We start from the raw sequence: 72,089 nt of genomic DNA, 5'->3' as shown, positions 1-72,089 counted from the left end.
AGAGGTGACTCGCCAATAACAGTGTGGCGGACTGGGCAGGCAACTTTTCCACGCTCTAAAATTGAGGTTTAGAGCAATGAAAAAGGTGATTTTGTTCCTGAATCGTGCTTAACATTTATTTAGCAATCAAGCACTAGCAGCCCGGTTTGAGATGTGCTTCTTGTTGGTTCATGTAGACATGCCAACAAAGGCCTGATAAAGAAAAATAGAAAAAAATACAGTAGATTGGTTTTGATTGTTCTCTTGTGTAGACCAAAATTAGCGAGCAAAAGAAATTGGATTTTGGTTCCAAATTCTTTATGTGGGTTTATCCCAGGAATAATGTATTGTTCCTATTTGAGTTGCTACATGTAACTTCCGAAGGCAACTCTTCCACCTGATGTTTCTGTTCAACATCTCTCAAAGGCATAGAGTCAACCAATTAGGCTTTGACCATATGTCGAACATCTTCAGAACCTTAATTCTTGATCCTATATACCTAAACTCTATTCTGGCAAGTTGTACATGTAATAATTAGTTCTAGGAGGGTATGCAGATTGAATTTGCTATATTGCAGTCTGGACTACAAGCTGCAATGTTTTGATCTGGATGTAGATAATTATGAGAAAGCATACTTCTTTCCGTGTGCATTTAGGCTTTATGGGATTAATCTCTCTATCATCAGTTCTTCTAGTATTTGATTGAACCCTCTAAGATAATTCCAATTTCAGTAATTTATCAAATCCATCTCATGGGAGAAGATTTGTCCTTGGTTCAGTCAGATCTCTTATATTTTCTTTAAATCTACGTGCCTTGTAGTTGTAAGTACTCTACTATCTTTTCAGTAACATTCTGACCTATATATGAGAATTATGTAGCACCTTTATTACGATAGTAATGATTCACTAAGCTTCTATGTTACCACATGGTCCAATTTGTTTCCAGTTGTTGCCACCTTCCCTGGATACATCACACCCTATATAGTGTCCTCCTAGCATGCTTTGAGTTTTTAGATCAAAACTGTTCGTCTGCAACAAATTGAAGTGTTGGTCTGGAAATAAAATTATTTAGAAAGAGGCGAACTATCTGCTCATTTTCTACCATCTAAACTAGTATAGCAAGTGGTACATGCTAGCGAACAAATAGTTTATACCCTATTTCAGTGTGGGGCACTATTTTGCTATTTTGTGGAAGCACCTGCTATTATTTTCGTTCGAAGCATTCATAATTTGGGTTTCTGCAAGGCTTTGAAAAGAAACATATTTTTGATAAATGTTGTGCGATGCATCCTTCTGCGCACCTAATTGGCTACTTAGAAAAAGAAATAAAAGTAGCTGCATTCGCGTGTACTTTGGAGTGTGTATAGATGGCAGAATAGTTGTACCCTTGCTTTCTACTAATAGTTTTATTTACACTGTAGGTAGTTCACTATATAAGTTTCCTGATAACTGTAGGCTGATGTTAATACATTTTTTTTGAAAGAATGAAATATCAGGATCTTTGACATTGCAGAATTATGCTGACACGGTGTTTGAGGGTATCATTGATAAGTTTCAATCTTGGAGGGGTGAAGACTGCTAGTCTTCTTTCTGAATCATGTTCCTCCTGTTTTCTCCCTGTTGGGAGTGTATAGAGTTCTCCCTGGTGGGCTATGTAATCAGCGTGTTATCTTAGTCCATGTATGGATTCCAGTCCTGTTTCCTTGAGAGCTGACTCTGTAAATTCTAGCTCTGTTTTCCTAGAGCTGATACCTAGAGTTTTCCCTGTTTAAATAAAGTTCATCCTCATGCCCTTCAAGATAACACTACTCCCTAGATTAAAATGTGATGACAATTAGGCTTTCTTAGGAACGTAAGTTTTGGGGACATTCTTATCATCGGAAAGTCACCCTTCAAATAAAAGTATTATCTATAATCAAGGAAGCATTTCAAGAAATGATACTTCCAAAATAATTCCAACTGATTTCCACTACATCAAATCCATGGTCCCTCATGGATTTATCTTGATAAAAATGTAGAGCGAAAAGGAGAGAAAAATTGTATGCATCACTATCTCGTTGTTTCTCTCGGAGCAGAAAAGATTTTTTCAAAGAAACTGAGTGTCATGTGATGCATCTAGTGCACATAGAGGTAGTTTGATGCGTGAGGTAAATTTACTTTGTGAGCCTATTGTTTCTTAGGGTAGTGGTTCTGGTACACGGGCTTAGGAAGCGCCATAACTTTTAGCATGCGCGAGGTAAATTTACTTCACAAGCTTTGTTTCTTACGGCGACACAATAATAGTTTCTCACAGCATGCATGCTGTAAGATCACCTCGCTCTGTTTTATACGGTGGAGGAATGGTTTCCTTCCTCATATAGTAATCTTACCGCAGGTGTTCTGGGCGTGGGGGTGGGCCAGGGTGAGGAATTCCTCACCCTGGGTGACAAATAGCGCGACCCTATCTATCTATCAGTAGGTGAAATAAATATGGATCAGATTTAAGTGGAGGCAACATGTGGTGCACATAGAAAGTACTACTAATCCAAACTTATTCAAGTGGAGGCAACATGTGGTCCAGATTAGTAGTACTTTCGACATGTACCACATGTTGCCTCCACTTGAATCTAATCCACGTTTATTTCACCCACTGTAATATAGCTAATCACGGTCATAAAATCATATGATGAAAATACCGTATATAAAACCTAAACGACAATAAGCTGCATTTTTTAAAATACAGGAAAAATTAGCAGCAACGTTTTTCAAAAGAAACGCTACTGCTACTTACTATTATCAATAGCGCTTTCACCAACAAAGCGCTACTGCTAACTAGGTATAGCAGTAGCACTCGCTTTCCAGCGCTACTGCTACCAGTTAGCTGTAGCGCTTACTGTTAGCGCTTGTACAAACACTACTGCTACCTATAAAACAAGCGCTATTACTAGTGTTTTGTTTTCCTAGTAGTGTTGGGTTAGGAAAATGCCCAATTAACGAGAAGGCTCTGACTTTTTCCATGGAGCAGCTGCCTTTTAGGACATTTGGCCAAAATAACAGGCTCGGAGGACGAAACAGACAGCAAATTCAATGGTTGAGATCGTGCAAGTCACATGAACGTTCAAAACAACTCAAAAAAGAAAAACATGAACGTCCAAAAACGACGAGATCGTGAGAGGGCTAGGATTTGGCTCGGTTATAGTGTCCTGAACTTTATCACCGTCAATCTACAGGTCTCGACCGCCAACGGCGCACCGTCCGTCCGCACTAGGTGGACCCTTTCGCACCCGTCCACCCCTAAGCATCTCCCCTCTCTTTCCCTCGTCCTCTTCCTCCTTCGATCTCCACGGCAAAGGAAAAGAAAATCCCGTATTAATCAATTTACAGGTCGGTCTCTATCTGCTCCCATCTCCTCCTCCTCCTCCGCTTACGATCGCCGCGCACAATTCCTTCCAAATCTATTTGATTACTTTGATTTTTCTCTATGGAATTCTGAAATCTGAGGCGAGTTTGTGTTAGATTGTGCCTGGGGGCTTGATTAGATTGTTTCGAGATGGCGGCGTGCCGGGGATTCTTCGAGTGCCTGCTCAGGCTGCTCAACTTTTTCCTCACCGTCGCCGGCCTTGCCATGGTCGGCTACGGGATCTACCTGCTCGTGGAGTGGATGAGGATCTCCGGCGGTGGCGGAGGGGCACCGCCGTCTCCGCCCCCGCCGGCTGAGTTGCTTACGTTCGGCCGCCCGATGCTCACCGTCGTGGCCCTTGGAGAAGGAGGCAGTTTCTTCGACAAGCTACCCAAAGCATGGTGAGACGATTGCGTATCCTTGTTTCTTTCTTGTCGCGCAATAGTTTGATGTTCCTGTTTGTGTGACTAGATAATGATTGAGATCGAGAGAAATTGGAAGCTTTGCTTAATAATAATAACGGCATGCCTAGGATTTGAAGGCTTCTTCATCTGTCCATCGGCAGATTTAGTGATCACCAAATCTGCGATCTCAAACCCCAGCGTGGAATTGGCGGGGGCTCAGAGGATTGATATATTTAGTTTGACTCTGGCATAGGTTCTGTTGGGACGGTTCGAAGTTGCACTTTCAATTTTCCAGATTAGTTTGTGTTACGGGGCTGATTTTTGGTGGAACTTGAGTGGGGAACGGAGGAGGTGGTGAGTTCTGGCATGGAAACAGACGGGATATTGCCATGACTTGCGCTCGTGTGCCAGTGGCGATGAAGCTCTGGGCTACGCTTATTTGGAGAAGAAGATTTCTGTATCATTCCTCAAACGTACACGATACATGATCTTATATACCCAACTAAACTACCTGCTAACACCTGAACTTTTTTTTGAGGGAGGCTCGCAGTCACACCTGAATTAGTGTCCAACATGGACATGTTTACCCCTCTATAGTTTCCTTATAAGATTAGTGCTTTCCTAATTGCTGTGCTTCCGCATGATACACTACTCCGATTCCAAAACATGTATGTGATTCCCAGAACTTCAGTCTGCATTGGTTTGGGCCTGAACCTGACTTGAGCTGTGGCCCTTGCAGCGACACTGATAGACCTGACCGAGAAAAGAGTCCACAACACTTCCTCTCCAGAAAACAGCTCATCCTCGAGCTGAAACAAAGGATAGCTGTCACGGAATGCTTGTGCTGTCATCCACAAAGTCTCTTGGTGGATTATCCCTTCCATTGCACCAGCACCTCCCAAACACTTCTATTCGAACGAGCTTGCAATATTGCTTGTGGAATTGGAAGAACCCGACCATGCAATAATAAGTCCGGTAATGGCACAACAGTCTCAGGAGGCTCACAATGAAATTGTTTTAGCAGGGAGACATGGAAAATGTCATGAATATGAGCACGACCCATTGCCCAACCGCGAACGCAATATCTCAATGCCCATCATACTGTTGTTTCATTGTGGCTTGAGGCTGCAGCAAGCGCTCCTTGATGCTGGCTAAAAATCCATCTATCTCCAAAAGCTGCTGATCAACTATAGCCATTTCAGCAGTCACAGGCTCATAGTCATAGGATATGAGTGAAGGTGGACCTCTGCCATAAACAAAACGGAAAGGTGTACCACGCAAGGCCGTTTGGAAAGAAGAGTTGTAGCAGAATTCTGTATAAGGTAGCCATTATATGCAATCCTTGGGTCGGTCTCCTGATAAGCAACAAAGACACATGCCAATGATGTGGTTGATGACTTCCATCTAACCGCCAGTTTGAGTGTGAAAGGCTGAGCTGAATTGAAGCTTGACGTCAACAAGATGGAACAATTCTGACCAAAACCCGCTAGTAAAGATTGGATCACGATCACTTAAAATAGACAAGGCTCGTGCCACTGACGCAGCTGAATAGGGGTGACCAAGTGCGTTGAAATAAGCATATTTGGAGAACCGATGAACCAACAAAATGAAGTGAAATGTCAGCCCAGACTTGAGAAAGAACAGGGTGGTGTTCTGGGAAGGTGGAAGCCATGATCATGATGGCAGGGTGGAGGTACACCACGCGGCTCCTTGAAAACTGAGGCAAACTCCTGTAGCACTGCTGACATAAGATCATCAACCTCACACGCCTGGAGCATTGGAGAATCTGTTGCAGCCGCTACTCCATGCCAAATGACCTTGTGACCTTTGTGCCAAAATGAAGTTTAAACCACAAAATTGTGCCCGGTGAACAAAGCCATTGGACACCGAGTACCACCTCAAAGCCTTCGAGTGGAATAGCATAACACTCGATTGGGAAGTGCTCATTGCCAACGCCCACGCCCATGCCTAGTGTACGACAGATGCGAGTGCTAGCAACCCGGTCGCGTTGGCCACAGTAATGTAAAGTCTAGGTCGTGGTTCCAACTGAATGCCAGGTGGTGCATCCTGGGGAATGCAGTTATGTGTCGAGCCAGAATCGACTAATGCCATGGGTGGCTCTGTTATGTGGGGAGCCACATATGGTCGGAGGGGCCCAGCCTGGTGGCACCACCCCCGGTCCAGCCCAAAGTGGCTAGGATTCCTGTACTGCTACAAGTAATTATTAAGGTTCAGATTCGCATTAGGTTTAGAGTCCAGATTAGTTAGTAGGTTGGGTTCAGATTCGAAATAGGTGCAGAGTCCAGACTAGAACTTGTTCGAGAGTCTAGATTGTATTCCCTTTGAGTCGGCTTGTCAGCGAAGCTATTCCTCATATATGGGGCTTCTCCCATGATCAATAAAGCATCAGAATTCAGAGTATTACTATCTTTTAGGCCTTAGAGTAATTAGAGTTTGTTCCATCTGGTATCAGCGTCATCTAGGATGGTGGACATGAACCTCGTGCTCAAGGAGCTAGCGACCCAGCTAAAGGAGATGGTGGTGCAACGGGCCACGGATCAGGTCTTCATGGAGGGCCTCGTCCAGCGTCTAAACACAGCAGCGCCCCAGCGCTCCACCTTCCACCTTGGTCGACCTGCGCCCGGCGTTGCCGGCAGCCAGCGGCTCCTCCGCCGCCTCCTCCACACCGTCCGGTACCTCCGCCGTCCTCGCCACCACCGGCCCCACCATTGTCCCCATCCTCCTGAGTGCATGATTTGATCCACGCTTTCCCCCACCGCCGTCACTGCCCCAATTTCCGGCCTCCCTGTTCTTCCCATAACAACCACATGTTTACCCTCCGTTCAACCAAGCTTTCCACCATGCATCTTCGCCACCACTTCCCTACCAACAGCCACCCGCCAATCCTTACGAGCCACTTCCTCAAACACTACAAACCCAGCCCACCTATGCCGCCTCACTATACCTCACGTCAATTGCCCCCTTTGCATACCAGCACCTTGGTTCTGGCTCCGGCTCTGGTGTCCCACGCTTTCACAAGCTCGATTTTCCTATTTACGATGGTTCCGTCGATCCGCTTGGCTGGCTTCATCGGTGTGAGCAATTCTTTTGGGGACAACGCACAGAGGAGGTTGACAAGGTGTGGACAGCGGCATACCACCTAGTCGACATTGCTCAGTTTTGGTACCTCCAGTTTGAGCGTGATCATGGCATTCCCTCCTGGTAGCACTTCAAGGAGGCGTGTCACCTTCAGTTTGGGCCATCTGTACGCGCCAACCCCCTGGGCGAGTTGCTCGGCTTCCGTTCACCTCTACCGTTGCCGACTACACCAGCTGATTTATGGCGTTGTTGTGCAAGACCAGCAAACCATTAAGCTCAGCCCAACAGCGTTTCCTGTACACAGCCGGACTTCCCGAAGGCCTCAAAGTCGATTTTGAGCTTCAACAACCTGTGGACCTCCCACAACAGTATCCCTCGCTAAGGCATATGAACAACGCCATCCGTTCCCACCACTCATGCCCTCGGCACGTTCCTGAGGTTCGAAGTCTTGGGCAAGGGGACCGACCTTGCCGCCTGCTACATGTCCCATGCCACAAGGCGTTACTGCTGCAACTGCTGCCCCTACGTCGGCGGCTCCTCGCGCTACGCGCCGCCTCATGCCTACCGAGATGGCTGGCCGCCGCCGCCAAGGTCTCTGTTACAACTGCGTTGAGCAGTACGTCCCTGGTCATCGATGTGCATGCTTGTTCTCCATCGAGCTCGATGATTTTGCTCCTGAGGATGCACCTTTGGAGGAGGACCCAGAGTCGCCACACATCTCACTTCACGCCATCACCGGGCTTTGGAGTATGCGCGTGATTGACACCATACAACTGCTTGTCGTCATCGGCACTCATACCTTCACTGCCTTACTGGACACAGGCTCGACACACAGTTTCATCGACTCAGCCGTGGTCAACGTGCTCGGCCTAACTCCAGAGACTCGTCCTGGTCTACGGGTCATGGTGGCCAACGGGGACACGCTTGTTAGTGCTGGCCTATGTCGCGGCATCTCCATCAACATCGACGGCTGCCACTTCCGGGTTGACTGCTTCACTCTTCCACTTGGCGGCTTCGACCTTGTCCTTGGTTGATTGGCTCCGTTCCCTCGGACCGATTTTGTGGGATTTTGATAACCACAGAGTGACTGTTGTCCTTGCTGGTTCCCAAATCACATGGAACGGATTGGTGATGCCCGCCTTGCCTGCTCTTCGCACGATCACGAGCGAGGACTTTGGCCTCATGGGTGACATGCTCGACGAGTTTGCTGACCTCTTTGCCACTCCGACCATGTTGCCTCTAGGACGCTCTCGCGACCACTGCATTCGGCTTCTACTTAACACCACGCCAGTTGCTGTCCGGTCATACCGCTATGCGCAACTTCAGAAGGATGAGCTCGAGCGCCAGTGCACGGAGATGTTGGTCCCAGGCATCATCCGCCCCGGCGACTCGGCCTTCTCTTCACCCGTCCTCCTTGTCAAGAAACAAGATGGCTCATGGCGCTTTTGCGTCGACTATCGGGTGTTGAACGATCATACTGTGAAGGATAAGTTTTCGATTCCTGTTGTTGACGAGTTAGTGGATGAACTCCGGGGCGCCAGGTTCTTCACCAAACTTGACCTGCGCTCGGGGTATCATTAGGTACGGATGCACCCTGATGATGTTGATGATGTTGCTAAGACGGCGTTTCGCACACATGATGGCCACTATGAGTTCTTGGTTATGCCATTTGGCTTAACCAACGCACCGACAACCTTCCAGGCTTTGATGAATGACATCTTGCGCCCTATTTTGCGCAAATTTGTCCTTGTTTTCTTTGATGACATCTTAATCTACAGCTCATCCTGATCGAAGCACCCGCGCCACCTTCGTGTTGTCTTTCAGGACATGCGGTAGCAGTCCCTCTTCCTCAAGCGCAAAAAGTGTTGCTTTGGTGAGTCCTCCGTGGCCTACCTGGTTTATGTCATTGATGCTGATGGGGTGGCCATGGATAAGGATAAGGTGCGCGCGGTTGCACTGGCCTACGCCTTGTTCGGCCTGGGCGTTGCGCGGCTTCTTGGGGCTGGCCGGCTACTATCGCAAGTTCATCAAGGACTTCGGCATGCTCGCTGCTCCTCTCACGCGCCTACTCAGCAAGGAGGGATTTCGGTGGTGCCCAGAGGCAGATGATTCCTTCCAGCGCTCAAGCATGCCCTTGGTCAAGACCCGGTGCTCCAGACACTGGACTTTGACAATTGCTTCATTGTTGAGTGCGACGCCTCTGGGACTGGCTTTGGTGCCGTTCTTCACCAAGGTGCAGGGCCCTTGGCCTTTTTTAGTCGGCCCATTGCTCCACGCCATGCCAAACTTGCTGCCTATGAGCGGGAACTCATTGGACTGGTTCAGGCTTTGCTGTACGCACCGACCATTATAACATGAAGTTTCTCCTTGACCAGCGGCTTTCGACAATCCCTCAACTCCAATGGGTGAGCAATTTGTTTGGATTCGACTTCACTGTCGAGTTTCGCCCGGGCCGCCTCAACATCGTCGCTGACGCCCTCTCCCGTCGTGATGCCGATGCAGCATCTTCACCATCGTCGAGGACCTACGGCGTGAGATCGACGCTTCACCCGAGTTGACCTCCCTTCGTGATGGTATTCGCGCTGGTGATTGCGACCACCACTGGAGTTGTGTTGACAACTTGATTCTTCACGTTGCCCACCTCCTTGTCCATACCAGTGATTTTGCAACATGCTCATGGTGCTCATGAGGGGGTCCAAAAGACGCTTCATCGACTCCGAGCTGATTTCCATGTCCCTGGAGATCGCCAATTGCTTGTGTAGTCTGCCAACGCAACAAGACAGAAACACTCCTGCCTGCTGGGTTACTTCAGCCTCTGCCGGTCCGAACGTCTGTGTGGAGTGATATCTCCATGGATTTCATCGAGGCACTGCCAAGGGTGCTGGCAAGTCTGAGATCCTCTCGGTCATTGGACGTTTCTCCAAACATTGTCCAATCCATACACGGCTGCCTCTGTGGCAAAGGCGTTTTTTGAGGGCATTGTGTGCCTCCATGGACTTCCACAGTCTATCGTCAGTGACTGAGATCCTGTCTTCACCAGCAATTTTTGGCGTGAATTATTCAACTTGTCCGGCGTTCAGCTTCACATGAGCTTAGTAGCCTTTCACCCCCAGTGTGATGGGCAGACTGAAGTTGTCAACAAAATCATCGCAATGTACCTGCGTTGCCTCATTGTTGATCGGCCACGCCGCTGGGTCGAATGGTTGCCCTGGGCGGAATTCTGCTACAACACGTCCTACCACTCCGCTCTTCGTGCCACTCCATTCGAGGTTGTCTATGGTCGGCCACCGCCACGTCTTTGTGACTATGTTCCTGGCGAGGCCAAGGTGGCAGCTGTGGGCACCGCCTTTCAGGATCACGCCAACTTCGTTCATGAGGTTGGTGAGCATCTCCATCAAGCGCAGCAGCGGGCAAAGCATTATTATGATGACAAGCATCGGGAGCTGGCATTTGGCGTCGGTGATTGGGTGTGGCTTCACCTTCACCATTGTGCGCCAGCATCGTTACCAGGTCACAAGCATGGCAAGTTGTCTCCTCGCTTCTATGGGCCTTTCCAAGTCACTGAAGTCATTGGTTCTGTTGCATATAAACTCGCGCTGCCTGCTGGTACTCGGCTCCATGATGTATTCCATGTCAGTCTCCTTAAAACATTTCATGGCGAACCACCAGCTACTCCTGCTGTACTTTCCGCCATTGAGGATGGCCGTGTGCTGCCTGCACCAACCAAGATTCTTCGATCCAGCATTCGACGCGGCGTGAAGCATGTTCTTGTGCAGTGGGTTGGGGCTTCTGAAGATGATGCAACATGGGAGCCGCTGGATGAGTTCATTGCTCGTTTCCCCACGTTTCAGCTCGAGGACGAGCTGTTTGTGGAGGGAGGGAGAGATGTTATGTGGGGAGCCACATATGGTCGGAGGGCCCCAGCCCTGGTCGCACCACCCCCTGGTCCAGCCCAAAGTGGCTAGGATTCCTCTACTGCTACAAGTAATTATTGAGGTTCAGATTTGTATTAGGTTCAGAGTCCAGATTAGTTAGTAGGTCCAGATTCGAAATAGGTGCAGAGTCCAGATTAGAACTTGTTCGAGAGTCCAGATTGTATTCCCTTTGAGTCGGCCTGTCAGCCAAGCTATTCCTGTTATATATGGGGCTTCTCCCACGATCAATAAAGCATCAGAATTCAGAGTATTACTATCTTTTTGGCCTCAGAGTAATTAGAGTTTGTTCCAGGCTCGCTGTTGACAAGCACCCTGGGCTGCATTGTCTTTCTGGTCCGGAACCCAGTCGGGGCATGCAGGGAAATTTGGACATCATCCATGGTCATCCCCTGTCACATCGTCTTCATCAAGCTCGATCCAGTACATCCCCTTTAGTGTGCACTTGTGGTTGTGATGGAACTTCTCCGGGCAATTGAAGCATTGTCCTTGGGCTTTCCGATCAGCCATCTCCTCCGGTGTGAGACAGTGGAACCGTGAGGCTGGATTTTCCACGGCAGCCACGACCGCTGGAGCAGTTGCCGTGTGGCCAGGTATGCTCGTGCTTGCTTTATGCCGGGGCCCTGCGCTCAGTGCAGTACTGACTGGTGAGCAGGTGGTGCTGGTACATAATATGATATGAAGTTTGTGCAGGCTTGTTGCCTGAGGAGTCACAACAGGCTTGGAATGAGGTTCATCCCACAGTGGTTGTCCATATGCCCTTGCAAAGCTCATAGCAGTCTGAAGGTTTGATGGATTTTAAGGCTCTACATCTGTACGCAATGGCTTTAGGAGTCCTTCTGTGAATATGCCAACTTGCTGACGAGACAATCTCTCACAGCAACAGATGAACAACATGAATTGTAGACAATATTCATCCACGTGCCTATATGCTTGGAGCTGGGTGAGTTCTCGGAGTGCGTTCCTCAAAGCACACTTTTTCCACCTTCCTCGAAAGGGGAGGAGAAACGATACATGACCTTATATACCCAACTAGACTACCGACTCACAGTTGAATTAGTGTCCAACATGTACACGTTTACCCCCTCTACTTTCCTTACAAGATTAGTACTTCCCTAATAGCTGTGCTTCCACCTGGCACACTAACTACGATTCGAAAACATGTATGTGACTCCTATTGCTGCTCCTGAGCTTGGACTTCAGTCCGCATTGGCTAGGGCCTGAACCTGACTAGAGCCGCGGCCCTTGAGGCGACGCTGATAGACCTGACACAGAAAATAAACCACAACAGTTTGTCGATCATTTGTTTATTCTACCAAAAGATTAAGTTCTACCTTGAAAGTGAATGATTGCATTCAGTAAAGAATTTCTGATTTCCTGGCAGGTTCATCTATTTGTTCATTGGTGTTGGTGCTGTTATCTTCATCGTTTCTCTATTTGGCTGCATTGGAGCAGGGACAAGGAATACGTGTTGCTTGTGTTGTGTATCCTGATAGTTGGTCTTCCATTTTATCAGTACTCTCGTTTTTTAAAGACGACCACTGAATGTACAAATAAAGGAAGAAAACAGCTATTAAAATCATCGGTAATTCCAAATATGGCATGCTTTAGATACATAACATGCAGTGCAAAAATGACGCGCTTTTGATCCAGCTGTGACGTAAGTGAAAAGGCATACACCATACTATGTCCTATTATATGAACATGAGTCATTCTAGAATCCATGCCGGCCAAGTATTTGCCCCGGAATATAAAAATATACATTTAAATTACTGACATGCAGTTGGTATTTTACGGGATTGATCCCAAAATGTTATTTGCATAACATATAACTATTGTGATATAAAAAATGTAGTTAAAAAAACCGTTGTCGAAGTGCTACCCTGTAAATTGTCAATATGTAAATTACTTAAAGCTGTATTCAGAGGCATAAAATGTAAAAGGTAGATAATGGGCATGATTTAGTTGTTTCTGAGATCTGAATAATGTTTAGTGATTCCATTCAATAAGGCATAAATTTGTTTCCTTCGAATTTAAGTGATTCCATTCAATAATCCACAATTTGTTTCCTTTGATGTTTAGTGATTCCATTCAATAATCCATAAATTTGTTTTCTTTAATGTTTAGTGATTCCATTCAGTAATCCATAATTTTGTTTCCTTTGACGTTATAAGTATTCTTTCTTGGTCATATTATTAATCCTTGCCGAGGCTGGAGGTGCTGCATTCATATTCTTTGACCATAGCTGGAAAGATGTGAGGCTTCTGTTTGGTGCTAATTTGGAAACTATGTTATAGTCTCATCCTTTTATTTAATCACTGTAAGTACTTCTTTGTAACTTCCTTTTCAGGTAATTCCAGTGGATAAGACACAAAACTTTGATGCCATGTATGACTTTCTGAATGAAAACTGGAAGATTGCAAGATGGGTTGCTCTTGGTGTTGTTGTTTTTGAGGTAGGAGCAAACTCAAGTCTATTCTTGTTGTGCCTTTTTTTGAATAGCACTGGGCCTTCCTAAACACTAATAGTTTATTAATCATGTTCCGAATGTGTAGTTGTTACCGGCTTAAGGTGCATTCTTTTCATCTGATACATATTTCATTCTACTGTGTCCTTGTCTTTATCCGTTTGTTGTGAATAAGTTTAGTTTCGACATACCCTGCGGTACTGGTGAGCTGCAAAATAGAAATTGGTGACGATTTTTAGTCGTGGACAGTCAGTTGCAGTGTGTACTCTTTTAGCTATAGTTGGTCTAGTGCAGGTAGACTAATGTTTACCAGTATGCAGGTATTGCTTTTCTTGTTAGCTCTTGCTGTCAGGGCAATGAACAAACCCGCCGAGTATGACAGTGATGATGAAATCATTGGAACTGCTCGAAGCACTAGCATCCGTCAGCCTCTTATCCATTCCCAGAATGCTCCGGCTACCGGTGTTCCCGTCCCAACACTTGATCAACGTGCGAGCAGAAATGATGCATGGAGCCAAAGGATGCGAGAGAAGGTACATACATCATAGACCGGTTTCAACATCATTGATCATTCTCATAAATGTTTTCAACTCATTGATCGTACTTATTATTATTTTTCATTACAAAACAACATGTAATTATTCTACCTGATGCAGTATGGTCTGGACACAAGCCAATTTACTTACAACCCATCAGATGCAACCAGATATCAGCAAAATGGGGCACCTCCAGCTGAAGAAAGGAGCCGTTGCACCGTAATGTGAAGATCCTTCACGACGTTATCCAAATTGATGGTTCTTGAACAGGCCATCTCAGCTTGCACAGTTTGGCTATACCGTGTTGTTCAGAGTGGTGTATGAATAGAGGTCTTTTTACCTTAATGCTCATCTTATCTGCTGTCTTCTGAACAACTCCATGCACCTGTAATTTTTGTGTGAACGAGTATTGGCCATCGATATCTCATTATATTTCATGTTTTCCTCAGATTCCTTTTGTTGGCATTCCATTTTTGCCTTGTTTACCCTTTCAACTTGTATCATGAACTAGAGTAAATGGCGAACTTCGCCTCGCAGATTGGTCAATGTGTGCTTGATGCGGTTGGTGTTTAATTTGTTTATGGGTGAGAGAGTGTGCCTGGTGGAGTATGTATGTCGACAATTGAGATCTGTGATGGCAAATTGTCACTCCATCGTCAATTGTCATTTAATCTGTTAATACAATATACAATACAATTAAAAGACATTTTTTTATTGGCGGGTAAGAGCAACTCTAATGCGCCGATCCATTTCGTCCCCGCGCGTCCGTTTGAGTCACGGCGGACAGAAAAGTTGGCCCAATGCGCTGACCCAAACAGATGCGCGTTCGCTTTTCGTTTGCCTACCAACCAATACCCAGCCCATTTTTGAGCCTCATTTGTGTCGGCGCGGACACGAGACAGGCCCGTGACGCGCGCCAACTACTCCTCCTGGCTCGCCGGTCGGTGGTAGCCTCCACCATTTCCCTCCACTTTTCCCAAAACCCTCCCGCCCGCGCGTGCTCTCGCCGCTCGCCATGGACGACAACATCAATGCCGCCGCCGGCCTCGCCAACCTCGCCTCGTCCGGCATCATGACCTCCCCCTCCGGCAAAGGCAAGCCCTGTGGCCCCGCAAGACCGCCACCGCGGCCAAGCAGAAGAAGAAGCTGACGCCCGAGGAGCGGGCCAGGGAGTCTGCGAAGAGGAAGGGTCGGAGGCACGCGGCGGACGCGAGGGGCAAAGTAGCGGCCGCGGCCGCCATCGCCGCCGCCGCGCCGCAGGAGGCCACCAACGCCCGTATCGCGGCGACAACGAGGGAGGCGCTGATGTACCTAGGGTTAAACCCTGGCCAGCACGGCCTCGTCAACGCCGCCGTGGCCGCGGTCAGCATCGGCTCATCTGCGTTTCCTCGGATGGTGCTGTTGTCGGATTCAGGGCTTCACAGACCCAAGAAAAGGTTCGAACTCTGGAGCGTGTGCGAAGAACTCAACCTCTCTAGCCAATTGGCTCGTCGTCCCCACGGCCTAGCTCGATGAACAAGGAAGAAGATGGACAGGACAGTTTTACCCAGGTTCGGGCCAAAGACCCTACTCCTGCTTTGTGGTGGATTTGCCTCACGAGGGGCTGAGGATGAACTAGTAGAAGGGAAGAACAACCTCGTGAGGTCTGCTCTGGTAGGGGAATGGGTCGACCAGCTTCGGATCCCCTTCTATGGTGGTGGCTAACCTATACTTATAGTGGCCTCGGTCCTCTTCCCCCAAAACGAAGGCGGGAAGGGATCCCACAGTGGCCAATGTGAAAGGGGACAAGTAATACATCTTATCCTGACGAAAGCTGGTCTTCGCGTGCAAAGCTTCTGGTCGTGATGCTGCGGTGGGCTTGATGATGACATCCGTCCTGCCGTCCTGGCAATCTTGGTCTTGTTACACGGGAATGGAAACCTTTGCCTGATTCCTCGGGACCCCGCGCCTGCTCTTGCCTCCTTAGCACCAAAGAGGAAACTGGCTCCTCTGTGCCCGCTGGCGCCCGCCTAGCCTTGGTCGTCATGGCTTGCGTCACCCCAACCTCATGAGGTTGGGCACCTGCATAGAAATCTCCGCTCCTCAGGAGGCCGCCTGGGATGGCTGCTCCCTCCGTAGGTCTTGGTGTCGTCCGCCTCGCGAGGCTTGGCCCCTCGCGAGGGTCTTGTCTTGATGGTCGCGTAGATGGGCTGTACCAAGCTGTTAACGGAGCCATGCCGTGGGCCGCAGGCAGGCAAGTCTAGGTACCTTGGTTCCCAGAACGCCGACAGCTGCCCGAGTCACCCCACGCGTCGGCGACGCAGCCGATACCCGGCTTCCACGTTTACCCGCAAGCCTCCCGACTCTCTGGGGATTACTCGCCCAAGGTGAGCGTGGTGACGCTTTCCACGCCCGCGCCCATCGACCTCAACGCCACACCGGTGGCCGGTGGCTCGTCATTTGGAGGGGCGAGGAAACACGCGCGACAGATGCCAGCTGACGTGCTGCCGGGCGCATGCAACCTGTTCAACGGAATGCCGGCCTCCGGCGACGACGACTTCATGCAGAACATCATCTTCGAGGGTGGTGCGGCGGCCACTGGCGATGCCGCCGGGGCTGGCTACGATCCCGACGATACACAAAGCCAGGACGACCAAGGGCCACGCCGTCGACCTTTGATCAAGATCAGGTCGTCTTCATGCATGATCAGGCCGGCCTAGACCTGGACGGCTTCCCGCTCGACCATGAGTTTCCGGAGGACTACGGCCTCGAGGAAGAGGACGAGTTGGACATCGACGGGGAGCCTTTGTTCGAGGATGAGCTCGCCAACCAAGCCGCCGGGGCGAAGCTGAAGCGCAAGAGCAGGCGCCCCTCTTTGTGTCATTCCGTTTATGTTTGCATGCCTATTTCCATATCCATTTGCCAATATGCTTGCATGCAATTCATTTGTAGGCAGTCCAAGCTTTGGAGGCATTCAAGGTCCAACACAATGGCAAGTCCTTCAACCTCTCCCATTGTTGGAGGGTCATCAAAGACGAGGAGGAGTTCAAGGCGCAATTGAAGGAAATATGCCCTAGAGGCAATAATAAAGTTATTATTTATTTCCTTATATCATGATAAATGTTTATTATTCATGCTAGAATTGTATTAACCGGAAACATGATACATGTGTGAATACATAGACAAACAGAGTGTCACTAGTATGCCTCTACTTGACTAGCTCGTTGATCAAAGATGGTTATGTTTCCTAACCATGGACAAAGAGTTGTTATTTGATTAACGGGATCACATCATTAGGAGAATGATGTGATTGACTTGACCCATTCCGTTAGCTTAGCACTCGATCATTTAGTATGTTGCTATTGCTTTCTTCATGACTTATACATGTTCCTATGACTATGAGATTATGCAACTCCCGTTTATCGGAGGAACACTTTGTGTGCTACCAAACGTCACAACGTAACTGGGTGATTATAAAGGTGCTCTACAGGTGTCTCCGAAGGTACTTGTTGGGTTGGCGTATTTCGAGATTAGGATTTGTCACTCTGATTGTCGGAGAGGTATCTCTGGGCCCTCTCGGTAATGCACATCACTTAAACCTTGCAAGCATTACAACTAATGAGTTTGTTGCGGGATGATGTAGTACGGAACGAGTAAAGAGACTTCCCGGTAACGAGATTGAACTAGGTATTGAGATACCGACGATCGAATCTCGGGCAAGTAACATACCGATGACAAAGGGAACAACGTATGTTGTTATGCGGTCTGACCGATAAAGATCTTCGTAGAATATGTGGGAGCCAATATGAGCATCCAGGTTCCGCTATTGGTTATTGACCGGAGACGTGTCTCGGTCATGTCTACATAGTTCTCGAACCCGTAGGGTCCGCACGCTTAAAGTTTCGATGACAGTTATATTATGAGTTTATATGTTTTGATGTACCGAAGGTTGTTCGGAGTCCCGGATGTGATCACGGACATGACGAGGAGTCTCGAAATGGTCGAGACATGAAGATTGATATATTGGAAGCCTTGTTTGGATATCGGAAGTGTTTCGGGTGAAATCGGAATTTTACCGGAGTACCAGGAGGTTACCGGAACCCCCCGGGGCTTAATGGGCCATAGTGGGCCTTAGTGGAAGAGAGGAGAGGCGGCCAAGGCAGGGCCGCGCGCCCCTCCCTCCTAGTCCAAATAGGACAAGGAGAGGGGGGCGGCGCCCCCCCTTTCCTTCCTCTCTCCCTCCTCTTGCCCCCTCCACTCCTAGTCCAAAGGGAGGGAGTCCTACTCCCGGAGGGAGTAGGACTCCTCCTGGCGCGCCCCTCCTGGCCGGGCGCACCTCTCCCCCTTGCTCCTTTATATACGGGGGCAGGGGGGCACCCTAGAGACACAACAATTGATCTCTTGATCTATTAGCCGTGTGCGGTGCCCCCTCCACCATAATCCACCTCGATAATATCGTAGCGGTGCTTAGGCGAAGCCCTGCATCTGTAGAACATCATCATCGTCACCATGCCGTCGTGCTGACGAAACTCTCCCTCAACACTCGGCTGGATCGGAGTTCGAGGGACGTCATCGGGCTGAACGTGTGCTGAACTCGGAGGTGCCGTGCGTTCGGTACTTGATCGGTCAGATCGTGAAGACGTACGACTACATCAACCGCGTTGTGCTAACGCTTCCGCTTTCGGTCTACGAGGGTACGTGGACAACACTCTCCCCTCTCGTTGCTATGCATCACCATGATCTTGCGTGTGCGTAGGAATTTTTTTGAAATTACTACGTTCCCCAACAGTGGTATCAGAGCGTGGTCTTATGCGTTGATGTTATATGCACGAGTAGAATACAAGTGAGTTGTGGGCGATATAAGTCATACCGCTTACCAGCATGTCATACTTTGGTTCGATGGTATTGTTGGATGAAGCGGCCCGGACCGACATTACGCGTACGCTTACGCGAGACTGGTTCTACCGACGTGCTTTGCAGACAGGTGGCTGGCGGGTGTCGGTTTCTCCAACTTTAGTTGAACCGAGTGTGGCTACGCCCGGTCCTTGAGAAGGTTAAAACATCACTAACTTGACGAACTATCGTTGTGGTTTTGATGCGTAGGTAAGAACGGTTCTTGCTCAGCCCGTAGCAGCCACGTAAAACTTGCAACAACAAAGTAGAGGACGTCTATCTTGTTTTTGCAGGGCATGTTGTGATGTGATATGGTCAAGACGTGATGAGATATAAGTTGTTGTATGAGATGATCATGTTTTGTTGAAGTTATCGGCAACTGGCAGAAGCCTTATGGTTGTCTCATTATTGCATAAGATGCAAGCGCCAAATAATTGCTTTACTTTATCGCTATGCGATAGCAATAGTTGCAAGAGCAATAGTTGGCGAGACGACCATGTAACGACACATTGATATAGATCAAGATGATGGAGATCATGGTGTCATGCCGGTGACGATGGAGATCATGACGATGCTTTGGAGATGGAGATCAAAGGCACAAGATGATGATGGCCATATCATGTCACATATTATGATTGCATGTGATGTTTATCTTTTATACATCTTATCTTGCTTTGATTGGCGGTAGCATTATAAGATGATCTCTCACTAAATTATCAAGGTATAAGTGTTCTCCCTGAGTATGCACCGTTGCGAAAGTTCTTCGTGCTGAGACACCACGTGATGATCGGGTGTGATAGGCTCTACGTTCAAATACAACGGGTGCAAAACAGTTGCACACGCGGAATACTCAGGTTAAACTTGACGAGCCTACCATATAACAGGTATGGCCTCGGAACACTGAGACCGAAAGGTCGAGCGTGAATCATATATTAGATATGATCAACATAGTGATGTTCACCATTGAAACTACTCCATCTCACGTGATGATCGGACATGGTTTAGTTGATTTGGATCACGTGATCACTTAGAGGATTAGAGGGATGTCTATCTAAGTGGGAGTTCTTAAGTGATATGATTAATTGAACTTTAATTTATCATGAACTTAGTCTTGGTAGTATTAGCATATCTATGTTTTAGATCAATAGCTCGCGTTGTTGCTTCCCTATGTTTTATATATGTTCCTAGAGAAAACTAAGTTGAAAGATGATAGTAGCAATGATGCGGACTGGGTCCGTGATCTGAGGTTTATCCTCATTGCTGCACAGAAGAATTATGTCCTTGGTGCACCGCTAGGTGACAGACCTATTGCAGGAGCAGATGCAGACGTTATGAACGCTTGGCTAGCTCAATATGATGACTACTTGACAGTTTAGTGCACCATGCTTAACGGCTTAGAATCGGGACTTCAAAGATGTTTTGAACGTCATGGACCATATGAGATGTTCCAGGAGTTGAATTTAATATTTCAAGCAAATACCCGAGTTGAGAGATATGAAGTCTCCAACAAGTTCTATAGCTAAAAGATGGAGGAGAATAACTCAAGCAGTGAGCATGTGCTCAGATTGTCTGGGTACTACAATCGCTTGAATCAAGTGGGAGTTAATCTTCCAGATAAAATAGTGATTGACAAAATTCTCTAGTCACCATCACCAAGTTAGTAGAACTTCGTGATGAACTATAATATGCAAGGGATAACGGAAACAATTCCCAAGCTCTTCGTGATGCTGAAATCGACGAAGGTAGAAATCAAGAAAAGCATCAAGTGTTGATGGTTGACGAGACCACTAGTTTCAAGAAAACGGCAAAGGGAAGAAGGGGAACTTCAAGAAGAACGGCAAGCAAGTTGCTGATCAAGTGAAGAAGCCCAAGTCTGGTCCTAAGCCTGAGACTAAGTGCTTCTACTGCAAAGGGACTGGTCATTGGAAGCGGAACTGCCCAAGTATTTGGCGGATAAGAAGGATGGCAAAGTGAACAAAGGTATATGTAGAAACCCCTCGGTATTTGATACTGGTTCAGTTACTAAGAGTGGTAACTCGAAACAGGAGTTGCAGAATGAACAGAGACTAGTTAAGGGTGAAGTGACGATGTGTGTTGGAAGTGGTTCCAAGATTGATATGATCATCATCGCACGCTCCCTACACTTTCGGGATTAGTGTTGAACCTAAATAAGTGTATTTGGTGTTTGCGTTGAGCATGAATATGATTTGATCATGTTTATTGCAATACGGTTATTCATTTAAGTTAGAGAATAATTGTTGTTCTATTTAAATGAATAAAACATTCTATGGTCATACACCCAATGAAAATGGTTTGTTGGATCTCGATCGTAGTGATACACATATTCATAATATTGAAGCCAAAAGATGCAAAGTTAATAATGATAGTGCAACTTATTTGTGGCACTGCCATTTAGGTCATATTGGTGTAAAGCGCATGAAGAAACTCCATGCTGATGGGATTTTGAAATCACTTGATTATGAATCACTTGATGCTTGCGAACCATGCCTCTTGGGCACGATGACTAAAACGCCGTTCTCCGGAACAATGGAGCAAGCAACAGATTTGTTGGAAATCATACATATTGATGTATGTGGTCCGATGAATATTGAGGCTTGTAGCGGGTATCATTATTTTCTGACCTTCACAGATGATTTGAGCAGATATGGGTATATCTACTTGATGAAACATAAGTCTGAAACATTTGAAAAGTTCATATAATTTCAGAGTGAAGTAGAAAATCATCGTAACAAGAAAATAAAGTTTCTACGATCTGATCGTGGAGGAAAATATTTGAGTTACGAGTTTGGCCTTCAATTAAAACAATGTGGAATAGTTTCACAAACTCATGCCACCTGGAACACCACAGCATAATGGTGTGTCCGAACGTCATAACGGTACTTTATTGAATATAGTACAATCTATGATGTCTCTTACCGATTTACCACTATCGTTTTGGGGTTATGCATTAGAGACAGCTGCATTCACGTTAAAAGGGCACCATCTAAATCCGTTGAGACGACACCATATGAACTGTGGTTTGGCAAGAAACCAAAGTTGTCGTTTCTTAAAGTTTGGGGTTGCGATGCTTATGTGAAAAAGTGTCATCCTGATAAGCTCAAACCCAAATCGGAGAAATGTGTCTTCATAGGATACCCAAAGGAGACAGTTGGGTACACCTTCTATCACGGATCCGAAGGCAAGACATTCGTTGCTAAGAATGGATCCTTTCTGGAGAAGGAGTTTCTCTCGAAAGAAGTGAGTGGGAGGAAAGTAGAACTTGATGAGGTAACTGTACCTGCTCCCTTATTGGAAAGTTGTTCATCGCAGAAATCTGTTCCTGTGACTACTACACCAATTAGTGAGGAAGCTAATGATGATGATCATGTAACTTCAGATCAAGTTACTACCGAACCTCGTAGGTAAACTAGAGTGAGATCGGCACCAGAGTGGTACGGTAATCCTGTTCTGGAGGTCATGTTACTTGACCATGACGAACCTACGAACTATGAGGAAGCGATGATGAGCCCAGATTCCGCGAAATGGTTTGAGGCCATGAAATCTGAGATGGGATCCATGTATGAGAACAAAGTGTGGACTTTGGTTGACTTGCCCGATGCTCGGCAAGCCATAGAAAATAAATGGATCTTCAAGAGGAAGACGGACGCTGATAGTAGTGTTACTATCTACAAAGCTAGAATTGTCGCAAAAGGTTTTCGACAAGTTCAAGGTGTTGACTACGATGAGAGTTTCTCACTCGTATCTATGCTTAAGTCTGTCCGAATCATGTTAGCAATTGCCGCATTTTATGAAATCTGGCAAATGGATAAACAAAACTGCATTCCTTAATGGATTTATTAAAGAAGAGTTGTATATGATGCAACCAGAAGGTTTTGTCAATCCTAAAGGTGCTAACAAAATATGCAAGCTCCAGCGATCCATCTATGGACTGGTGCAAGCATCTCGGAGTTGGAATATACGCTTTGATAAGTTGATCAAAGCATATAGTTTTATACAGACTTGCGGTGAAGCCTGTATTTACAAGAAAGTGAGTGGGAGCACTACAACATTTCTGATAAGTATATGTGAATGACATATTGTTGATCGGAAATAATGTAGAATTATTCTGCAAAGCATAAAGGATGGTTTGAAAGGATTTTTTCAAAGAAAGACCTTGGTGAAGCTGCTTACATATTGAGCATCAAGATCTATAGAGATAGATCAAGACGCTTGATAGGTTTTTTCAATGAGTACATACCTTGACAAGATTTTGAAGTAGTTCAAAATGGAACAGTCAAAGAAAGAGTTCTTGCCTGTGTTACAAGGTGTGAAATTGAGTCAGACTCAAAGCCCGACCACGGCAGAAGATAGAAAGAGAATGAAAGTCATTCCCTATGCCTTGGCCATAGGTTCTATAAAGTATGCCATGCTGTGTACCAGATCTATTGTATACCCTACCAATGAGTCTGGCAAGGGAGTACAATAGTGATCTAGGAGTAGATCATTGGACAGCGGTCAAAATTATCCTTAGTGGAATAAGGATATGTTTCTCGATTATGGAGGTGAAAAAAGGTTCGTCGTAAAGGGTTACGTCGATGCAAGTTTTTGACACTGATCTAGATGACTCTAAGTCTCAATCTGGATATATATTGAAAGTGGGAGCTATTAGCTAGAGTAGCTCCGTGCAGAGCATTGTAGACATAGAATTTGCAAAATACTTACGGATCTGAATGTGACAGACCCGTTGACTAAAATTATCTCACAAGCAAAACATGATCACACCTTAGTACTCTTTGGGTGTTAATCACATAGCGATGTGAACTAGATTACTGACTCTAGTAACCCTTTGGGTGTTGGTCATATATCGATGTGAACTATGGGTGTTAACCACATAAAGATGTGAACTATTGATGTTAAATCACATGGCAATGTGAACTAGATTATGGACTCTAGTGCAAGTGGGAGACTGAAGGAAATATGCCCTAGAGGCAATAATAAAGTTATTATTTATTTCCTTATATCATGATAAATGTTTATTATTCATGCTAGAATTGTATTAACCGGAAACATGATACATGTGTGAATACATAGACAAACAGAGTGTCACTAGTATGCCTCTACTTGACTAGCTCGTTGATCAAAGATGGTTATGTTTCCTAACCATGGACAAAGAGTTGTTATTTGATTAACGGGATCACATCATTAGGAGAATGATGTGATTGACTTGACCCATTCCGTTAGCTTAGCACTTGATCGTTTAGTATGTTGCTATTGCTTTCTTCATGACTTATACATGTTCCTATGACTACGAGATTATGCAACTCCCGTTTACCGGAGGAACACTTTGTGTGCTACCAAACGTCACAACGTAACTGGGTGATTATAAAGGTGCTCTACAGGCGTCTCCGAAGGTACTTGTTGGGTTGGCGTATTTCGAGATTAGGATTTGTCACTCCGATTGTCGGAGAGGTATCTCTGGGCCCTCTCGGTAATGCACATCACTTAAGCCTTGCAAGCATTGCAACTAATGAGTTTGTTGCGAGATGATGTATTACGGAACGAGTAAAGAGACTTGCCGGTAACGAGATTGAACTAGGTATTGAGATACCGACGATCGAATCTCGGGCAAGTAACATACCAATGACAAAGGGAACAACGTTTGTTGTTATGCGGTCTGACCGATAAAGATCTTTGTAGAATATGTGGGAGCCAATATGAGCATCCAGGTTCCGCTATTGGTTATTGACCGGAGACGTGTCTCGGTCATGTCTACATAGTTCTCGAACCCGTAGGGTCCGCACGCTTAAAGTTTCGATGACACTTATATTATGAGTTTATATGTTTTGATGTACCGAAGGTTGTTTGGAGTCCCGGATGTGATCACGGACATGACGAGGAGTCTCGAAATGGTCGAGACATGAAGATTGATATATTGGAAGCCTATGTTTGGATATCGGAAGTGTTCCGGGTGAAATCGGAATTTTACCGGAGTACCGGGAGGTTACCGGAACCCGCCGGGGGCTTAATGGGCCATAGTGGGCCTTAGTGGAAGAGAGGAGAGGCGGCCAGGGCAGGGCCGCGCGCCCCTCCCCCCTAGTCCGAATAGGACAAGGAGAGGGGGGCGGCGCCCCCCCTTTCCTTCCTCTCCCCCTCCTCTTTCCCCCTCCACTCCTAGTCCAACAAGGAAAGGGAGGGAGTCCTACTCCCGGTGGGAGTAGGACTCCTCCTGGCGCGCCCCTCCTGGCCGGGCGCACCTCTCCCCCTTGCTCCTTTATATACGGGGGTAGGGGCACCCTAGAGACACAACAATTGATCTCTTGATCTCTTAGCCGTGTGCGGTGCCCCCTCCACCATAATCCACCTCGATAATATCGTAGCGGTGCTTAAGCGAAGCCCTGCGTCGGTAGAACATCATCATCATCACCCCGCCGTCGTGCTGACAAAACTCTCCCTCAACACTCGGCTGGATCGGAGTTCGAGGGACATCATCGGGCTGAACGTGTGCTGAACTCGGAGGTGCCGTGTGTTCGGTACTTGATCGGTCGGATCGTGAAGACGTACGACTACATCAACCGCGTTGTGCTAACGCTTCCGCTTTTGGTCTACGAGGGTACATGGACAACACTCTCCCCTCTCGTTGCTATGCATCACCATGATCTTGCGTGTGCGTAGGATTTTTTTTTGAAATTACTACGTTCCCCAACAGCAATATGCCGCCCTCATGTCGTGTGGGGGGAAGAATGCCATGGAGGAGGTTGGGGATGGCGAGAAGCCACGCCCATGGGGGAAGACCAACTCCAAGAAGGACGACAAGCGGGATGTGGCGTCGAACGCCTTGATCGCAACCATGGAGGACATGATGACCAAGAAGGACTCAAGGGAGGAGAAGCACCGGCAAGACAAGAAAGACCAAATGAACGCCTACATGGAGATCCAAAGGAGGAGGCTTGAGATGGAGGCGGAGAAGCAAACGAGGATGCTTTAGATGGAAGTAGAGAAGCAAGCCAAGATGCCAGAGATCGAGGCTGCCAATGCCAAGACCAAGGCAAAAGAAGTGGCTCTCGCTAGCATGATGACGGGGGTGGAGATCATGAAGGTGGATCTCAACACCGTGTCGCCAAGGAAGAGGTCGTGGTTCGAGAAGATGCAGGACGACATGCTCAAGTTTGACGATGAGTGACCTATGGCGGCGAGCGCCATCCTTTTTTGTATGCTGACAAGTGTGATGGCATGACCACGGCCGCGATGGCGTGGTCGAACTCCCGCCCTTTTTTGTGTGCTGGCATGTGTGCCGGCCGCTGACAAGTGCGCCACCTGAACTGTGTGGTGTTTTTCTAAAGCTGGCATTGTATGCCGGCGCTGGCATGGTGTCGGCATGAACTCCGGGCGACGACATGGCCGCGGGCCTTTTTTTGAAATTTGCGTGCGAACATGAAATAGGTCGCGGCTATTGGGCGCACTGCTAACCCAAATCTTAAAATGGGCGGCCGCCGAGCGGCCGGCTGACCCAAACGGCCAAAAAACCGACAAAAGCACTGTCCGTTTGGGTCGGCGCGTTGGAGTTGCTCTAAGACCACAATGTCGGCATGTTACGTTAGAGGGTCAGTACGTGGTTACTGATGATGCCGAAAGCATGATCAGCCTGACCGCAAAGGTCTATTCCTGCATGCAATCGAAGAATAAGCAAGAATATGATAATGCAATATAAATATTGTGAATATATATATGAAGTATTGATAAAAGTGGGGATCCGAAAGCGATCTTGGTCTGGTCGTTGGACACAAACGAAGTACACGAAGTTGCAATTGCTAACTTTTAACTAAACAAATCCCAAGCAAAAAGCTACTACATTGGTCTACTTATATAGGAGCAAGGGGTGGCGGCCAAGGAGGTGGGAGGACGTCCCAAGGCAGTGTAAAACTAACCCTAGGTCATACAAGGCTCATGGGCCCAAGTGGAGGTGATGCAACACCTTTGGACTTGTAGTTTGACTCGGATTCTGCTACAACGTCAGATTGTTTCGTCAATATCGCAATGCTCCAAACGAATTTGAAGGTGAGTCCAATTGGGTTGGAAAGACCATGAAATCTACTTTCCAACGAAAAAAGAATCACCCAATTTGGAGTCCATATGAAAGAGTTCTTGGCGTTTAGAGTCAGGTATGTTTGTGTAGTCCGAATCTGAATCCAGAACGTGAGAGACTTGGACTCTATCTTCTCTTGGCCCAAAAGTGACGTCAGAGGACTTTTTGAACAAAACCTAAACTTCTCTTTTTCCCTTATCTTCATATGTGGATTGTACAAATGTCCCATACACCTGCAATTAGAGATGGCACAAAAGTTTGTGAAGTATTTTTGTCCTTGATAACACAAATAAATTATTGCATAGTTTGCATTAGAAATCGCCTCATAAATATACATGTATGCAATGTTTTTGGTCGTATCCAAGGTAGTCATGTCCTCATCATCCTCCCCTTCTTGAAAACAAAGCCGTCCTCGTCATTGCTTAATCTGAAATGTGGCTAACAAAAGAGACAAGGAGTACATGTTGTATATGTATATGTCATCCATTTTTTACTTCCCTTGGTTTTTGCACATATGACACATGTATACATGAGTAACTTTCATAGTTCATAAAATCTAAAGCCAAAATATTATCACAAAAAGTAGTAGGCATGAAAATATTGCAACTCAGTTTGCACATATAAGTGAAGCTCTTATTCATTTCAAAAGATTGACAATGTTCATCATTAAACCATCCCAACATTGGTGAATAAACCTTACTTGCATCAAATTTACATGCTACAACATGCTTAAATAAGCAACCATGCAATAAGTCATTGGACACAGAATCATTACCAAGATTAGAGGTCATATCAAAATGATTAAACGTTGGTTATTTTGCATTCAACGGGTGCACTCAAAATTGTTGGTATTTCAGTTGTTTGATCACATGATGCATTCACGACAGTAACATGATTCTCTAAAATAGGTGGTGTGCTCAAACAAATAGGTAACTCAACACATGATGTATTCAAGTTAACTAGGCATGCATCATTCTCATGTGAAAGTGGAAAATATGTACATTTGTCCTTACCTCTTATGATCAACTCAGATGATGTAGGCACTCTCGGTGGTGATGTGTCACATGGTGGAGATGATGTAGTCCTCGCAACAACGGATGTCGTTGTCATAGTACGCCTAGTAGCTGAAGAAACATCTGTATCAACGCTCGGAATGTGCACCTTGCGCTTGTTCTCATGGGCAACACGTCGTTTTATTTTCTGTTCGGCTTTGCAAGCAAGACTAAACAAACGTACCATACGATAACACTCTTCAGGAATTAGTATCTCCTGAATATCACAGTTTAATCCTCCCCAAAATCTATCCATAAAATATTCTTCACTTTCTTCTAAAAATGAGTGCAACAAGGTAGTTTGTAAATTATCACAATATTTTGTTACGGTGTCACTACCATGTTTTAAATGTTGTAGTTTTTTAATCATGCCACGAGTATAATAAACATCTACGAATCTATCTCTAATGACATGTTTTAAACCATCCCAAGTAGTAGGTATATAGTCAGGGTTTAACCGACAATATTCACTCCACCAAACTGAAGCATAACCAGTGAATGAACCAACTGCAACCTTAACTTTTTTACAATCAGCAAAATTATGGGTATGATGCATGTAGAGACGCATGGTATGCTATGTACACAAAGTTTTGTCTGACGAACGAAACCGCGCTGCCATCATGATCCTTGCCGTCGGTTATCTCCTGGTTAATCGGATAATTCAGTCCAAGAAACAGAGAGTGTGTACCAAGGCTACTTACCAGCCTCCAGTCAAAAATTCCTGAAGGCCCAGAGAAGTTGGGATCCTGCTCAAAGACCTTGCAATGACTGTGATTGTATTCCATGAAACAACACGTCCGGTACGTGCGAACGATCATCAATCGTTCGTTGTCGTCTGATCGAGCCAGGAACCACCTGCAACTGCCATGCCGCTTTTCTTTGAAAGGTTCTGGGATTAGGAAGGGTAGGGACACCAGGCGGCCTACAACATCATATCAAGTTGGAGTCAAATAAAAAAGGGCTCTTAATGTAGTCAATCTTAAGAACAACATGTTATGAGCATGAATATTTTTTCAGTAAATGTTGACAGTAATATAAGCAAGCCATTATGATATCATAGGAAAGTAACATATGCTGTAACAGCCATTTGCAGCGATGACTGGAGTAGGCCAGCAATACGTCCAGCCATAGAAGGAGTCGACAGCATGAATGAAGCCCTTGTGTTCAATGGCATCAGAGAACCATGGAGGATGTATGATCCTGCGATGGACGTGCAGGTTTATCCACTTACCGCAGTGACCTGTCAGATAGGCGAGACCGCGATTGAAGAACGCAATTAGCCTCAAGTCTTTATAATTCGCAGATTTTGTAGGCACTTGGCAGATTACAACCTTGAGCAAATCAAACTTGGTATCATGTTGGCTACTGTAAGATTCCGAGTATTCTCGGCCGCGGTGCCAAAGCAGTGCAATGTTAATCAAAGGAAGGGGGATCAATCGCCGGGTGTAGACCTCCACGAGCATCCAGCTGCCGTCACCATCGACGAGCTCCATCCAAGACGTGTTCATGCTGACCCAGTACATACCGTTAATGTAGTTGAGGGTGACGGGGATCGGATCGCAGTCGAGAGGGTTGATGCTCACCACCCTACAATCGTTATGCTGCGTGACACGCCGTTTCTGAAGATCAGGCGGCATCAGCAAGCAAGGAGCTGGCTTAAAAAGCTCCGGCCTGAGGGCTTTGAGTAAACGGTACAGCCCCGACGAGCACGCGGCGAGCGACATCGTACTGAGATTGTCCACACACGAAACAATGAGCTTGATTAGCTCTGTGGGGAGCGAATTCCAGCCACTCTTTCGGCGGACGCTGCTCGGTTCTGCCATTGTTAGTGCTTGGGTTTTGGAAGAGGGGGGAGGCGCCTTAGCGGGGATGGAAGATTGGACGATTATGTGCGGACAAGGATGGAGAAGCGAATATGTGCTGCGGGAAGTGAACAGGTGATGATGACTACAGCACGCCGCTTGACTTACGAGACACGTACCAGCAGTGTAGGGTCATATCGATGCCAGACAACTTGCTTGAGTGATCACAGTACTGGTACTCCCTACAGTACCTACTACTATGCCCTAACTTGCTTGACTAGAGTAGTAGTGGAGCAGGACTCTGCTCTAGTACTAGCACCGGAGGATTAGTATATTCTAATCTAAAATAGTTACAAACTTCAATGCAAGTAATGTACACTGTACTGACATTGGAACCCATAGAGTACTTCGAATACAAGATTAAGGATGCAATTAACTTTTTATAGAGGGAGAACCATACATGCAATTAACTCAAAATGGATTGGACGTGACTCTATTGTTCTCCAACGGCAACCGGCAAATTTCCTCCCGTGGGCCGGAGTAGGTTTGTCGGTTTGCATGCGGGTTTAACGGAGGGGTTTGATGGAGGCGAGGAGGCCTGTTCAGCCGGGCGTGCAGCGGGCGGCGCAGTACTATTCGATTTGACAACTACTAGTCTTTACCTAATATTAAAGGATGGGAGCTTTCATAGTTCCGCACAAATCATCCCTTTATATCCATTGATCGTGTATAAACCATAAAGAATTGACGGCTGAGATTTCTACTCGTTTTAAGTAAGTTTAGAGAAAACGTTTAGATGGATGGGCTTGGGCACGCCGGAAAAAAGGTTTGCACGAGTTCGACTCGGTGTACGTCGTCACGACACTTTTTCATATAACCTCCTGAAGTTTATCAGAATTAACCCCTACTCCTTCATAGCCCAACATAAGTGAAAAAAACGTTTCCTACAGCCTTACAAGAACGCGAGGTTTCCTCCGCCGCCTCGCCCCCAACCCTCTGCACACCGCCGCACCCTCATCCCTCAGCCGCCGCGCCCCAGTCCCTCTGCTCGCCGCCGTGCCCCCGTCCCTCCACCGCCACGCCCCGGTCCCTCCGCTCCGCGGTGCCCGTCCTTGCTCTGCCGTCGCCGAATCTGGACGAGATCGACAGGATCTGTCGCATCTCCCATGACATCCAACCGCAGCTGCTCGTCGGCCATGCGGGGAGGACGAACAAGCTGCTCGTCGGCCATGCAGGGAGCACGGACGAGCTGCTCGTCGGCATCCGTCCCACGGCCCCGCTGAAGACGGCGCCCAGCCCCCTCGACAGCGCATGCGTCCTACTTGCCGCCTGGTATACCTCCCCTACTTGCCGACCCCCTGGATCCCACTCCCCCTATCATAATATTCTGAATTCGAGGCAACCATAGTGTTTGATGAAAATTGACTACTGAATTGTTTTCTGTACTGCTATCGTTCTACGTCATCAATTTAGGGTGTGTAGAAGACGTTGTCCTCGGTCTATAGAGGATGTGGTGCGTGGCTGCTTGTGTGTATGCATATGTGTTAATTGGTGGCTGGTGTGTGTGTGTGCAGGGTGCAAACAGCGACAACGAGTAGGCGGCAAGCATACTGTGCCAAGAAGCGATACAGAGGCATGAAGCAAGCGAGAAGGTGTGCGCGGCGACCTGCTACTGCACTAATAGTAGCCTTGACGGAGCACCGAGGCCGGCTCGACAGGGTGTGCCGCCTGTCGGTAGACAGCTGGTTGTGTGCGAGGGAGATGAACCCCTCGTCGTCGCCTCTATCGCTGCTAGGGATGAACCCTGCGTCTGTGCTGGTGATGGCGCTCTCCATCTACTTTCTCCACTGGCTATAAGAGAGTAGAGACCACATCGTGGATGTGTTTTTCTTCGGAGATGTGCCCCCGTTGTTCTTGACTGTCGAATTTGCAATGCAATCTGTCCCTATGTTGGTGTCTTAACAACTTCGTCCTCCCACACAATGAGAAGAATAAAGCAGCGGCTGCAATTTACCCATTGATTTCTTGGAGTGATTCAAACCTAGGAAGTCTGCTACTTGCGCAAGCAACATGGTAAGAAGTTTTAGTTTTCTTACTGATGCACCTCAATTTGGAAGGTTAGAACAATGTCAGCTTGCTTTATGTTGGTTTTCTAATTTCTACATATTCCCTCAAGAAAATATATTTATCTAGGTAGTATGGAAAGCAGGCAAATTATGTAACTATTTTGGTGTATTCATGCTTTGCTATGTCAGATTGAGGAGAAAGAATTATTTTATTGACCCATCCTATTTTTATCTATAATGATGATCACTTTTTCCATCTTGTGATCTTTTTGCTCCAGTTGTGTGAATACTTTGTTTGCACGTCAGTGGGAGTGAAATTTTCCTGCTACCATGAGTCATGGTAGTAGGTTGCTACAGCAAAAAACTCCCTAAGAGAAGAAAAGTGAAAAAAATTTCTTGCTTACCATGTTTTATCTTAAAATTTTGGCTTCAATTTTGTTTCTATATAACCTATATCTCTGCATGGTTACTTTCTCCACACATGCTTTAGCTGCAACATTGGTCAACTGGCTTGAACACAGCACACATGAGTCATCGCCAAATGGCCCTTTTCTGAAATTCATTCTCTTATGCACAGAGAGGAGTTACTCCATGTGACAGCCTGGATTCTGCCTCCTCTCTTTTTTCCGGACTTGCCTTCTCTCTCTTTTCCGGACTTGGTTTTTATCGTGGTTTTTGCCCTGACTTGATTTGGATTCTGAATCATTTCAAATGGACTTGTCACTTGGGCATATCCTTGACTTTCACCCAAGTGACCTATCTACTTTATTCCTCTGATAAATCTCCAAAATAATCAAATGAATATTTTTCATAAAAGAAAATATTCATTTTTCTCTCTGAAATTCAATTCAGAAACTTGTGCTCCAAAGCAACCCCAATTTTTCTTGCTCAGAAAAATCTGAGATAATTCCTGAATATTCTTAGAACCCTGGCACACCCACCCATGCAAAAATATTACATCACTTTTTGGAATAATTTTGCTGTAGAAAATCATTTCTATTGTGGCCCAAACTTCCAGTTTGTACAGCAAGTACATTTTTCCTTGAGCTTTTAGCCTTGATCTTTCTTGAGCTTAAACACCCTCCTATGAAACCCTAAACCCCGGGAGATCAACCCTAATGGCCTTCTAGAAGGTGGCCAAACTTGGCGACCAAGTTTCTGGACAAAAACTTGTCAGCTTAGTAGAGTCAAGTCTGGTCGGCCTGGGCATGAGCTATCACCTCTCCTAGACTAAACATTGCACGGACGAACACGTAGACAAGGTTTGGCTGCTCCTGGGCGTCGTTTTGACCATGTCAGCTTGGTGACCGCGCGAGGACACGGCGCCTAGCAGTGTCTCGACGCGCTCTGGCCAGCGCTTTCCTCTCTGTTCCTCGCGTGCTCATTCCAGCGCTCGCCGACGGCTGCCGCGCCGCGCCACAAGCCCCGACCCATCACCTTTGACCGCCCCCTGGCACTCGCCGACGCCGGAGCCGCCGCAGCAAGCACGAGCACGTCGCGGCCAAAACGCCACAGTACGCGCGTGCGCTTGTCCACTTCTGCAACCACCTCCTGTGCTCGTCCGCGAGTGTGGGCAAGCTCCTGCGTTGACGCTGAGCGTTTGCCCCCTCGCGTTGGAGCTTCTCATCGCCATTCGCCGCGTGTCCAGAGAGCTCCGGCAGCGACACGTTCCCCCCCGTTCGCTCCGGCTATATATAGCGCTCCCCTCCTCGATTTCTAGCCAAGCACCACTCCACACCACCTCCACGAACACGTAGACGAGCAGCAGCTTGGTCGGGCAGGCCTCTGGCCGTCGCCCCGACCAGAGGACTCCGGCGATCCCCGCAGGCCAGCCGCCGCTCTTCGGTGCCTCTCGAGCTCAAGCAACTGCTTGGGCGGGGCATTGGTGACCTGTTGGTGTTGCCTGGACGCTGCCGAGCCCTCGGAGCCGCCCCTAGCCGTCGTCTTCAACCTCTCCGGCGAAACCGAGCCGCCACTGTAGCTTGCGAGCTCAACCGCGAGCAGCTCCGTCCACCCCACGCCAAGCTACGGGTACGGGCAGGTGCGCCTCGAGCCCCGCTTCAATCCTATCCCTCTAGCCTAGCCCCAAACCCCCTTGTCGCCGGCGTGAGCTCCGACAAAGCCCTGACTCTCTCTGATCTCACTCGCCCCTCTCTCTCCTGACGCGCGGGACCCACCTGTCGGTCTCACCACTCGCGCCCGAAGCGGTAAGTGGAGGCGTATTTCTATTTTACGCCTTCGACGTCACCCCCAGGATTTCTGTTTAATTCAAATAAAATTCAGAAATTTGATTGAACTTTGACCAGCCACCATTTCTAAACCATAAGTCCAAATGATTTGATTCTTTTTGCATTGTCTTTGTTTCAGAAAACTCTAGCAACACACCAAAAGGTGGATTTTTCCTTGCTGCCTAGAATTTCTGGTGATTTTCAAAATGTGTTTTGACAAATATTTTTGTGGTTTTAAATTCTTTTCAGAAGGAGAAGCTTGTCTTGAAGCAAACCAAGAGGGGTGTGATCCTCCTCTACACTAAGGCAAGCCACACCAGCATTTGGATGGTGTTATTTCAATATCTATGATTTTCTACTTGAATATGAATTCTTATTTGCATTTAAAATTTGGAAAAATAAATATGGTTAATTGCTAGTTACTTTATTATGCTTGATATGCTTGTTTTAGTTACTAGTTGAATGCATGCACTTGTGTGGTTAAGTAGAGTAAGATTTTGCACTATACATATTGCTATGAAATTCATGGTAGTTATTTTACTAAGTGATATCTTCATTTAAATAATGAACTAACAAAAATATTGCTTGATTATAAAAATGAGTTATAACCATAAAGTTTTGATTTTTAGTATTGCAAGGTAATTATGTGTTTAAGCTTGATCCATGACTATGAGTTGTTTGCTTTGCATGACGAGTAGTTGCATGATTATGGCATTATATCATGTTATTGATAACAAGTTTTTATCAAAGTTAAACTTGATTAAGTTCAACTTGAATATGATGTTGATCACATCATGGTGCCACTGAATTGGGTTTTTAATTCAGTGCGACCACATTTACCTTATGGGAAGGTCTTGATTCGGTCCTTTGTTGTGGCTCTCACCGGTGCCTCCCGCGAGGGAAGGTTATGGGCGTGCATACCCTGGCCCGGTAGGCAAACACAACCTTGTGTGCTCATTTTTGTTTTTATGGTACCTTGTCCCCGTTTGGGACCGTTTTGCCACGACGGTGGCCGTTGGTGTCTTTGGTAGACACGGGGCCACCCAAGACCTAGCCCAGAGAGGGAGTTGGTCGGAGTGGCCAGGGAGAGTGCATGTCAAAGGGAGGGTTTTGTCGGAATGCTTTGGTCCACCCGAATGGGAATGCGAGGCCAGGTGTTACGTAGTGTGGGTAAAGTGCGCTACCTCTGCAGAGTGTATTTAATCTATCGATAGCCGCGTCCTCGGTTATGGGCATAACTCATGAGTAAGTCACACCATGGATCAACTTTTATAATAAATCTTGCAAACTAAGTGATTGTTTTGATGCATTGGTTCGTGATGAATCATGAACGCTTGAGGTGTTCATGAGTGATTGGTTTCAGGTGTGACCTCGGTGCGGTCACCGTTTGGTTACGAGGTAACCATTTGGTAAGCGAGTCCGTGAGACTCGGATCACGTATTTGTTTGCATTGCATCTGTAGTATTTTTTGTATCGAAGTAAACAGATTAATTATCGTGATATTGTCTGTCATCGTGCTTATGTTTGTTGTGAGCTTGCAACTACATTCAATGTACTGACCTGGCGTGTTATGCCAGCTTTCAGGCAAGTCGATTCGCATCGGAGTACATCTCGTGTCTAGGCCGTGTCCACGTTGGTGTCCCTGTGCTATGGAGTTCCACTTCGTCGTTCTTCCGCTGCCGCGTAGTTCGTGTGATCGAGGCCCCAACCATGTTCATTAAATAATGTACATACTGTCCAGTAGCACCGTGTGTGCCGCTTGGCCTCGTATCTCGATGTAATATCAGACTTATGTAATCCGCTAGCATCAATAAAGCGGTTGTTTCTATACCATGTTGTTGTGTATTGCCAGAAGACTCGATCTCTGGGCTGGCAATGCAGGGTAAACCGGTTACTCTGAGCCGGGGTGCCACAACGCTTGGTATCAGAGCCGCGCTGATTGTAGGACACGCTAGACCGCTAGTGCGTTAGTGAAATGGTATATAGCTTTGTTTGAGTGCCGGTAGTCATAGAAATTGGTCGTTGCATTGCATGCATGTTTATTTGTTGTTAGTACTAACCGTATGGTTTGTGAGTGTAGATGGCGCCAGTACCGATCTTGTACCATCCTGAGCCAGCTCCGTACACATCGCCGCACCTGCTTCAGAACGTGTGGCGACTACTCTATCCAGAGGGTGCTGATCCAGAGTATCGGGTGTATCGCGAGCATCTGGCCGGTGCACTGTATGAGTATTATGCTGAGGTCACTCTACACCACAGTTCCCCTTCCGGCGCTTACACTCGTTCGACTAAGGGTGGTCTTGCTTCTACGCCATCTCAGGCGGTTCAGTTTGCTGCTATCGAGGCTCTTGTAGACTTGCGCTACAACGAGGTTCGCATGCACACCCACCCTGGTCTTTTCTACTACCCATCTCTGCACGAGAATGGGCGTATCCGCTTTCCGTTGATTAATCCGGCGTGCGATCGTCCCACTAGCCACCTTTCTCGCTACATCACCGCTAGTTATCTCCTGAACTACGAGTTAGCTCGGGAGCTTTCACGCGCTCGCGCAGCTGCTCGTATGAGGAACCCTTCCCGCTGTCATCTATACTTCTGCTCCAGTTCCTCCCGCCTCTGTTCCTCCGGCAACCTCGCAGGGTACCGTTAACCCTCTGACGGTGAACCCTCGCAGCGCTCTTGCTGCATGGTCTTCCCTTGTCGCTACTCCTGCCGCTCCTATGCTTAAATCCCATCCCCCGCCTGCCCCTGAGGGAGAGCCCTCGAGGCAGCGCCAGCGCGTCTCTCTTCCCCCGGAGGTCTCTACTATCAGTTCAGGATCTGGGTCCGGCTCAGGAGACGAGCCTGCAGCAGCACCATCCGAGCAGTAGACTGTTAGAGTATCGTTGTAGTCATGAGCATGATGTATGGCTGTAATCGCACATGTCATGATGCGTAGTTTCATGTACAAGGGTAGTAGTCTCGTTGTGATGTTTATTTTCATGTTGGGACTATGTATAATTATGTTGGAACCTTTTATTCGCCTTGGTTTTCATTCGGTGTTTTCTTCAAGGATTTGTCATTGGCTTTTCCCCCCATTTTGGATTTTCTCGTCATGGTTGCTATGTACTGGGAAAACGAAAAATAGGATGACGCGTGGAGGCAGCAGCAGCCAAGCTTATGAGGATGTCCCTGTCCGTCGCTCCGCAAGACAGGCAGGACATTCCCCTGAGCCATACCCGCCACCTCTGTCTCCACCGCCACATCCGCCTTCCACTATGAATGTTTGAAGAAAGAAGGAGCAACGATCTGCTGGAAATACTGAAAAGTGTACAAGTTATGGTTGGGCAGAATGGAAACCAGAATGGCCATCACTCCAAGCTATCGGATTTTCAGCGAACCAAGCCTCCCAGTTTCAGCCACGCTAATGATCCTTTGGACGCCGACGACTGGCTAAGGACTATTGAGAGGAAATTGGAGATTGCTCACATGGAAGAAGGAGACAAGGTTCCCTTCGCAACGCATTATCTCGAAGGAGCTGCCGCTATATGGTGGGATAATGCCAAGACAATATGGCCTGCAGACGAGGAAATTACTTGGACAAAATTCAAGGATCATTTCCGCAAGTATCATATTACCGGAGTCATGAAAATCAAGCAACGCGAATTCCTCGCTCTCACTCAAGGCAGCATGACCGTCAACGAGTATCTGAATTAATTCAACCATCTGGCCCGCTATTCTCTCCACGATGTTGCTACGGAAGAGCGGAAGGTTGATCGGTTTCTTGGAGGCCTGAGTCAGCATCTCAGGTGCACTCTCAGCATGTTTGATTTCCCAGACTTCCTGACTCTGGTGAACAAAGCCCTCATTGCAGAAAGGGAACACAAGCTCCTGCACGACCACAAGCGAGCTGTTAACGACCACAAGCGCAAATTCGAGCCAAAGAAGGATACGCAACCAGTGCAAAAGGCTCGTACTTGGCAACAGACTCAGGTGGAGTACAAACCCAACTGGCAGCAGAATGTCAACAAGACTACCACGCAAGTCAAGAATGTCGTGACCAGCCTGGTGCGCAACGATTGTCAGCGCAACAATTCATGCTTCAGCTGTGGCCAAACCGGACACTATGCCTGACAGTGTCCCAAGAACACCAAGCACGTAGCTCCATTTCAGGCGCAAGTCAACTACATGGAGCCGTATTCCGCCCCAGATATGATCCAAGGGAAAATTCATCACATCTCCGCAGATGAAGCTCAAGAGGACCCGGAAGTCATCATTGGTATGTTTCTTGTTAATGACATACCCGCCGTAATTTTAATTGACTCTGGGGCTTCCCACTCTTTTATTTCGCGGAGTTTTGCTTCCCAAAACAATTTTCCTTGCTCGATTTTGGGAAAGCACATGCTGGTACAATCCCTGGGATCCCTACTCAGGAGCAATCTCGTCTGCCGAAATTTGGTGATTGACATCAAGGGCGTCAAGTTTCCAACATCATTGATAATCATCGATTCCAACAAATTGGATGTCATTCTGGGCATGAATTGGTTAACTCAATATCAAGTCTGCATCAGCTGTGCGACCCGAGAGGTTACCCTGAAAAATATGGAAGGTCGCACCACAAGTTTTTATGCCCGCAAGCGCATACCCACAAAAGATATGGTTTTCGCAGCCGTGGCAGAAGAGGTGGAATTAATTCCTGTGGTCAGTGAGTATCCAGACGTATTTCCTGAAGAATTACCAGGCATGCCACCAGACCGAGAATTGGAGTTTGCAATTGACTTGGTGCCTGGAACCACCCCGATACATAAGAAATATTATCGGATGCCTTCCTCAGAATTGGTGGAATTGAAGAAACAACTGGATGAGATGCTGCAGAAAGGGTACATCCGTCCAAGCTCTTCACCATGGGGATCACCAGCAATCTTCGTGGACAAAAAGGATGGCAGTCTACGAATGTGCGTAGACTACCGACAGCTGAATGACGTCACCATTAAAAACAAGTATCCACTGCCGAGGATTGACGATCTGTTTGATCAACTCAGTGGGGCCAAAGTCTTCTCAAAAATTGATTTGAGAACTGGATATCATCAACTCAAGATAAAGAAGGAAGATATTCCTAAGACCGCATTCACCACTCGGTACTGTCTTTATGAATACACCGTTATGTCCTTCGTCCTCACTAACGCCCCTGCCTTCTTTATGCATATGATGAACAAGGTGTTTATGGACTTCTTGGATAAATTTGTGGTGGTGTTCATTGATGACATCCTCATTTACTCCAAGAGCAAGGACGAACACAAGGAACATCTTCGAGCAGTTCTGCAAAGGCTTCGCGACCATCAACTTTATGCCAAATTCAGCAAATGTGAGTTCTGGCTCCAACAAGTGGGATTCCTCGGGCATGTCCTCTCGGCAGAAGGAATCTCAGTGGACCCAAGCAAGGTAAAGGATGTACTCGATTGGTCCGCACCCACAACAGTCTCAGAAATCCGGAGTTTCCTTGGACTAGCCGGATATTATCGCCGCTTTATCGAAGGATTCTCCAAGATTGCCAAGCCAATGACTGAGCTTCTTAAGAAGGATAAGAAGTTCGTATGGACTGAGGACTGCGAACGGAGTTTCAATGAGTTAAAAATCAGGCTGACCTCGGCACCAGTATTAACTCTTCCAGACATCTACCACCGTTTTGATGTCTACCGCGACGCATCCAGAAAAGGACTTGGGTGTGTACTCATGCAAGATGGCAAAGTGGTCGCTTATGCATCTCGACAACTGCGGCAACATGAAGGAAACTATCCTACTCATGATTTGGAATTGGCCGCGGTGGTGCACGCTTTGAAGATCTGGAGACACTATCTGATTGGAAAGAAGTGCCAGATATTCACCGACCATAAGAGTCTCAAGTATATATTCACTCAGCCCAATTTGTACCTTCGACAGCGAAGATGGCTCGAGTTGGTTAAGGACTACGACCTCGGAATAAATTATCACCCGGGCAAAGCTAATGTGGTGGCTGACGCCCTCAGCCACAAACCAGCCAACCTTAATGCCCTAATGGATTCCTTGCCTCCTAAGCTTTATGAAGAAATCATGCAGCTCAATTTGGTAATCACCGACGCCCGTCTTGCCAATATATTGGAAGTTGCCCCTACTCTCGAAGAAGAAATCCGCAGCGTGCAAGCGAATGATGAGAGGTTAAAAATATATGTTCAGAAGATGCACCAAGGGCGTGCACCGGACTTCTCTATGGATCAGCAAGGTTCACTAAGGTTTCGAGGAAGACTTTGTGTACCCAACCAAGAAAGTCTGAAGAAGAAATTATTGACAGAAGCGCATGAAGCACCATACTCAATTCACCCCGATGGTACCAAAATGTATGAGGACCTTCGTCAGGTATTTTGGTGGGATGGAATGAAGAAAGACATCGCATACTTTGTGGCATGTTGTGACATAGGCAATAAGGTAAAGGCGGAACACCAAAAACCCACCGGACTCCTCCAGCCTCTGCCGGTATCCCAATGGAAATGGGATGATATCTGCATGGATTTCATCACCAGACTACCAAAGTCTCATCGAGGAAACGACGCAATATGGGTCATAGTGGACACCCTAACAAAGGTGGCACATTTCCTTCCTATCCGGACCACATACCGTGCAAATCAACTCGCACAGCTGTATGTGTCAAGAATCATTAGTCTGCATGGAGTACCCAAGACTATCACCTCCGACAGGGGATCTCTCTTCACCTCCGCATTTTGGTCCCGACTACATCAAGCCTTGGGGACCGCTTTGAAATACAGCATGACTTATCATCCTCAGACAGATGGACAGACTGAGCGAGTAAATCAAATACTCGAAGATATGCTCAGGGCATGTACATTGGCCCAAGGGACCAAGTGGGAGGACCGTCTGCCCTACGCCGAGTTTTCCTACAACAACAGTTTCCAGGCCAGCTTAAAGATGTCACCCTATGAAGCCCTGTATGGCCGGAAATGCCGCACTCCATTGAACTGGTCTCAAACCGAAGACAGCCGCATTTTCGGGACTGATTTAACGCTCGAAGCGGAGAAGCAAGTCAAGGAAATCCGAGACAGACTGCAATTGGCCAAATCCCGACAAAAGAGCTACTATGGTGCCAAACATCATCAGATCAGCTTCGGACCCGGAGAACACGTATATCTCCGAGTCACCCCCATGAAAGGAGTCAAGAGGTTTCAGACCCGCGGAAAATTGGCACCCAGATATATCGGCCCATTCCCCGTCATGGCCAGAGTCGGTACGGTTGCATCTCAGTTGGAATTGCCACCGGAACTATTAGAAGTACACAAGGTGTTTCACATATCACAGCTAAGAAGATGTATCTCGCCACCGAAGAAAAGGACTGATATGGCAGAGATAGAATTGGCTAAGGATTTGACTTATGAGGAAAAGCCAACCAGAATATTGTATCAGACAGAAAGGGTCACTCGCAACAAAGAAATAAGGTTTTACAAGGTTCAGTGGGAGCACCACACCGAAGAGGAAGAGACCTGGGAAAGAGAGGAATTTTTAAGGACTGCATACCCAGAATGGTTTTCCCAAGCAACCGAATCTCGAGGACGAGATTCATCTTAAGTGGGGGAGGTTTGTGACAACCTGGATTCTGCCTCCTCTCTTTTTTCGGACTTGCCTTCTCTCTCTTTTCCGGACTTGGTTTTTATCATGGTTTTTGCCCTGACTTGATTTGGATTCTGAATCATTTCAAATGGACTTGTCACTTGGGCATATCCTTGACTTTCACCCAAGTGACCTATCTACTTTATTCCTCTGATAAATCTCCAAAATAATCAAATGAATATTTTTCATAAAAGAAAAATATTCATTTTTCTCTCTGAAATTCAATTCAGAAACTTGTGCTCCAAAGCAACCCCAACTTTTCTTGCTCAGAAAAATCTGAGATAATTCCTGAATATTCTTAGAACCTTGGCACACCCTCCCATGGAAAAATATTACATCACTTTTTGGAATATTTTTGCTGTAGCAAATCATTTCTATTCTGGCCCAAACTTCCAGTTTGTACAACAAGTACATATTTCCTTGAGCTTTTAGCCTTGATCTTTCTTGAGCTTAAACACCCTCCTAAGAAACCCTAAACCCCAGGAGATCAGCCCTAATGGCCTTCTGGAAGGTGGCCAAACTTGGCGACCAAGTTTCTGGATAGAAACTTGTCAGCTTAGTAGAGTCAAGTCTGGTCGGCCTGGGCATGAGCTATCACCTCTCCTAGACTAAACACTGCACGGACGAACGCGTAGACAAGGTTTGGCTGCTCCTGGGCGTCGTTTTGACCATGCCAGCTTGGTGACCGCGCGAGGACACGGCGCCTGGCAGTGTCTCGACGCGCTCTGGCTCGCGCTTTCCTCTCTGTTTCGCGCGTGCTCGTTCCAGCGCTCGCCGACGGCTGCCGCGCCACGCCACAAGCCCCTACCCATCACCCTTGACCGCTCCCTGGCGCTCGCCGATGCCGGAGCCGCCGCAGCAAGCACGGGCACGTCGCGGCCAAAACGCCACAGTGCGCGTGTGCGCTTGTCCACTTCCCCAACCGCCTCCTTTGCTCGTCCGCGAGCGTGGGCAAGCTCCTGCGTTGACGCTGAGCGTTTGCCCCCTCGCGTTGGAGCTTCTCGTCACAGTTCGCCGCGTGTCTAGAGAGCTCCGGCAGTGACACATTCCCCCCCCCCCCCCCCCCGTTCGCTCCGGCTATATATAGCGCTCCCCTCCTTGATTTCTAGCCAAGCACCACTCCACACCACCTCCACGAACACGTAGACGAGCAGTAGCTCGGTCGGGCAGGCCTCTGGCCGTCGCCCCGACCAAAGGACTCCGGCGTTCCCCGCAGGCCAGCCTCCGCTCTCCGGTGCCTCTCGAGCTCAAGCAACTGCTTGGGCGGGGCATTGGTGACCTGTTGGTGTTGCCTGGACGCCGCCGAGCCCTCGGAGCCGCCCCTAGCCATCGTCTTCAACCTCTCCGGCGAAACCCGTCCGCCACCGTAGCTTGCGAGCTCAATTGCGAGCAGCTCCGTCCACCCCACGCCAAGCTACGGGTACGGGCAGGTGCGCCTCGAGCCCCGCTTCAATCCTATCCCTCTAGCCTAGCCCCAAACCCGCTCGTCGCCGGCGTGAGCTCCGGCGAAGCCCCGCCTCTCTCTGATCTCGCTCGCCCCTCTCTCTCCTAACACGCGGGACCCACCTGTCGGTCTCACCACTCGCGCCCGAAGCGGTACGAGTGGAGGCGTATTTCTGTTTTACTCCTTCGACGTCACCCCCCAGGATTTCTGTTTAATTCAAATAAAATTCAGAAATTTGACTGAACTTTGACCAGCCACCATTTCTAAACCATAAGTCCAAATGATTTGATTCTTTTTGCATTGTCTTTGTTTTAGAGAACTCTAGCAGCACACCAAAAGGTGGATTTTTCCTTGCTGCCTAGAATTTTTGGTGATTTTCAGAATGTGTTTTGAAAAATATTTTTGTGGTTTTTAAATTCTTTTTAGAAGGAGAAGCTTGTCTTGAAGCAAACCAAGAGGGGTGTTATCCTCCTCTACACTAAGGCAAGCCACACCAGCATTTGGATGGTGTTATTTCAATATCTATGATTTTCTACTTGAATATGAATTCTTATTTGCATTTAAAATTTGGAAAAATAAATATGGTTAATTGCTAGTTACTTTATTATGCTTGATATGCTTGTTTTAGTTACTAGTTGAATGCATGAACTTGTGTGGTTAAGTAGAGTAAGATTTTGCACTATACATATTGCTATGAAAATTCATGGTAGTTATTTTACTAAGTGATATCTTCATTTAAATAATGAACTAATAAAAATATTGCTTGTATATAAAAATGAGTTATAACCAGAAAGTTTTGATTTTTAGTATTGCAAGGTAATTATGTGTTTAAGCTTGATCCATGACTATGAGTTGTTTGCTTTGCATGACGAGTAGTTGCATGATTATGGCATTATATCATGTTATTGATAAAAAGTTTTATCAAAGTTAAACTTGATTAAGTTCAACTTGAATATGATGTTGATCACATCATGGTGCCACTGAATCGGGTTTTTAATTCAGTGCGACCACATTTACCTTATGGGAAGGTCTTGATTCGGTCCTTTGTTGTGGCTCTCACCGGTGCCTCTCGCGACGGAAGGTTATGGGCGTGCATACCCTGGCCCGGTAGGCAAACATAACCTTGTGTGCTCGTTTTTGTTTTTATGGTACCTTGTCCCGTTTGGGACCGTTTTGCCATGACGGTGGCCGTTGGTGTCTTCGGTAGACACGGGGCCACCCAAGACCTAGCCCAGAGAGGGAGTTGGTCGGAGTGGCCGGGGAGAGTGCATGACAAAGGGAGGGTTTCGTCGGAATGCTTTGGTCCACCCGAATGGGAATGCGAGGCCAGGTGTTCTGTAGTGTGGGTAAAGTGCGCTACCTCTGCAGAGTGTATTTAATCTATCGATAGCCGCGTGCTCGGTTATGGGCATAACACGTGAGTAAGTCACACCATGGATCAACTTTTATAATAAATCTTGCAAACTAAGTGATTGTTGTGATGCATTGGTTCGTGATGAATCATGAACGCTTGAGGTGTTCATGAGTGATTGGTTTCAGGTGTGACCCCGGTGCGGTCACCGTTTGGTTACGAGGTAACCGTCTGGTAAGCGAGTCCGTGAGACTCGGATCACGTATTTGTTTGCATTGCATCTGTAGTATTTCTTGTATCGAATTAAACGGATTAATTATCTTGATATTGTCTGTCATCGTGCTTATGTTTGTTGTGAGCTTGCAAGGACATTCAATGTACTGACATGGCGTGTTATGCCAGCTTTCAGGCAAGTCGATTCGCATCGGAGCGCATCTCGTGTCTAGGCCATGTCCACGTCGTTGTCCCTGTGCTATGGAGTTCCACTTCGTCGTTCTTCCGCTGCCGCGTAGTTCGTGTGATCGAGGCCCCAGCCATGTTCATTAAATAATGTACATACTGTCCAGCAGCACCATGTGTGCCGCTTGGTCTCGCATCTCGATGTAATATCAAGCCTATGTAATCCGCTAGCATCAATAAAGCGGTTGTTTCTATACCATGTTGTTGTGTATTTCCAGAAGACTCGATCTCTGGGCTGGCAATGCAGGGTAAACCGGTTGCTCTGAGCCGGGGTGCCACACTCCAGGTCAGTATGTATACATACAGATGCAAGCAATGGAGAAACTCATGCAGATGATGAAGAAGAATTTTTCACGAATTTTCCAACCTGAATTGGCTACAGAGGTTGGGAAAAGAGGAGTCTAGGCTCTAATTAACACATCTTCTTTCGCAGGTGACTATCTGTTGGCACCTCTATCTTTACATTACATCAGGATAGTGCTACAAAGCCCATGTATGCCTCTGCCTGCCTGCTCAATGGACGATCCGATCACAAAAAAGTGGACAAAAATATTCATCAGTTTGTCAAAATACATATTTGTTATCTTAGGAACGAGTATAGCTATCGCCAGAGTACAAGCAAATATGTTTCAATTTTTCCATGAAGCAAACTTATATTATGATTATCACACTTTGATCTTGGAGTATTGGTCGACGAAAGTAGATGGTTACTGCAGTCTGCACCAGTCCAGTATTTCTAATTACAAGTTTGAGCTCCATAGGGATAATCTGATTTGTGTATGACAAGCTTGCTGTTCTAATTGTGCAAATTCTGTAGTTATTTAGTGTTTTGCAGAATGCATAGATTTTACAGAACAGAAAGAAGTGGATGTATAACCTGGTTTTGCTTTATTATTTGGTACCAGTTGGCTTTGGAAACCCTAGTTTCTCCAGTATTGTAACTCTCTGTCAAATTGTCAAATTAAACTGATCTTTCTATTTGGACAGCCTGTAATTTGCAATATTATAATTTTCCTTTTCAGCTACCAATTAAACTACACCAGGACTACTTTTTTATTAGTCCTCGAGTGTTTGTTGGAATGAGATGACACATGGTATGCCAGGCAACAAGCAACTGAAGCAAGAAGATTTTTGTAATTTCTTGGAATGAGCCCCTGCACCCAGGATGGCAAAGGATCCAATATGTCAAGACCAATGAGGAAATTGCAGAGCTTCATATCCAGTTTATTTTAGGTGCTTGCCTACTTCAAGTGTCTATATTATAGGAAACATGTTTCTTCAAGTGTCTACACACTATAGGACGTAAGTTTCTTATAGAAGTTGTCAGTTTGATTCCTTCAAAATAGTTGTTGCCTGATAATTTGTATGACTAAATAGCAGTACCTCAAATTTTCCTTCAGCTTCTTAAAATAGAGTAATTCTGTAAATCCTAACAGAAATCTGTCAGTCTGAACCAACTTCTCATAAATCTACAATACAACATCACCTCATCTAATCGAATCATTGGTTTCAGATCAATACGTCCTTGTGCATTCCCATAAGATCAATAAAACTCAGTTTGATTGTGCAAAAACTTGCTGCTTGACAATCTGTATGACTAGATGGCAATACCTTAAGATTGCTTTTGGTTTTAAACTGAAGTGAACTCGGTTTGCGCTTAACTGAACTTAATTTGGTTCTACAAAATATAGGGTTGCATTCCATAAAAAATGAACTGAATTGAACAGCCGGTGGGCAAAATAATTCGATGGACTATAGTTTCTTGGATTTTTTCTTGTTCATTCTAAACTGGACTCAACTCAGTTTGATTCTGTAAAAAAGATTGTGACAGACTTGTATATATGCAACAGTCTTTTGCCAACACTCAAATAGATGGGCATGATGTGCAAAAGAAATCGATGGACTGTAGTTTCTGTAAGAGAATATGGCAAGAAACTCGAAATAGATGGACTTAGACTGCAATTTCTATCAAATTAGATGGCCAGACTTACGAAATAATAAAATCAATGGACGACTACAATTTATATCAAACACAGAATTGATGGACTTCCACAATGCAGGCCTGCCCTTACCATTTACCAGGTGGTGACTTGCCGGAGGAGCCGGTGGTGCCGCTGCGACCTTCTCCGGGCGATGGTCCATGATGCAAGCTAAAACTGGGTGCGCATGGGGGAGTTGGGGCGACGACTCGGTTCAGTGCACGGGATCGGATTAACTTTGTTTTCTCATAGGTACGTGCGTCTGGTATCGTTTCTCTGTGGGGTTACCAAACGACTCTCTCTTCTTAATTTAGATGCCACATCCGTTTTCAACTTACATGGCAGGCTTAGAACCATCCAGGGTGAGCACTGGGAGCATCCTTATAGAAGTAATGCAATATATTCTCTCTCTTATTTCTACTTGAAATACTATTGTGGGTCTGTACTTTGCCTATCATATTGCAAGGATAACACATTGTATGCCTATTCTCTTAACTGTAGTAAGGATGAAGCAGGAAAGTGTGTTGGACCTTCTAACATGGATATTGTACATGTACGAGCTACGGGCCACTATTGTTTATCATATGGATTGTAAATGTAGTGACACTGAAGTTTATAACATATCCTTCAATTTCTTCAGTATAAGCCTATTCTGAAATGTTTAGAAATATTGAAGCTTCAGCACCGCGCTCCAGCTTCCGTGGAGGAGCTGCACCGTTTTGCACGTGTTGGTCAACTTATGTTGGTTGAGGGGTTGACCACGAACATAGCATAGGCCGACGGCGGGTAGGTGGTCTATGTTGGGGAAGAGGGCGGCGCTGGGGAGGAGGCCAATGATGTGGAAGAAGGTGATGGAGGGAGGACAACGATGGTAGGAGAGGGAGGCAATGGCGTGGTGGCGAGCTTTATAGAGTGAGGTGGAGGGTTGGCGGTTTGGCGATGGCAGGCTTTTGAGAAAGGAATAATGGCAATGTCATGGATAGCGCTTCAACTAGGTTCGTCAGAAGGGGAATTCAGAACTAAGTAATGCCACTTGGTGATGGCATTGTTGTTGTAAATATATTAAGCTGTGTCATTCGACTTCACGAAGCTAAGCTTTAGCAACTTCAACAAATTATACTATGAGAGGCCTTCGATCCGCGTAGTGGGTGAAGCACGAAGTTTAAGGAGATCCAAGCAATCCCATGATACTATCCATTGATGCACCTATCCTACCAGTGATTGAATAAAATTTTGTAGGTCTTAGTGTCACCCCATGATACTATCCATGCTTTCCATCGTCAAGAAGTCATCCATGTAACTTCATCATTTGTTTGATTCGTTTAACTGCATTGTCACCCGTAGCAATGCACGGGCATATTTACTAGTATTATAAAAAAGAAAGAAGAGTAGTAGAGATAGAGATAAGAGTAGAGATAGAGACTACTCCCTCCTTTTCGGTTTATAAGGCTTATCTCAAAATCTTAGTTTTTCCATTTTATAAGGCTCAATTTGGTTGTTCCCCATCACAAGTTCAGATTCCAAGGTGCATTAAATAATTGCATGCAAGTATTAAGAGAAAATTGACCAATGCATGTAATTTATGCATGCATGCATTGCAATGAATACATTGGTAAAGACTCTTCCGGCTGTTGAAATATGGGGAGCGCACTCTCGCGACTGCTGGCAGCGATGACTTCATTGACGATGACTTCTTCCCTGACCTCGACAACCTCTTCCTCAACGCCATGGGCGACAACCTCAACGCCAACGGTGCTGCTCCCGTTGCACCGTATGTGTTTCTGTCCTTCCTGTTCGAAATCATGGTAGAATTCAAGTTTCTAGTCTGTGTCCTAGATTTGATCTGTTCATCTACTATGCTAGTCCACATGATTAGTTTAATCTCTATTATAGCCACCATGATTTATTTTGTGCTTATTCAGACTAAATCTCGTAGTAACTTGCTCATATATTCAACTAGCGCACCGTCCCCTACAGCCACTCCCGTTTCATGGTCGGCCTGGTCAATGCCTCCAAGGAGCACTTCGTCTACTGCTATGAGTGCCCGATGCCGTTTTGGGGCTCGCCGGCGGACCTCGTGCATCACCTCACACAGCCGTCCGTCTATCACTACTGGCCCTTGGCAGAGAACATCAAGTATGAGACGTGCTACCCGTTCACCGTGCCGGAGTCGCTGGAGGATCACCGCCGCCTGCTAGTCTCGGAGGAGGACGGCAGCGTCTTCCTCTTGATCGTGGGCACCGGCGAGGCCCACGCAGGCCGCCGCCCCGTCTTTGTAGTGTGCGTCAGGGGCGACGCCGGTGACGCTGACACTGACACGAGGCCGATGTACGGGTGCGTGCTCACTGTTACTACCCTCCGAGTTATGTGGGCGGTGATACTGGCTACAGGAAGCTGACTAGGACTGTGCCGAGCTGGGACCTTCCCGCCGATGTGGACATGGAAGACGCATGGTATGATCCCCCCCAACATGGTGCACGGGGACTCCAAGGAGGTTCACCTGGACATATGCATTACCAAGTTAAATGTTGATCATTAATCTTCGCTCAATGTAATCCGCTGTCTAAGCATGTGGAGACTTCCATGCATGATCTTGCTCTATTGGAGTATCGCGCATGAATAAAAGTGTATCCATTTATGGTTTACTCTAGAATCTTCCATGTATGAAATTTTTACTACAGTACTGGTGAAAGACTTATGATGAACCATTTCTTACATCTCCTCGGCCCGCTTCCAAGTCATCCTGATTTAATCCCTCCGTCTAGGTGTATAAGGGCATGGTTAATACTTAATAGTATAGCCAACTGTTGACTATAAGAAAGTGCCATGTCATCTGTAGCCAACATGTATAACAATCGATACTCAAAAACTAATTCTTAAAGATCATTTCTTGCAAAGCACAATAAGTGTTATTTCTTCACAAGTTTTGGATGCAGGTTGAACAGTTGAACGCTTTTGTTTGCAAAAGATACTTTTTTATCTATTTCACCCAGATGTTTGTGAGCTCTAGAGATGAAATAATATCCGAAGAAACCTATCGATACTCGTTACACATGAGATGACCCCCACATCCTTTGTCAAAATAAACAACTCCCCGATCAATGCATTTCACTATTCTGTGCAACGCACGGGCACCTTACTATAGATTAGTACGACCAAAAATTGAACTAACATTATATATAGTACGATAAATGCTGATGCATGTTACCTAAAATTATATCATTGAAAACTATGTTCAAATACGAATCCAACGATATAGTTTTTGTTGACATGCACTAACATTTTTTCAGTTAAATATTCAGTCAAATTCAATGGGGGACTAATAAACCACGACCGATGTAGTACTAGTGTAGAGGGCGGCGCTGCATGCGAGTCTCACCCCGCTCGTGGCGCGGCAGTAAAGCCATCATATCACAAAACCCAACCACTCCCAGTAATAAGTGGCCTGGTAAAATAAACAGACAAGCAACCATCACATCCCTCCGTCTTTTTTGCATTTCATCTCTCTGCATTTACTTTCTCCGGTTCATCTCGCACACTCGATCCCTAGCTACTACTCCTAGTATCCCTAGCTACCACTCCTAGGGCCAGTTCTTTTGGCGGCTTAAAAAATAAGCCGTCTCTTCCCCAGCTTTTCCCATAAGACTAGTCACAGTGGAGAGTAACATTAAGGCGCCTCACTCATTTATTTGGGCTTCTAAGCTACTACTAGTACCTCCGTCCTGGTTTATTCGTCACCATTGTAATTTGTGCTAAATTTTGACCAAAGATTTAACTGATAAAATGTTAGTGCATGTGACATATGCACGTACTTACAAAATGCGTACGGATACACAAGGTTTCCAAAATTTTCCTTTTACATACTTAATTAAGGACGCTAATAATCCCCGAACGTTCGGGATTTATCATTTGTGTCCCAAAACTAATGAGATTGCCTTACAAAACTAAATTATATTCCTAATAAAAGCCACGACGCTCGCACGAGCGCTTGTGGCATGCAATGAGTGCCTTGGTGCGCGGCCCTTTCCCAGCACACTGACACAACGCCTCTTCCTCAGCCTCGCAACTCGCGAGGTGCTAATTGGCGGCTTGCCAGCAGGTGAGCGTGATCTCACTGGTGTGGTGCTCCGGCGCCAACAGGTACTCCTCCTCGCTGGAAGCGTGCACCCGGTCCACGTACCGCCAAGCGTAGATGATGCGCTTGGGCCCGACTGCACTCAGGGCTTTGGCACGGGCGTCCTCCGCCACCCTCATGGCCCTCGTACAAGCCTTCTTCCAAAGAGCCAATTGCCCGACTCTCTCGGACGTGACATAGGCCTGCCAGGCAGCTTGCCCCGCGGCGCGCTTCTCTTCCTCGGCCTTCTTCTCCGCCTCTATTTTGGCGCGCTCTGACGGAGGCAAAGCCTCCCACAAGGCGACATCCATTTCTTTCCAAAGCTCCTCAAGGTCGGGGGGCTCGGCGGGCGGCGCGGCGTTCTCCTCGTAGCAGGGAGCCGACGCGTCCTCCGACGCGCGTGCTGGCAACATTGGGAACACTGACGCATCCACCTCGATGCATCGCGGCGAGGAGCGGAACACCGACGCGTCCTCCTCGACTAGTGGTGGCGACGAACGGAACAGCGACGCGTCCTCCTCGACTAGTGGCGGCAAGGAACGGAATGGTGACGCGTGACCGTCCGCGCGGTGCAGCGAGGGGCGCCTAGGGCTTGGGAGGGGGGATTCCATGGTGGTCGACATGAGAGGGAGGGGGAGGAGATAGCGATGAACGTGAGTGTTCTTCCGAATGCCGTGGGAGGCGCAGTATTTATAGCGACCAATGACACACCTACATAATATATGGACTGAGCTTCACTGACTGGACTGCAGGTCCAGTTGAGTCACTGACATGTGGGCCAGATGCCTGTTGGGCCCACATGTCAGTGACCCAATGCACCTACAGTTAAGTAACTGAAGCAGCTACGTGGGAATATTTGTTGGAGTAAATTACGGGTGAGGGAAGGGGTGGAAATATTGCTGGTCACAACGGATTGGACGAGCGCGGGGGAGGAGAGTCATGCGTGCAGATTTATTCCACATGGGGTGGAGTGGTGGGACTGCTGGAGGGAGAAGGAGAGTCAAGCAGGCGTTCAGATTTCAAGGTGCACTAAATTATTGCATGCGATGATTAAGGCTGGCCATAGTGGTGGTAATGTGGTACTCCCTCCTTTCCGGTTTATAGGGCTTAATTTGAAAATATCTTCAACCAAGGTAGATGATGAATGGTGGAATTAATTCCGTAGTTTGCAAAAGTACTTAATTAGTACTCCCATTTTTCTGAAAAATTTGTGTAAACCAATGCATTAATTACACCACATGCATGCATGACCACTCCTATAAAAATCTCAGTTGGTGGTCATGGTATGTCTGCCTCTGGACAACGTGAGCCGTTCAATCTACTTGGAACCAATGGCTGAGATGTGTGTGCATAGAGACATGGCCTTGCCACCGGAGGTACTATATAGCAGATATTTACCCACCTCTGCCACTGTATAAAATACGAAACTACTCATTCCAACCTCATTTCCTTTCCGGTTCATCTCGCATTCTTGCCGGCGACGGCGAAGGTTCCTGAAGATGGAGTCCAGACTCTAGAAACCACTACAAAACTATTCCACCGCCTCTATCTTGGTAAGAGTAGATGAAAATTTTGAATTGAGCCCTTTAAACTAGAAGGGAGGTAGTGGTACTCTAATAGTTAACCTTGTTGTGATGACTAGATAGGACATGGCACACACCTGGACGGAGGAACTAGTCTGCATTGTGCATTTAAGTTTTGTCTGAAGTCAATGTACCTCTACATTGACCAAACTTATAGAAAAATGTACATCAACATTCACAATGTCAAATCAATATTTTTATACTCATTATAAAACGTAGTTTTTATACTCATTATAATCAGTATTGTAGATATTGATATTTTTAGTATAAATTTGGTCAAAAACTTTGCAAACGGTTGACAGAAGTAAAAAGGACCAGAGGGAGTATCATGCATGCGGAGTAGGCCAAAAAATTGCTCATTTATAGCCGGTCGAAGTCTCAAAGGGCGCGACCACGCGAGGGAGGCGAAGGTCGTGGGAGGCGCGACGGTTGAGGGAATTAAGTGAAGTTACATCCACGCGCCGGCATGGCGTGCAACAGGCAGAAGCTATACCATCAGGCCTATGATATGAGTCTAGTAGACATGACATCTAGTGGGTCCCGCATAGTACTCGAGAACACTTTGGGGGCTTGCAGCCGTTTATCCACCGGGCAAGCCAACAACCCCACTCCGTTCGCACGCCCTACTCCTCCCCGTCTTCTACCTTACAATAGTTTGCTCCCAGTCGTCCCGTCCTTTCACATAACACCAGTTCAACTTCTCCTAACCCTCCTCCAAAATCCATGGCCTCCCAAATCTCCATGGTCGCCGCTGAGTACCAGGTTAGAGCCATCACCGGCGATGAGTTCATCGTCATCTACACCTGTGGATCCGCGACGGTGAAAGGATGCCTTGCTCGCTTTAGAAGCATGTTCGAAAACTCAAAGGATGAGTGGGTCGCTGGGCTAGATGTTGAGTACACCACAGTCCTGGAAAGCGAGAAGATTCTAAAGGAGGCAAAGAAGAAGAAGCCCGCCGTGATCCAGGTTTGCGTACATAACGTGTGCTTGGTCTACCACATATGCCATGCCGAAGTTGAGTGCCAGGATGTTAAGAACTTCCTCAAGGACGAAAGAGTGAAATTCGTTACTATAGACTTTAGGAACGACAGGGATATCCTGGGTGGATAGGCCTCGTTGTAGGCCAGCCCTTCGATCTCTAGAAGGCAAGCCTGGTGTCCTCCTCCCAGCCTTCAATGCTGACCCTGGCAGCAGCCATGATTGATCCTTCGTACCTAAATTGAAGAAACCTCACCACGAGTTTCATCATGCATGGGAGTTGAAGACAATAGATGAAGATCACATCCTATACGCAACATTGGATGCCTACCATTGTTTAAATATCTTCAAGGGTTGGATGAAGAAGCAGAGCCCAGTGCCCAGTTCAAGCAAAGAAGCGGCGGCGAAGAGGAAGAGGGACGAGGACAAAGTCGAGGACGTGGACTCGGACTCCGAGTAAGGTGGCAGTGCCGTCGCTCATGCTGGTTCTACTACAATGTCAAACGGACTAGTCGCTTAGTTTTATTTCAGGGGCGTGTTGTGCTGAGCCCCCAGCAGAACTATGTTTATGTTCTTTCTCGTTATTTGAACTCTTTAGTACGTACAGTAGTATTAGTACTATGTCTTATTACTGTTCTTCTTGCAGTTGGTACTACTGCTCGTATCTTCTTGTTCCTACTGTACTTAATACGTTCATACTAGTAGTATAATTTGGGTCTGTCGATTTGTGAAAGAAGTTCGACGGAGCGAAGGAAGAAGACGGCAGAGAAGCTACCCCAGTATCTATATTAGGGTGGCAGGGTGCCCATGATCTATCTTATGAGTGTTGGGTTTGGAATGGAGTTCCCCGGAAAAAATGGATCGTGCCCGGGGTTAAACGGATGGTGGGGGTGGGGGGAGGAACGTGGCGGTGGCAGACGGTTCAGGGGAGGGCGGGACGGCGGCGGCAGGCGGTTAGGCGTGTGGCGGGCTAAGAAGATGAACAATGCATCAATTTCGGAGGTTGAAGAAGCCCTTCTAGCCATCCATGTTGCATCCAACGGCTCACAAGAGTCGACTGACCCAAATTGCTCCTTCAGATTGCAGGATCCACATGTCATTCAAGGTCTCAAAGGTAGATTCCGCGTTCGCACCCGGTTTGCGGGCTCGGCGCGGCACGACCGGCTTCCGCAAAATTTATTGATGGTTCTGGGCTCGAAGCCTGTTTCTGTTGTTTTGGCTCATCGCAAACAGTTCTTATGCATCAACCGTATGCCACGCATCGGAAGCCCGAAACGGTCCCCGGATGGCGTACGTGGGACCGTGTTCTCGGATGTACATGTACGTGTCTTCCCACCATCACACACGATCAAGATATCACCATCGTGTCTGATGGATGCACCGTCGTGCCTCCCACAGGGTGCCAGAAGGTTGACCGGAATTGCAATATGCAGGTGTGGTTCTTGCCGTTGAGGCGGCCGCTGCATGCTCTGCTCGTCGTTGAGGCGGCCCCCTTCATATTTTGTAGTACCAAACTTTGACCTTAGATTTAACTAAGAATATATAATGCATGTCATCGAAAATAATATTGTTGGACGACTATTCCCGGCTATGTTCATATGCTATATGCAATAATTATGCATGTGCGTGCTCGCCATTTAGGCGGCCGCGACATGCTCTGCTTGCATGCCTCCGCGTGCTCTACTCGTCATTTAGGCACCCTCGATTCGCGTCCCTCTACGCTCTACTCGCCGTTTAGGCGCCAAGGCTTGCTCGGGTCGCGTCCCTCCGCGCGTGCTCTGCTAGAGGTTGGGGCCGGCGCATGATCACGTTGGGGAAGCTTTGGTTATTTGATCTTAGATTATGTTAATTAATTATACCTCTAGAGCTAGAATCACCCGGCTCTAGAGGTATAACTAATTAACCTGAACTATGATCTTAGGCACCCGTTCCCATCGCGCAACTCCATCCCTTCGTGAGTCGTTGGGGGTAGCCGGTATGTGTGGGTTACTAGCTAGCAACTGGATCAGTAATGAGTCGCCGATGACGGCCATTGCTGTGGTTATTTATAGCTAGCAGCTGGCTAGGGTATTGGGGATCTTACAATTCACCCGTGTGGAGTGCGGGAAGCCTTCACTGGAGCGCGGGAAGACTAAGTGGAGCACACAACCCGACAATCATATGCGGTGTCACGTGTTACCACACACGTGTTAACATAATGAAACTTATGTGTAACTTACTAATCATCACACACGAGTATGCGCACATGCATCGTGTGTGATACTCCTAGACATCGCAGGCAACTAGTATGCATTTTTCAAAGTTTTTACTAAATACAGAATCGCACACGAATTAACTCTGGTAACCGTCTGTGTTATATTTTCTCATCGCAAACAGTTCATCCGAGTGGGCTGTTTGACGCGTATCACACACATCTTGTTTACACTAATCGTTTGTGTTTTTTTGGCTAGCAAAGAGTTCATCTATGTGAACTATATGCCGCATATCACACACATCTTGTTAAACTGAACCATTTCTGTTGTGTTCCTAATCGAAAACAGTTCGCCCGAGTGAACCGCGATGCCGTATATCGCACACACCCTGATTTGGCTGACCGTTTCTGTTGCATCCCCTAATAGCAAACAGTTCATCCGAGCAAACTGTATGCCGTGTATCGCACACACAATGATATAGCTACCCGTTTATGTTGTTCTATCACATTGCAAACAGTTCTTATGTATTAACCGTATGTCACGCATCGCACACAGAATTAGAATATGAACCGTGTTTGATGTATCCGCCATCGCAAATGTTTTGGATCTTTTCAACAGTTTTTACATCACCGTTTGCGATTAATGCATCACACACAATTTTGTCGAAGGGTCTCTGATTGTGGTGTCGCATTAACAGCATCCTGCAGTAGTGCTCTACAATATTTCCAAAGTTGATTTGCATATAGTGGATACTATCAGATTCGTATGAAATCGGGAGATGAATGGAAAACATCATTTAAAACTAAGTTTGGATTATATGAGTGGTTAGTCACGCCTTTTGGGTTAACTAATGCACCTAGTACTTTCATGAGACTAATGAACGAAGTTTTATGTGCTTTCATTGGACGATTTGTGGTAGTTTACTTTGATGATATACTTATTTATAGCAGATCTTTGGAGGAACATTTGGAACATTTGCCTGCTGTTTTATTGCTCTATGTGATGCACATTTGTTTGGTAACCATGGGAAGTGCACCTTTTGCACCGATTGAGTATCTTTTCTTGGCTATGTTGTTACTCCATAGGGAACTGAAGTTGATAAAGCCAAGATTGAAGCTATTGAGAGTTGGCCGCAGCCCAAAACGGCCACACAAGTGAGGAGTTTCTTGGCCTCGCTGGGTTCTATTGGCATTTTGTGAGAGGTTTCAGCACCATTGCTGCACCTCTCAATGAGCTTACAAAGAAGGATGTGCCTTTTGTTTGGGGTACCACACAGGAAGAAGCCTTCACGGTATTGAAAGATAAGTTGACGCATGCTCCATTAGTCCAACTTCCTGATTTTAATAAGACTTTTGAGTTTGAATGTGATGCTAGTGGAATTGGATTAGGAGGTGTGTTATTACAAGATGGCAAACCTGCTGCATATTTTTTTTGAAAAATTGGGTGGGCCTAGTCTGAATTATTCTACTTATGATAAGGAATTATATGCTCTTGTTCGGACTTTGGAAACATGGCAACATCATATATGGCCCAAAGCATTTGTTATTCATTCTGATCATGAATCTTTGAAACATATTAAAAGTCAAGCAAAACTGAACCGTAGACATGCTAAATTGGTTGAATTCATTGAGACTTTCCCTTATGTCATTAAACACAAGAAGGATAAAGAAAATGTTATTGCTGATGCATTGTCTCGTCGTTATACTATGATTTCACAACTCGAGTTTAAAATATTTGGTTTGGAGACCATCAAAGATCAATATGTGCATGATGCTAAATTTAAAGATGTATTGCAGAATTGTAAAGAAGGGAGAACATGGAACAAATTCATTATGAACGATGGATTTGTGTTTCGTGCAAACAAGCTATGCATTCCAGCTAGCTCCATTCGTCTTTTGTTGTTGCAGGAGGCGCATGCAGGAGGATTAATGGGACACTTTGGCGTGAAGAAGATGGAGGACGTACTTGCTACACATTTCGTTTGGCGAAAGATGAGATGGGATGTTGAGCGTTTTGTTGCTCGCTGCACAACATGTCAAAAAGCTAAGGCATGACTCAATCCTCATGGTTTATATATGTCTTTGCCTACCTAGTGTTCGATGGGAGGATATATCTATGGACTGTTTTGGGTTTACCTCGAACAAAGAAGGTGAGGGATAGTACTTTTATCATGGATAGATTCTCGAAAATAGCACACTTTATACATGTCATAAAAGTGATGATGCTGCTAATGTTGTTGATTTGTTCTCTCGTGAAATTATTCGCTTGCATGGTGTGCCAAATACAATTTTTTCAGATCTTGATACTGAATTTCTTAGCCACTTTTGGATATGTTTATGGGCTAAGTTGGGGACTACACTGATGTTTAGTACTACATGTCACCCCTAAACTGATGGACAAACTGAAGTAGTCGATAGAACATTGTCTACTATGCTTAGGGATGTTTTGAAGACTAACCTTAAAATGTGGGAAGTATGCTTGCCTCATATTGAATTTTCTTATAATCGTTCGTTACATTCTACTCTAAGATGTGCCCTTTTGAGATTGTGTATGGTTTCCTACCTCGTGCACCCATTTATTTGTTGCCTCTTCCATCTTCGGAGAAGGTTAATTTTGATGCTAAACAACATGCTGAACTGATGTTAAAAATGCATGAGTTAACTAAGGAAAATCTTGAGCGCATGAATGCTAAATATATACTTGCTCGAGATAAGGGTAGAAAACGTGTTGTCTTTGCACTTGGAGATCTTGTTTGGTTACATTTGCTTAAGGATAGGTTTCTTGATTTGCGCAAGTCAAAGCTAATGCCACATGATGATGGTCCTTTTAAGGTGTTAGAGAAAATAAATGATAACGCATACAAACTTGATCTGCCTGCAGATTTTGGGGTTAGTCCCACTTTTAACATTGCAGATTTGAAGCCTTGTTTGGGTTAGGACAATGACCTTCCGTCGAGTACGACTTCATTTCAAGAAGGGGAGGATGATGAGGACATAAATACCATTGTTACACCCACATCCCCTACTGCTACATATACTGGACCAGTTAGAGCTCGCGCACGCGAATTAAATTATCAGGTACTTTCATTTCTTGGTAATGATTGTAATGTTCATGAGAATATGATGCTGACTAAATTGGATACATTTGTTTTGCTTACAAATGAAGGCCCTAGCTTGGAGAAGGATGAACATTGGAGCAAGAACAAGCATGGAGATGATGGCATGCGCAAGGAAAACAACAACGGAGTTTCAAGTGATGATTTCAGGACTTTGAAGCCACCATAATGAGTGTATGAAGGCTTCGAAGAAATATACAAGTTGCCACTTCCTAAATTTCGTCCAGAGGTTATTATAGGTGCTGCGTCACCTAAGTTTTGGGCCAGGCCCATGTAATTTCAAAATACTTGAGTATATGCTGTTTTTAGAGACCGTATGTGTGGGGAAACAAGAGTTAGGGTTGGTTTCAAACCCCTCCTCCAAGGGGTCACAAAATTCCCCCCTCTTCCTCCATATATACAGCCCTTAGGGCGCTGTTTAGACTTTGGGTTTTGTTTAGATTAAAGGTTCGCCATAGCTGCAACTTCGCGTAGTTTTTTTGTGTTCAACGACCAAACCAAGACGTCACAGAACCCCACTTTCATCAATAAAGCTTTCCTTTTATATTCGCAATATCTAGATTGCAATCTTAGTTTCTTGCTTGTTCTTCGTTTGCTCGTAGGAAATAGACCCCGTGGTCAGGTTGATCGTGCTTCGCCGTGGTCAATAACCCCTCGGAAGTTGGTTTAGCGATTGCTAAGGCGCGACATCTTCGCACATTCGTAGTCGGATCGTCAAAGTAGACTTCCACAGAAAATGATAGCTATCTCATCGAAACATCGGGACACCTTCGCCTCTATCAGAGCGGCGGGCAAGTTGCGCCGCCTCTAGCGGCGCGGGGGGTGGGGCGGCGAGTAGGTGAGCGCGGGTGGGCGGCCATGATGCGTCCGCTGGTCCTGGTCTGCCATGGCGTAGCCTCCGCGCCGGGACTTGTCATAATTGTGAAGACGTAATATCTTGTCGACCTTCAATTCCCATGAGAGATATTCTTCGGGATCGGTGCGTTCGGAGAACTTGGGCATGGTGAACTTGAGCTGGTTGTAGCTTTGTTCTTCATCATAGTATCGATGGTGATGGTGCTCTTGGCGTGGGGTAGGGTCCTCGATCTCTCACACCACTTGATGTGTTTGAAGTTGAGGGCGAGGTATGCTTGCCAGGTTCCTCCTTTCTTGGTGCTCCTCAAGGTGAGTGGCTTCATCTTGTCGCACTTCTGTAGTGCTTCTTCTTGTTCATGCACCCGGCAGTTGCGCTCTTCGACGATGTGAGTGGCTTCTTGGAGTGTACGTTGTGGTTCAAGTGCTTGTTCCTTGCGGCGTTGTTTCTCTTGCCGTAGTGCATCACCGTATTGGGTTTCTTGGCGTTGGGGGTTTTGAGCTTGCTCTTGGTCCATGGCATCTTATTCTTGGCGACGATGTCGTTCACGCTCTCGAAATCGGCCTTGCAACTCATTGCCATGGAATGGATTTTGATGGTCATCATGACGATGCGAACGAGCTCGTGGAAGACTTACGTCGGAAGAGGAGTCCAAAGAGTGTTGACTCGACTGGCGTCGTCTTGATGAAGATGATGTGGATGACGCGCAGGTGACCATCATTTGACAAAATTCTTCCAGTTATGTGGATAGCTTGGCGCTAAGATAGTCCCGGTTTCTTGCTTTCGATTGACGTAGGTCGGTGGTGAGTTGCTCAATGCGATTGCCCAAAGCTTCACTTTAGAGCTCGTTGAATGCCAAAGTGATGACTTTTGGTGACATAATTGTGCATTTCATCTTGATCCTCGAAGAGTGGGTTTGCCGATGTGCTTGGCTTATCCATCATAGTGAAGTGTTGGTGACTAGGAAAAATGAGAGAACAATACCAAAGTTACCTTTTCCGTAGATTGAGGATGTATCGCATAGATCTAGGTATTGTCATCTTTGGTATTTAATCCATAAGTAGCCCTCATAATAGATTTATATGGTAACCTAATTTTCTTTCTTGTAAAGTGTTCCATGCCCTTCCTTGACGGAAATTGAAATCTAATGTTTCCTTCTTTCATATCAATAATTGCACCAATCGTTCTAAGGAAAGGTTTACCAAGAATAAAGGGGCATGTAGGATTACAATCTATATCAAGCACAATAAAATCTATGGGCACATAATTCATATTTGCAACAAGAAGAACATCATTAATCCTTCCCATAGGTTTCCTAATAGTGGAATCCGCTAAGTGCAAATTTAAAGAACAATCATCAAGTTTATTGAAACCTAGCACATCACATAAAGTTTTTGGGATAGTTGAAACACTAGCACCCAAATCACACAAAGCATTGCACTCATAATCTTTAATCTTTATTTTAATAGTAGGTTCCCATTCACCATAAAGCTTTATAGGGATTGGAACTTCCAACTCAAGTTTTTCTTCAAAAGATTTAATCATAGCATCAACAATATGTTTAGTAAAAGCTTTATTTTGATTATAAGCATGAGATGAATTAAGAATGGATTGCAACAAGTAAATACAATCAATCAAAGAACAATTATTATAATTAAAGTCCTTGAAATCTAAAAGAGTGGGTTCATCACTAATTAAAGTTTTGACCTCGCCAATCCCACTTATATCAATTTTTTCATTAAGATCTTCACCCTCCAAATTATTGGGACGCCTTATAGCTAAAGTTGACTCATCTCCAGTCCCTAATTTATCAAGGTTTATATTAGCAAACAAAGATTCAATAGGAGCACACCAATCACTTTAATATATTCATCATTATTATCACGAAATCTAGAAGAACATGCTTTTTCGAACCAATCTCTCTCAGCATGCATCCTAGCGGTTCTCTCCCTACTTTCATTAATATAAATTTTAATAGCTTTTAGAGACTCATTAGTATCAGGCTTGGGTGGCATAGATCTAATCTTAAAAGAATCAATCTCATGAGAAATTCTTTCAACATTTCTGATAGAGGCGAAGGTGTCCCGATGTTTCGATGAGATAGCTATCGCTTTCCGAGGGAGTCGACTTTGACGATCCGACTAGGAACGTGCAAAGACGTCGCGCCTTAGCAATTGCTAAACCAACTTTCGAGGGGTTATTGACCACGCCGGAGCACGATCAACCTGACCACGAGGGTCTATTTCCTGCGAGCCAACAAATAACAAGCAAGAAACTGAGATTGCAATATGGATATTGCGAATATAAGAGGAAAGCTTTATTAATGAAGGTGGAGTTCTGTGATGTCTTGGTCTGGTCGTTGAACACAAATGAAGTACGCGAAGTTACAGCTATGGCGAACTTTTAATCTAAACAAAACCCAAAGTCTAAATGACGCCCTAAGGGTTGTATATATGGGGGAAGAGGGCGGGAATTTCGTGGCCCTTGGAGGAGGGGTCCGAAACCAACCCTAACTCTTGTTTCCCCACACGTACGGACTCCAAAAACAGCCTATACTTAAGTATTTCGAAATTACATGGGCCTGGCCCAATAATAAGGTGGCACAACACCTAGAATAGCTTTTGGACGGAATTTATGAAGTGGCATCTTGTATATTTCATCCAAGGCTTCATGCACTCATTATGGTGGCTTAAAAGTCCTGAAATCATCACTTGTAACTCCGTTCTTGTTCCCCTTGCGCATGCCATCACCTCCATGCTTGGTCTTGCTCTAGTGTTCATCCCTCTTATCCATGCCAGGCCCTTCATTTGTAAGCAAAACAAATGTATCCAATTTAGGCAACATCATATTCTCATGAACATTACAATCATTACCAAGAAACAAAAGTACCTGATAATTTAATTGGCGTGCGCGAGCTCTAGTAATTTGTCCAGTATATGTAGCAGTAGGGCCTGTGAGTGTAATAATGGTATTGATGTCCTCGTCATCCTCCTCTTCTTGAAATGAAGTCGTCCTCGACGGAAGCTCATCTTCCTCACCCAAATAAGGCTCCAAATCTGTAATGTTAAAAGTGGGACTAACCCCAAAATCTGCAGGCAGCTCAAGTTTATATACATTATCATTTATTTTCTCTAACACCTTAAATGGACCATCAGCATGTGGCATTAGCTTTGATTTGCACAAATAAGGAAATCTATCCTTATGCGAATGGAACCAAACAAGATCTCCAGGTGCAAAGACAACATGTTTTCTACCCTTATCTCCAGCAAGTTTATATTTAGCATTCACATGCTCAATGTTCTCCTTAGTTAACGCATGCATTTTTAAGATCAATTTAGCATGTTGTTTAGCATTAAAATTAACCTTCTCCGAAGATGGAAGAGGCAACAAATCAATAGGTGCACGAGGAAGGAAACCATACACAATTTCAAAAGGGCACATCTTAGTAGTATAATGCAATGAACAATTATAAGCAAATTCAATATGAGGCAAGCATTCTTCCCACATTTTCTTGTTATTCTTCAAAACAGCCCTAAGCATAGTAGACAATGTTCTAGTAACTACTTCAGTTTGTCCATCAGTTTGGGGATGACATGTAGTACTAAAAAGCAGTTTAGTCCCCAACTTAGCCCATAAACATCTCCAGAAGTGGCTAAGAAATTTAGTATCACAATCCGAAACAATAGTATTTGGCACACCATGCAAGCGAGTAATTTCACGAAAGAACAAATCAGCAACATTAACAGCATCATCGCTTTTATGACATGGTATAAAGTTTGCCATTTTTGAGAACCTATCCACGACAACAAATATGCTATCCCTCCCCTTCTTTTTTCGAGGTAACCCTAAAACAAAGTCCATAGATATATCCTCCCAAGGAACACTAGGTATAGGCAAAGGCATATATAAACCATAAGGATTGAGTCGTGACTTAGCTTTTTGACATGTAGTGCAGCGAGCGACAAAACACTCAACATCCCGTCTCATTTTTGGCCAAAAGAAATGTGTAGCAAGTATATCCTCTGTCTTCTTCACGCCAAAGTGTCCCATTAATCCTCCTCGATGCGCCTCCTGCAACAACAAAAGACAAACAGAGCTAGCTGGAATGCATAGCTTGTTAGCACGAAACACAAATCCATCGTTAACGATGAACTTGTTCCATGTTCACCCTTCCTTACAATTGTGCAGTACATCTTTAAATTCAGCATCATGCACATATTGATCTTTGATGGTCTCCAAACCAAAAATAAAGTCAAGTTGTGAAAGCATAGTATAACGACGAGACAATGCATGAGCAATAACATTTTCTTTACCCTTCTTGTGTTTAATGACATAAGGGAAAGTCTCAATGAATTCAACCCATTTAGCATGTCTACGGTTCAGTTTTGCTTGACTTTTAATGTGTTTCAAAGATTCATGATCAGAATGTATAACAAATTCTTTGGGCATAAATAATGTTGCCATGTTTCTAAGGTCCGGACAAGAGCATATAATTCTTTATCATAAGTAGAATAGTTCAGACTAGGCCGACTCAACTTTTTAGAAAAGTATGCAACAGGTTTGCCATCTTGTAATAACACACCTCCTAATTTTTTTAGCTTTTTCGTGGACTGTAGGTATGAAGAATAGAGTCGATCTAAACTACGAAAAACTGTAAAATCTCACGGAGCAACCTGGAAATCTGATACCACTTGATAGAGCCGAAGGTATCCCGATGTTTCGATGAGATAGTATCATTTTCTGAGGGAGTCGACTTTGACGATCCGACTACGAACGTGCGAAGACGTCGCGCCTTAGCAATCACTAAACCAACTTCCAAGGGGTTATTGACCACGCCAGAGCATGATCAACCTAACCACGAGGGTCTATTTCCTGCGGGCAAATGAAGAACAAGCAAGAAACTAAGATTGCAATCTGGATATTGCGAATATAAGAGGATGGCTTTATTAATGAAGGTGGGGTTCTGTGACGTCTTGGTCTGGTCGTTGAATGCAAACGAAGTACGCGAAGTTGCAGCTATGGCGAACTTTTAATCTAAACAAAACCCAAAGTCTGGACGACGCCCTAAGGGCTTTACATATGGAGGGAGGGGGGGGGATTTCGTGGCCCTTGGAGGAGGGGTTCGAAACCAACCCAAACTCTTGTTTCCCCACACATACGGACTCCAAAAACAGCCTATACTTATGTATTTCGAAATTACACGGGCCTGGCCCAATAATAAGGTGACGTAGCACCCATAATAGCCTCTGGACGAAATTTATGAAGTGGCATCTTGTATATTTCGTCCAAGGCTTCATGCACTCATTATGGCGGCTTCAAAGTCCTGAAATCATCACTTGTAACTCCGTTCTTGTTCCCCTTGCGCATGCCATCACCTCCATGCTTGGTCTTGCTCCAGTGTTCATCCCTCTTATCCATGCCAGGCCCTTCATTAGTAAGCAAAACAAATGTATCCAATTTAGGCAGCATCATATTCTCATGAACATTAGAATCATTACAAAGAAATGAAAGTACCTGATAATTTAATTAGCGTGCGCGAGCTCTAGTAATTGGTCCAGTATATGTAGCAGTAGGGCCTGTGAGTGTAACAATGGTATTGATGTACTCAACAGTTTCTAGCCAAATCATCAATCTTAAGCAATTTTTCTTCTACCATAGCATTGAAAATCTTGTGAGAATTAATGAAATCTTTAATATTATTCTCAATATTAGAGGGTATCTTATTATAATTTCCATAAGAATTGTTGTAGGAATTACCATAATTATTAGAAGAATTACTAGGAAAAGGCCTAGGGTTGAAATTACCTCTATACGCGTTATTACCAAAATTGTTCCTACCAACAAAATTCACATCCATAGGTTCATTATGATCAAAGTGGACAAAGGCATATCATTAGGATCAATAGGATCACTCTTACTAGCAAGCAATTTCATAAGTTCATCCATCTTTCAACTCAAAGTATTAATTTCTTCAATCGCATGCACTTTTTTTACTAGTAGACGATCTTTCGGTATGCCATTGAGAGTAATTTGCCATAATATTATCTAGGAGTTTAGTAGCTTCTCCTAATGTGCTTTCCATAAAAGTACCACCTATGACGGAATCTAAAAGATTTCTAGATGCAAAACTCAATCCAGCATAAAAAAATTGTATGATCATCCATAAACTTAAACCATGAGTAGGGCAATTTCTTATCATCAATTTCATCCTCTCCCAAGTTTGTGCAACATGTTCATGATCAAGTTGCTTAAAATTCATTATATCGTTCCTAAGGGAGATGATCTTCGCGGGAGGAAAATACTTGGAAATAAAAGCATCTTTACACTTATTCCATGGATCAATACTATTTTTATGCAAAGATGAAAACCAAGTTTTAGCATGATCTCATAATGAGAACAGAAATAGCTTCAATTTAACAATATCATTATCCACATATTTTTTTCTTTTGCATATCACACAATGCAACAAAAGAATTTAGATGGGATGGAGCATCTTCTTTAGGACTACCAGAAAATTATTCTTTCATAACAAGATTCAACAAAGCGGAATTAATTTCATAAGATTCCGCACTAGTGGCGGGAGCAATTGGAGTACTAATAAAATCATGGGAACAGAAGCTTGCGGCGGTGGAGAAGTATTTTTTGTGTGCCCTCTGGTATACGGGGAATATTTAGGTATTTATGGAGCTGAGATTAGGGTTAGGGGAGTCCCGAGGGGCCCACAAGACTGGGGCGCGCCTGTGAGCTTGTGGCTCCCTCGTGGCCCCTATGACCTCCTCCCGAAGCTTTGTGGTTGTCTTCTGGTACAAGAAAATACTCATAAAGTTTCATTCCGTTTGGCTCCTTTTGGTATTGATTTTTTGTAAAAGATAAAAAAACAAGGAAAAAACAGAAACTGACACTGGGCACTAGGATAATACGTTAGTCCCAAAAAATGATATAAAATAGCATAATAATGCATATAAAGCATCCAAGATAGATAATGTAATAGCGGGGAACTACAAAAATTATAAATATGTTGGAAACGTATCACTGTTTAGTTAGCTATCATATATGTGAAATTGTGTTTTGTTGTCCTCTTTGGTTAGTGGTTAGACAACATATATGTGAATTACTGCATCTGCCTATCATACAATGTCTATACATTCAATTTCTTTTCTTGTTTATCAGCCATTTGAATTGGAGGGGTTGATGGCAGTATCTAAGGGAGTAAAAACATGGTCTTCACAAAATATGGTGCTACCCATTGATGCAGATAGAACCATGGTTGTACTTGCCCAAGAACTAGCCCCACCACACAAAACCGGCACTCTTGTAGATTGTATGTAGCGCCCAAGATGCAATTCTATCCCGATCACGTGATGGATTCATGATTGGTGCAGAATCACATTTCGAGCGCATAGCAAGGTAGATATCATTACAACATACCATGTACTGAATAGATGACAATACCAGATAAAGGCTTACACTCGCCACAAGCTACAACATGGATACATCAATATATAGCAATCATCATACATAAGAGAAAGATTCAACTACAACTGAAATCAAACAAAAAAGAAGAATGCCATCCACCCTGCTAATCCTAGGCTCCTGATCGGGAACCCATCCTAGGATCATTGAAGAGGAGGAAGAAGAACTCCAAAAGAAAACATGCATCGCTCTCACGTCAAAGCATCACTTTACCTGTACGTGCACCTCTTGTTGTAGTAATCTGTGAGCCACGAGGACTCACCAATCTCATTACCAAGGGTATCAAAACTAGCAAAGCTTAATGTCGGTGTAGGGGTCCTTAATACCCCAGACTTATGCACATGGAGTAGCAGCCTTCCCCACGATAGGGCTTGCCAGAGGATAACCAAAACCAAACTTAAGATCAGAGTATAAGAAGCAAAGAAGATCAGAAGACAGAGATCAGAAATGCTGACGACACAGCTCGAACGCCTTGCAAGACCCTTGCCGGAACAAGCTCACCAAGATTCAAGCCCGGCAAGCTCTGACCTCGGCAAGAATCCCACTACCATGCCATCGCTCCACCTCATCAATCAGGTTGTCACTTGTCGATTAGGTGTCGAGCGGGCAGGTAGTTAGGTGAGACTTGTCTGGGCACGTGGTAGCTCACTGCCAAAGATGAAGCTTTAATGGCACCCGTCCAAGTGATGTGTCAAAGGAATAGAAGGTAGATGGGCGAACGACACAGAATGAGAGACTAGCCTTGCTGAAGAGCTCCATCCACAAGGCACCTCACGGTGCATTAAATGCGTTTGTCCTAACCCGTCAGAGTTAGGTATTTGGCACTGTAGCCACTATTTATAGTGTAGATTTACCATTTTGCCACTTTGGTGACCCCTTAGTCTATAAAAGGAGGCCCATGGCTACCTTAACAAAGGTCGAAACCCTGTCCATTCTACGCACATAGTTGCAGCTCTGTGCACCTTGCTGGATGTGCACTCCTTGTAGCTGGACAAATATACACAATCAATACACAAAGCAGGAGTACGGTCTTACGCTTCACAGTAGCCCGAACCTGGGTAAACATCGAGTGTTCTTTGCTGGCCCTGCTCTTTGTGCTCGTCGGTCCCTCCAGTCGAACCGCAAAGGGGTCACCATGATCCCATAGGGGAATCACTTGTGCGAACCAAGATTGGCAGTAAATGCATTAGCTTCATCGTCATGGCGCCCAAGAAAAAGGGCACCACAGTGGTTGCTTCATCGACGTCCAAGCCACCAACACCCTCGCAGAGAGGCGACGTTGCAGGCAGTAGCACGAGTGGCGGAGGTGGAGAAGGCAGAGGCCAAGATCAGCTTCCGCGACACTTTGGCAATCACAGCCAGGCGAGCGGAATCATCCACACCAAGTCAACAGTTGTCATCTCCAAGGACGGAGCCATGCTACATGCAGGTGGCATGGCGAACTCTAGGCACAACAGGGCGCACTCCAAGACGCCTACACCGATGCACATGCCGCGACCATCTCAGACCACAGGCAATGAGCAGCGGCGCGACATTGGCGCGTCCACCTCCTCACGGCAAGACCCTTGTGGATCATCCTCATGATACCCAGGGCCAACGCGCGTACCAGCATACTGGCAAAAACGGGCAACGATCGCAAGCTCGAGACGGGGTTGCTTCCAAGTGAGGTGGAAGCAAGCAAACCTCTCATTCCTCGCACCTCTCCATGCCCTCCATGCTTGAAGAAGCACTGGCCCGCATCCAATTACTCTTGGAGTTTCCTCCCGCGGTAGACAAGATGGAGGATTGGAGAGAAACCATTCGGAGTCTTGTTAGCTTCGCCAACAATGACATACCACAGCGAGCAGGGCCCTTGCAGCAGCAGCTTGCCACTCTGGTGCATGCTGCTGGTGAAAGGATTGGAGGCGGCGCACCCATGGTGCAATCTCCTCGACGACAGCAACAACCTCAGCGGCAAAGCCAGCGGGTCGACGCCCATGACGACGTGTCCATGGCATCATATGATCCGCGAGCTCACCACAGCTAGCACCAAGTTCTGCAAGAATAGCACGGGGAAGATGCCAGTACGACCATCGGATGGCGGTGGGAACCATGCTGTCAATCTGAAAGGTGTGCTGGGTCCGCTGTTGATGAGCCTGCACCAGGGAACAATGGTGGCCTGCCTTATGGGGTAGGTTGTCCAGCGTTTACCCGAGAGCTGCGGCTGGTCCAGTGGCCCAGCTCCTTGAACTTCAAGCCGGAGATGGAGAAGTACAACGGCAAGACACATCCGTCAGAGTTCTTGAGCATTTACACCATTGCGGTGCAAGCTGCCGGAGCTCGTGATGACAAGGTTTTCGCCAACTATTTCCCATTGGCGCTCAAGCCCAATATCAGATCATGGTTGATGAACTTGCCAGAAGACTCCATTTCCTACCGGGCAGACTTGTGCCACAAGTTTGTTGGCGCCTTCACACGTGGCCACAAAGTTGTAGGCCAAGAAACAGACTTGTAGTTGATCCCATCGAAGGAAGACGAGTCGCTTCGCAAGTACATACAGATATTTAGTCATGTGCAACGCAATATTCCCGATATCCACCCCGCAGCAACCATTGTCGCATTTCGTTAGAACGTGAGGAACCGCAAGATGCAGGAAGAGATGGCGATGACCAAGGTGAGAGATGTTTCCGGGCTTTACGCTTTGGCTGACAAGTGTGCACGGGCTGTGGAGGGAAGGAGACTTCCTGGAGAGAAGGTTGGCGCAGAATCTGATTCAAAGGATGATGATGCCGCCACCACCTCAAAGAAGAAATATCAAAGGCGCAATAGGAAGCGCAAAGGCAAAGTTGTTCGTGCTGTGGAGGGATCCGGCAATAGTGGTCCCGCCAAGAAGGCTAAGGCTGAGAGCTCCGTCAAGGAGGTTGCCAGATGCGCCTCATGCCAAGCCTTGGCGGCCGCTGATCAGACCAGGGGCTCCAGCAAGCAGTACTGCAAGATCCATCGCACCAAGAGCGTGACCTTCAAGACTGCCAGCAAGTGGAGTAGCTTGCCGAGAAGCGGAAGGCTAAATATGAGAAGAAAGATAAGGAGAAGGCTGATGGTGCAAGTGGATCCGGCCAGAAACATGGTGGCCGAGAAGGTCGCCGCGGCAAGACCAAGCAACAGAAAGGGAAGCCTGTAAGGAGTCGAGATAAGAAGGAAGATGATGATGACGACGACGAACAAGATGGCGATGAGTCTAGTGAGACAAAGTTCCAAAGCACCACAGAATCAATATACATTGTCGAAGGTGCATCGTTGCACTCTTCTCACCGCCAACTCAAGCAGCAGGTGCATGAGGTCAATGTGACAGAGCCGAGGGTGGGTGCCTAGAAGCCCCTGGGATGGTCCAACACGCCCATCATTTTTTACGCCGAGGACCACTCTAATCGCACAACTTTGGTCGGGTGCTTGCAACTGTTGGTTTGACCAACGATATGCAACCTCAAGGTGACAAAGTTGCTAGTTAACGGTGGGGCTGGCCTCAACTTGATCTCGCCAGACGTGATCAAGAGGCTGCAATTTTCTGAGGAGGAACCAAAGAAGACTGGCATGTTCCAGGGAATCAATCTTGGAAGGAGCCAGCCCAGGGGCAAGATCACTTTGCCGGTGACATTTGACAGTGAACTCAACTACAAGACAGAGAAGACTGTCTTCGACATCATCAAGATTCTGTTGCCTTACAATGGAATCCTTGGATGCCCAACACTTTCAATTCATGCACTACAAAGAAAAGACACTTCTATGATGATACGTGTTTGTCACAGTAGGTCACGTTTTCTGTCATGCATGCACATCCATGACAATTTTATGACAGAATCAAGATAGTCATACCTGTGCTGTCGTAGAAGTGTTCCATGACATTACCAAAATTATCATCACGGAAGTGTCCACTTCCATGACAATAAATAGCGCGTCATAGAAGTGCTTTTGTCAAGGGTGACCGACACGTGACATCCATCGTAACGGGACGCCGTTAAGCTATTGGGTCTGGTTTTGGATCCGATAACCCGCTAACAGCAAACGACCAATGCTGGTTTTCCACGTGTAAAATTCTCATTGGCTGATGGAACCACGTGTCAGCTCTGCGTTGGCACAGGTGTCACTCATCCAATGGGCGAGATGCGCCTATGATATGTTGACACGTGGACCGGCCCAAAAGTGGCCCATAAAGATTAAATGGGCCGGCCCAACTGAAGGCCCACAAGATTTAGTGGGCCATAATGGGCCAGCCCAGCTAAAGGCCCACAAGATTTTGCAGACCATAATGGGCTGGCCCAGCTAAAGGCCCAACATTCTTAGTTAAGGCCCGTACGACTAGTGTCAAATCGGCCCGTCAACGGCCCATACTAAACTTGTCATCATTGCAGCCCATGGTCACTTCTGGCTCGTTAACAGTCCGCTAAGAATTTGGGCCGAATTACGGCCCGGTGTGTTTCCGGCCTGTTAAAGGTCCTGCTTCATTTGGGCCCATTTATAGGCCATTGAAACTTTCGGCCCATAAATGGCCGTGAAGGACATGGGTCATATTCGGCCATGTCTGACATTCAGCCTGTTAGAGGCCCACTACAGATTTGGGCCACTTTCAGCCTGTTGTGACTTTTGGCCTGTTAACGTCGGACGAAATCCATGGGCCATATGTGGCCCAACGCCACATCGGGCCTACTAACGGCCCTTATAAAAATGAAACTAATCAAGCCCGACCGAACTTCCGGCATGTTAAAGGCCCGTGTAGTAGGTCGGCGCATTTACGGCCCGTTCGAATTTCGGCCTGTGGACGATCCGCATTGTAAATGGGCCACCATTTCGGCCTGCTAAGACCAGTGGGTTATTTGGCACAAGCAGGGCCCAATCTTACTTTCGGCCTTTTAAAGGCCCATGTTTTTTATGGGCTCGAGATATTTACACATGTAAACGACCTATTATTACTGAGGGCCCATATTATGTTTAGGCCTGTTAAAGGCCCACTATGGGCACATGCCTAACAGAAAAATATGAAA

The 72,089-nt window shown here is 46.1% G+C and overlaps 1 protein-coding gene and 1 long non-coding RNA gene across 5 annotated transcripts; both read left to right on the top strand.

Moving 5' to 3' along the window:
* The first annotated feature begins 3,093 nt into the window (after window positions 1–3,093).
* LOC109785580 (tobamovirus multiplication protein 2A) lies at window positions 3,094–14,243 on the top strand. Of its 2 annotated transcripts, XM_020344175.4 has the most exons (7): window positions 3,094–3,341; window positions 3,474–3,758; window positions 12,177–12,276; window positions 12,967–13,047; window positions 13,143–13,247; window positions 13,580–13,792; window positions 13,916–14,243. In XM_020344175.4, the coding sequence occupies exons 2-7, from the start codon at window positions 3,508–3,510 to the stop codon at window positions 14,021–14,023; spliced, it is 858 nt and encodes a 285-aa protein (XP_020199764.1). In that variant the 5' UTR covers window positions 3,094–3,341; window positions 3,474–3,507; the 3' UTR covers window positions 14,024–14,243. The 2 variants fall into 2 exon arrangements, with proteins under 2 accessions (XP_020199764.1, XP_045089493.1); XM_045233558.2 differs by lacking the exon at window positions 3,094–3,341 and having other exon boundaries at window positions 3,350–3,758.
* A 16,299-nt stretch (window positions 14,244–30,542) lies between these two features.
* Window positions 30,543–47,411, top strand: LOC109785622 (uncharacterized). Of its 3 annotated transcripts, XR_012204638.1 has the most exons (7): window positions 30,543–30,936; window positions 31,179–31,677; window positions 34,148–34,204; window positions 44,728–45,217; window positions 45,807–46,086; window positions 46,845–47,015; window positions 47,109–47,411. It is a non-coding gene; the product is annotated as an uncharacterized lncRNA (long non-coding RNA). The 3 variants fall into 3 exon arrangements; XR_012204641.1 differs by lacking the exon at window positions 30,543–30,936 and having other exon boundaries at window positions 31,184–31,677; window positions 45,807–46,017; XR_012204640.1 differs by lacking the exon at window positions 30,543–30,936 and having other exon boundaries at window positions 31,184–31,677; window positions 45,807–46,017; window positions 46,845–47,411.
* The last annotated feature ends 24,678 nt before the right edge of the window (window positions 47,412–72,089 follow it).

The sequence above is a fragment of the Aegilops tauschii genome, chromosome 1 (genome assembly GCF_002575655.3).
Source record: "Aegilops tauschii subsp. strangulata cultivar AL8/78 chromosome 1, Aet v6.0, whole genome shotgun sequence".
NCBI classification, from domain to species: Eukaryota; Viridiplantae; Streptophyta; class Magnoliopsida; order Poales; family Poaceae; genus Aegilops; species Aegilops tauschii.
Note: the sequence above shows the minus strand (reverse complement) of the source record. Positions and strands in the feature narration are given on the sequence as shown.

Bases quoted from the DNA above. Each gene is read 5' to 3' on its own strand.
- LOC109785580 (XM_020344175.4), top strand. From the start codon at position 3,508: ATGGCGGCGTGCCGGGGATTCTTCGAGTGCCTGCTCAGGCTGCTCAAC. The intron at 3,759-12,176 runs GTGAGACGATTG...ATTTCCTGGCAG, and splicing joins GACAAGCTACCCAAAGCATG to GTTCATCTATTTGTTCATTG. The intron at 13,248-13,579 runs GTAGGAGCAAAC...ACCAGTATGCAG, and splicing joins TTGGTGTTGTTGTTTTTGAG to GTATTGCTTTTCTTGTTAGC.